The sequence below is a fragment of the Cryptomeria japonica genome, chromosome 7, assembly GCF_030272615.1.
Source record: "Cryptomeria japonica chromosome 7, Sugi_1.0, whole genome shotgun sequence".
NCBI classification, from domain to species: Eukaryota; Viridiplantae; Streptophyta; class Pinopsida; order Cupressales; family Cupressaceae; genus Cryptomeria; species Cryptomeria japonica.
In genome coordinates, this window is record NC_081411.1 from 288,511,418 (window position 1) to 288,583,506 (window position 72,089).

At 33.2% G+C, this 72,089-nt stretch overlaps 1 non-coding gene across 1 annotated transcript; it reads right to left on the reverse strand.

Annotated features, from left to right (window-relative positions):
• Positions 1-40,722: 40,722 nt before the first annotated feature.
• LOC131067279 (uncharacterized) lies at positions 40,723-46,314 on the reverse strand. Its single transcript, XR_009358505.1, has 5 exons — positions 46,015-46,314; positions 44,292-44,402; positions 43,968-44,178; positions 43,698-43,837; positions 40,723-41,287 (listed from the first exon to the last, which is right to left on the reverse strand). It is a non-coding gene; the product is annotated as an uncharacterized LOC131067279 (transcript).
• Between the last annotated feature and the right edge of the window lie 25,775 nt (positions 46,315-72,089).

Consider the following 72,089-nt stretch of genomic DNA (forward strand, 5'->3'; position numbering starts at 1 on the left):
ATGAATGGATAGGATGTGAGTGTGTGCAAAGTGAAAGGATGAAATGGAATCTTGAAGGAGGGAGGAGAAATGTCTCTACACATGGCACCGGTGACCCAGTTTTCACCATGGTACTTGCCCAGGGAGCCACCAAAGTGGTTTTCACTATTGGACGAAATGTTTTTATTTATTTATTTTTTTTTCAATTTTTTTTTTTTGTGTCACAAGGCGCTTGTTTGCCAAGTTTTCACCAAGTAACGATTTTTTTATTTTATGATTTTTTTGTATTTTTTAATTTTTTGATTTTTTTTTTTTTAATTTTTATGATTTTTTTGTATTTTTTAATTATTTTTTTTTTAATTTTTAAATGAGGATACTCTAAAGAGATATGTGTAAAACCTGCGAAGGTGCATGCGATTGATAGGATCCTCCAAAGGTTCACCCTTTGTGGTTGAAAGTTGATATGTATCGGATCCATAGACTGTCATGATGATGTAAGGACCAAGCCAATTTGGTTTGAATTTGCCCTTCTTCTCTTTGTCTTGCTGATTTTTAGGATGTTCTCTGAGAATTAAGTCACCCACCTCAAATGTGTGAGGCTTGACTTTATGATTGTAACTATATTGTTCTTTGACTGAATGATGTGTATCTTGAGTGAATGTCTTCCTTGATGAAGGAACTAAGGCAAAATTACTACAGTGTGAACTACATAGGCCCATATGCATGTCACCTAAAGAAGTTTGGGCATCCCTGATAACAAAGTCCTTTGAGGAAGCTCCATTAAAGGTCCATGATGTATCGCTAGAAGGGAAAGGATGTGTAGAACAAGTGGATGAGTGATGAAGGCTTATGATTGTGAAAAGAAGTGAAAGTAGGATAGATTGATAGAGACTTAGGATCAACAAGTATGCTTTTTGATTTAAAATTTTAGAACTTTTGCCCCCAGTTATTTTTATATTAGGGGAGATCAACTCTTGCTCTTTTTGCTTCATAGAATTTTTATCCTTGACTTTGATTGTTTTAGAGTCCAATAGCTTTTGATTTTGATCTGGACTAAAGGACTTTTCTTTATTTTTGACTTTTAGATTTTTCTTTTCAAAGCTTGATTTTTGATCCCCAATGAGTAAGGGCTTTTGTAATTCTTGTTGATCCAAGTTTGGGAGAGGAGTGGAAATAGAATGAGTAGATGATATGGTAATGCTATGTGAGTTATCAAGAGAGTTGACGATATGCTCAATAGATTCTTCGCTGGAACCACTCTTAGGACTATTGATATCAAGAGTCGCTTGCACCAGTGGAGGAGATTTGCATTCAGACTTAGTAACCACAACACTAGGTGGTTCACACCCAATTATTCGGCCTTGAAAATTGTTTGTAGGTTGTTCCTGTCGACTCAATCTCTTAGGGGATAGTGGGAGTTGATCAACACGAAAGATATACTCACTGCATCCCAAGTCTTTAATCTTGAAATTTTCTTTGATCTTTGCTTGTTTTGATTTAGAAGCTTTCAATGGTTTTGGATCCACATATACTAATGAAGGAATAACTTCTTTATTAACTGGAATTGTTATTTTTGATCTAGGTCATTGATTGTTGCAATATATGAATGGATTTGGGTTAGCTTTGATGGTCACTTCAACTCCATTGTGAGGAAACTTAATGCATTGGTGATATGTAGATGGGACTGTGCTCATCTCATGAATCCATGGACATCCTAGCAATATGTTGTATGTGAGATCCAAATCAAGGACTTGACAAACCACATCCTTTGTAACTGGTCCAACTCTGAGAGGCAAGGTGACTGTGCCTTTGGATGAATACTCTTCGTCATCATATGCCTTGATGGTAATTTTGTTTGTAGAATTCATATCTTTATCAGAATATCCCAATTGTTTTATTGTGTTCAAAGTACAAATGTTCAGACCTGCTCCTCCATCTATTAGGACTTGTTTTATTTGATGTTTGTGTAGGAAGGCTTCAATGTGTAAAGGTGCATTATATGGTTGGCTCACGGAGGCGTCATCGGCTTCTGTGAATGTAAGGGAGTGTGGAACGGAAAGGTATCCCACCATGGCTTGAAACTGGTCCATGTTTAGATCAGTGGGGACGGCAATGTCTCTCAAGATTTTATCAACAATGGCTTTATGTGTGGGGGATATGTGTAGGAACTCAAGGATGGAGATGAGCTTGAGTGTCTTCCCTAACTATTCTACAAGGTCATGCTCAGGCTTGGTCGATGAGGAAGTGGTATTTTTAGCTCGAGCACCTTGCAAAGTGAATTTACCTCGACGAGTAGTGACATTACATTTAGAGGTAGGTTCGGAAGAAGATCCAATGCCTTTTAGGACAATCTTGGGTCTTTGGGTAGAATTTTTAGGTGTTTTATCCTTGATGATAATGGTAGAGACATAATTGTCCATCAAAATGTGATTGACAATTGAATCATAGTTATAAGATGCTCTGGTATAGTTGGTCTAATCATCTGTGGCTTTAGCTTTTCCCTTGTCATGTTTTGGGAATGGTCCCTTAAACATCTCATGTTCTTGATTGGATGAGTGTCCTTCAATATCAATAACAGCTCTATCAATGAGATCTCGTATGATGTTCTTCAGTCGATGGCAATTTCCCATCTTATGACCTTTTCTCTTATGAAATTCACAATACTCATCATCATTCCACCAATTTGGTTTGACCTTTGGTTCATATGGAGGAAAATCTGGAATTGTGATTACCTTATTTGCCACTAGTTTCTTGAAAACTGACTCAAGTGGTTCTCCCAATGGAGTGTACTTCCTTTGTGATCTAGAAGTTGTTTGATCATTCACTTGATTGTTTGTAGATCTTGATCCAGAAAAAATGATTTTTGGTTGTATTGTATTGGCATCCACAACACCATCATTGACTGTGTTCTTGTTTTTTTCCAAAATCTTGGCTTATCTTTTCCTTTAAAGTCATCTTTGTTTTCCTTTAATATCTTAATGACTCCTTGTTCAATTAGGACCTTCTCTATTGCTAAGCCTTTTTCAATGACGTCCTTGAAGGTGGACAAACAAGCTTCCCTTAGATCATAGCCAATGTCCTTGTTAACATTTTGGGTGAACATTTCTACCATTTATTTTTGTGGAATTTCACAAGAGCATCTACTGGCTAGATTCCTCCATCTTTGTAAAAATGATGAAAAAGATTCTCCATCCTTTTATTTGGTGTTGCACAAAGTAGTGACTGATATGTCTGTCTCTATGTTGTATGAGAAATGTTGGATAAATGCCTTTGCTAGATCACCCCAAGACTTAATTCTAGGTGGGAGTTGGGAGAACCATTCCATAGCTTGATCACCTAAGCTTTGTGGGAATAATCTCATCAAATATGTCTCTTCTGCTGCTACCTCAATGCAAGTTGTGAAAAACTATCTTATGTGTGCCTTAGGATCCCCTTTGCCTCTATACTTATCAAACTTAGGTGTCACAAAGTGTATAGGAAAAGGAGGCATTGGAATTCTCTTGTCAAACGGATAAGGACATATGTCTCTCATTGTGTATGTTGGCTTCAGTGTATTTATGTCCTCCATTTTCTTTTGTAAGTCCCTGATTTGTTGCTCCAAATTGTTATTAGGTGGAGACCGACTTCTTGGACCATACCCCGTGCCTGAACCAATGTGTGGAGGAGGAGCATGTTGCATATATGGATGATATTGATCATACACATGTTCATATGGAGGAGGTGTATAATGATGCTGTGTATGTGTATAAGGACCACTTGGTATAGATTCATGGTGAGGAATGGAATATCTACTTTGTCCATGTATACCATACTCTATAGGCATGTCATGAGTTTGTTCTAGTGTCTTTCCCCCAAATTTGATGTGGGGTTTCCTTGTGTCCAAATTTTGAGCATGCCTTTGAATATCCAATTACTTTGGTGGTTGATCCTTAGCACTGGTATGTGATTGAGCATATTTTTCTGCATAAGACTTCCATAATGGTCTGTGAAGGTGAGTATCATATGCTTGACCATGTGTGTATGGGACCTCAGGTTTTTGAAACAAAGATGATGGTTATTCAGGCACAAGATGTGGCCCTCTAATGCCTCCACTATTAGGCCTCCTTTGATCCATGTTGGAGTGAGGTTGTTGCAAAGATCGATTTTCCATTATTTGAGACATGTCAAAATCATGAGGGATCTTGGCTCCACTTTGTGCCATCACTTGTAAGAAATATTGTCTATCTCTCCTCATTATTTCCTCAACCAATCGATTGAAACGGGGATCCATAATGGTGTCTCCCACCTATTCTGAATGTTCTGAAATGTTGTCCATATTGTCATTGTGTGTATCATTGTTGTTTATAGTGTCCATGTGCTCAACATTCGAAATGTTTCTATAAGCATCCATGTCAAGTAATGTGGTATGATCATAATTGAAAAAGATATCATTGTCATACTCATAGGAACTCATGTTTGCGGACTCTTGAGCCTCTTTAGCTTCTCTCCTAGATTTTTGGGAATGGGTTTCAACCATGAACTAGGTATTGACCAAGGTGTGTAGAGACTAGATGAAAATGGAAAGAGTATGGAAGACCAAGAGTTTGGATGGAATGTAAATGAATCTGAAGTGTACTTGGAATGTCCAAAGTGTAAGACTAAGTATGTATGTAGTAGAGTAGGTGTGGCTTCCAAAGAGATGATAGTTTCTCTTGATGAGGTAAGTTGACCTTGACTCTAAGTAAGACCAAATGAGACCCAAAGGTGATAGACCTTGATGAGGGACCACTTAGCAAAATGTTGTTATATGTAGTGTGTTGACAAAGTATGATGAGGACAAGCAAGTGAAATTTTGAGTCAAGTTTACACAAATGTGAATGTAATGCAAGATGTAAAGCAATGATGGATTTTGTGAGACCCAAGGACAAGTTGAATTCTAAATGAAAAAAACCAGAGAGATAACCTAAGAAGCTCAATAAGTCTGAAACTGATTGTTTTTGTTTGCTGAATTTTTGAAAGTTTTCAATCTTGAACACAGACGTGCCTGTATACTTCATAGACGCCCTTAAATGACATAGAAACGATTCTAAGATGCTGTAAATACAAAGTTGCTCAAAAAACACAGACGCGTTTCTGCCCTTCACAGACACGTTTTGACAACACAGACGCTATTATGTCAAACACAGACGCGTTTCTGCAAACTGAGTGCAATTTTTCCAATTTATAAAGTTGCTTGTTGTGACCAAATCTGAATGTTTGACTGTTTTTTTTTTCGTGACAAGAGGACACAGTGTTGACGAGGACTTAATGTTTGCAAGTGTTTAGACTCAAAATGACTCCAAAGAAAAGTGTGTTGTTTGATGTAAAATTGTTTTGCATACACTTGAAGACACAAAAGACACAATGTTTTGATGTTTGGTCTTGAATGTTTGAATGTTTAAAATAAGTCAAGCACAATTCTTATGGCTGGCAATGACAATAGTTATTGATCCCACATGGATTTTCCCCTGAGGCTACGCTATTCAAAGAGGATACTTAGATGCTTGATCCCATTGGCTCCACCCTCGGCACTCACTTCTCGGGGCAGCCAAGCATCAGTCCCCATGAAAACTCCTTGTGGAGAACTTTGTATCTCTACTAAGAATCGTATGTGTGTGGGTTGCTACTAGATGTCCGACCTCATGCCCCAACAACTAGAAGGATTTTGGCTTCTAAAACAAAGAGGTGCTAGTAAGGGCATCCACTTGTGTGGCCATACATGTGGCACTTTTAGCTCTATAAATATAGAAGGCTCACAGTCGGTAGGGGTTATGCCCTACAAATGATCAAATAAATTTGATCAAACAGGTTTATGGGGAGACATAGTGTCGGTATGAACTAATCAACACACGTTATTCATAGTTTTCACCATGAATATAGTTATTTATAGTGGTTTGGAAGAAGATGGATTTTCTTTTGCTACCACTTGGCTCATTCTCTCCTCACTAGTAGTCCTAATGACCACACGAGGAGACAGGCCCTCTAAAGATGAAACAAAAAGAGCCTATTGATCAAGACACAAAAGACAATGGTTCAATTTTAGTGCACCAATGGAAATATTTTCTAGTCTATGAAAACAAAGCACATAATAATATCAAAAACCCTTGCCAAGGTCCTGCAATAAAGATCTGTTAGTAGTTTGGATTGTTTCAAATTATCACCCCTTCCTGCAAGCACACAAGCTAGGTAAATTTGAAATCCAAAAGACTTTGTGAAAATAGGGGTCTTCCACAAAACAATTTTTTCTTTCAAGACAAGCTGCACCAATTTTGTTAGCTAAATCTGAAAATGTTAGCTCAAAATAAACCAGATCTAAAATCCGAATGATGAAAAATTGAATCAATGAAACCCAAAATGAAACACCTGCACACAAACGTGGTCATCAAAAACACAAACGTGGCTTCGAAATGCAAATGCGCTTAAATGAGACATAGACGCTACTCCAGAACATAGACGTGGCTTCTGGATGTAGATGTGCCTGAAAACCCCATAGATGTGACTAGGGAACACAAACGTGATTCCCAGAATCTGCAAAAAAATAAAATACTGTCAAGGAGGAAAACGCAATTTCAAATGTCACAGACATGACAGAAAACCAAAAACGCAATCCGTAAGTACCCAGACACAAAAATCTCAAAATGCTGTCGGAAATGTCAAATCTGCAACTTCAAAAACACAAAATCTGCAACAAGGATGTTAAATGCAAAAAGGGACAAGAGTCCCACCGGGCATGCCAAAATGTATACGGTGAAAATGGATAACAAAAATATCAAAAGGCTAAATGAATTCAACCACAAAACCCTAGCCTAACAACAACAAAGATCTACCATAACATATGAAGATTACCTAAGATAATATAAATCAAATAAAATCACAAAGATTATACCATCACATGTCCAATAAGGTTTGAATCTCCATTCTTCCTATCTCCATTGATCTTTCTTGATATATTTTCTCTCAAATTTGATGTGTACACAAGAGCTCAACAAAGAATGGAAATGTGGTTGCAAGTAGGCTTGATCGCATATGAAAGTTCAAAAAGCGTAATGTAGTCGAGTTGTAAGAAGGGCTTGATAATGAAAGAGGCATCTCCTTATATAGAAGACACTATATGAAGTGGAGGGATAAGATTGAGAGGTGTAAAAGATAAATGGTCGGCTATGATTAGAGGGTAGGTAGTGTAGGAATTAAGAGATGAATGGCATGTGTCATAAGTAGAAAAGGTTAATGAATTAATTAAATAAATAAATGTATTTATTTAAATGAGAAATAACGCTAGAAGAGGATAAATGAATTAATTAAATAAATAAGGATTTATTTAATTAATAGAAGAATTAGGCTAAAATAATTAAATAAATAAAATATTTATTTAATTAGACATGACAATTCTAGGTGTCTACACCAACAATCTCCTCCTTTGGAATTGATGGCAATAGAATTATTAATACCATTGATTGTTGTGATTGTGAGTAGAAATCCTGGTTTACATTTTACCATGTACTCTTCTTGTCACCATCTTATCTTCAGTTTGTCTTTAGCTACAAGATGTGTGTAGATCTTCTCTCTTTTAATCATATAATTATTCTCCCACATTAACACATAGTTCTTCTCCCCCTTTGACAACAATGCCAAAGTAAAATTAAAACATATAATATAAAACTTCACTATTCAGCATCAACACCCTGCAACTTGATGCTCCCCCTGTGGAAAAACTGCACTCCACATCAATCCTACTATAAAATTTTACAAGTAGCTCCGAGAATGATGTAATCTACATCATGCTCAATTTACCTCATGAATAGGTACAACCCCTAGCTGACTTCTAAGACAATCAAAAGTAGTCTTAGGCAGAGGTTTAGTAAAGATATTTGCAAGCTACTCCTTGGTAGAAACATGCTCTAAGATCACATCTTTACTTTGCACTTTTTTCCTCAAGAAATGATACTTCAACTTAATATGTTTGGTTTGTGTGTGCAAAACAGGGTGCTTGGAAGTATTTATGGCACTGGTATTATCACATAAGATCCTTACAGGTTCTGTAAACTTCATCTTGAAACCCTCTAAAATGTGCCTCATCCAGATATCTTGGGTACAATTTATATAAGTTGAAACATACCCAGCTTCAATAGTAGACTATGATATACAACTCTGCCTCTTGCTCCACCATTAAACAAGTCTTTCTCCAAGAAACAATGCTCTATCGGATGTGCTTTTCCTATCATGAACATTACCTACCCAATATGCATCTATGTATACCTTCAAGTCAAAGTTTCCTTCATATGGATACCATAATCCATAGTCAATAGTACCTTTCAAATATCAGAATATCCTCTTGGTTACTATAAAATGTGTTTCCTTTGGATTCTTCTAAAATATAGCAACTAGACCAACTGCATGAGCTATATCCGGTCTACTATGAACAACATAGTGCAATTTTCCAATCATTGACCTGTACTCCTTTTCATCAACAGATGTGGCCTCATCTTCCCTAGAAAACTTACAACCTATAACCATTGGTGTCCCAACTGCTTTACAGTCACTCATACCAAATGTCTTTAATATCTCTTTCACATACTTAGACTGTGTGATGAAAATACCACTCTTCATTTACTGTATTTGCAATCCTATGAAATTTTTATCTCTACTACTAGAGACATTTTAAACTCACTTTTAATTTCATTTACGAATTCATTGCTCATGTCCTAGTTACCTCCAAATATGATATCATCTACAAACACTTCACGAGCCATTATCTTATCTCCTTTAGATCATTAGTTCTCTGAAAACCTATCCTCATCAGATCAGAATGAAGCCTTTCATACCATGCTCTCGGTGCTTGCTATAATTCATATAGTGCTTTGTGCAACTTACATACCATGTCTTTTTCATTAGGCAGAGCATAACCATCTAGTTTCTCAATGTATACTTCCTCTTCTAGTATTCCATTTAAAAATGTTGACTTCACATCCATTTGATATACTTTGAATCCCTTATGTGCTGAAAATGTAAGTAAAGTTCTTACACCTTCCAGTCTATCCATTGGTGCAAAAGTCTCGCTATAATCTTATCCTTCTTCTTGTGCATAACCTTTGCAAACCAGTCTATCTTTGTTGTGAACTACTATACCATCTTCATTCACCTTGTTCCTGAATACCCACTTAGTACCTATCACATTTTTACTTACCGGTCAGTGTACTAGGGTCCATGTATTGTTCTTCTCAAATTTTTCAAGCTCCTCCTCCCTAGCTTTGACCTAATGATCATCTCCAAATGCTTCCTTAGTAGTTATAGTCCCAATAGTGGAGATCATGCAAGAATTCTCTCTAATTCTTCTTTTGGTTAGCACTCCAACATCCTTATCTCCAATAATCTTTTCAAGATTGTGATTGAGTCTCACACACCTCAGAATAACATGATCATTATGTTCAGGTTTATATTCTTCATTATCATCATCTTCTTTTGAATCTACATGTTCTAGTTGAACTGGTACAACAATATTCTCTTTACCGGTTTTGGGTTTCACAAGTTTTGGTTCCAAAAACAAAATGCAAGGCTCTTCACCCTTTTTCTCCATACTAGTTTCCCCTAAGACTTTAGGATACTCATCCACTCAAACATCGACACTCTCAATGATTCTCTATGTCTAGTTGTTATAACATTTGTAGGGCTTACTCTTGGTGGAATAACCAAGAAATATACCTTCATCACTTTTAGCCTCAAACTTTCTAACATATTCACCTCTCTTAATAAAACATTTTCTGCCAAATATCTTGAAATAACTAACTTTAAGTGATATCCCATACTAGTATTAATAAGGAGTCTTATCCTTATCTAGTTTTACCAAAATCTGGTTCACAATGTAGAGAGCTATGCTGACAGCTTCTCTTGAGAAAGTTTTCTCTACACCTCCTTATATAAACATCATTCTAGAAGTTTCAACAATTGATTGGTTGTTCCTCTCTGCAATACCATTCTGTTGTGGTGTCCTCGGTGTAGAAAGTTGTCATTTGATACCATTTTCTTCACAATATCTAGTGAATTCCTTATAAGTAAATTCACCGCCTTGATCAGTCCTCCAACATTTTATCTTCTTACCACTCATCTTTTTAGCTATGGTTCTGAATGCCTTGAACTTACTAAATGCTTCTATTTTATCTTTCAAGAATGTGACCCACATCATTCTTGAGCAATCATCGGTGAAGATCATAAAGTATCTATCACCTTGAGTATTTTTAGTCCTTATTTGTCCACAAAGGTCTGTATGAACCAAATCTAACAGATATTTCTCTAAAAAAGATTTTCTCTTGAAAGTTGAGGATGTCATCTTTCCCAACTAACATTCCTTACATAGAGAATTAACTTGTTTGTCCAACTGAGGCAAGCCTCTCACTGTCTTGGACTTACTCACTTTAACAATGTTATCAAAATTTATATGATAAAATCTCCTATGCCGAAGCCAACTATCATATACTTTAGCAATTAAATTAGTTGCTGACTTTAGGATTCAGGTCTAATAGGTTACCTTTAGTCTACTTGATGGTTGCAATCAGTTCACCTTTGCTCCCATAGATTTCACACATACCATTCTTAAACTCCAATGGACATCCTCTATCATTGACTTGAGAAACACTCAAAATATTGTGTTGTAGACCTTCAACCCTATAAACATCATTTGTATTGCTCTTTCCATTAAGAGAAATATTTCCCTTATCTTTAACCATGTAGGGTGAGTCATTACCAAATCTTACAACTCCACCATCAAATTCCTTCAAATAAAGAAATTTGCTCCCGTCATCGGTTATGTGATGTGAACAACCAGTATCAATGATCCAATCATCAAAATTATCCATGTGAGAAACTAAAGCCTTTTGATCAGATGTTTCCTCTTTAATGGCTATAAACATAATGTCTTCATTAGCATCACCATCAGATTCCACATCAGTGATACCACCATTAACTGCAATAAGATAATCTCTTTTTCCTTTTCCCTTGTACTTATTTAACTTCTCTCTCTTGTGCTCATTATCACCTTTAGGAGAGTTAGTTGCAATATCTCCAATCTTGTTGCATGCAAAATATTTAGAAGGTAATTTACCTCTTTATTTACCGCTTCCTCTGGGCAACCGCTTGGCCAACAATGCTTCAATCTCAACCAAACGATCTTCATCATCAACTTCTCTGCTGGATCTATATTCATACCTGTGACTGACATCTGTAATTTTCCTCATGGATGGGTTATAAATTGAAGCTCTAAATGTAGACTCAAATTTCTGAACACTACCATCATAACCATTTAATTCAAAAGCAATAAGCTTACCAATGATGGAGTCAAGGGTTACCTTAGTTTTATCAATAGATTTTAGCACCTGAATGGCTGCAACTTGGATAGCATAGACCGGTAGTAGGATTCTCAACACCTTACTAACTACTGTGACATCTTCCACTTTACCACCAGAACTCTTGATCTCACCAACTATCTCTTTTATCCTCTCACCATATTGTTGGATATTCTCACCTTCAACCATCCGCATGTCATCAAAATTTCCTCTTCAACTCTCTTCCTTGGCAATCTTCACATGTTCATCACCGCTATAAATCTCTTCGATTTTATTCCATACCTCATATGTAGTCTCCAAACCATGGACATCAACATATTATGCATGAGACGAAGAATTGATAATAGCCTCCAGTCCTTGATTGTTTTCTTGTTGCTCTTTCTTCTAATCATCAGTCATAATCCCACTAGGTGCAACATATTGAGTACCAACATGTTCCCAGTATTGATTTCCTAGACTCTTGATATAAATTTTCATTCTATCACTCCATATTCTATAGTTATCTCTATTAAACTTTGAACCTTCCTTCTTCATCATGTTCTACAAGATCTTTACCTCAAGTTGTTAGGCTTAGACCTTAGAAGACCTGAGATGCTCTAATACCAATTTATGGTATGATGAAAGAATAAGGATCTAGTCAACTACTGAGAGGGGGGGTGAATTAGTAGATAGAAATATTGATATTAACTTTCACCAATATCATAATCAACCTCTCAAAGTAAACTTATAACTGACAAGTTAAATCACTGAACTATAAATGCAATATCATTGTCAAGTTAAACCGATTGTCTGTTACAACGGATTAACAATAAACAACTTTAAACTCATAAACATTTAAATGCTTTTACTGACATAAGTAAAACTTGATTTCATAGTGTTGCCGATTATCATGACTTATCAAAGTGGATTAAGTAGTTAAGCAAATCAACTATAGAAAACATTCACCACTTGACATAATATTTTGACATTGAAACCCAAATGGGAAAAACCACTATGAGATGACACACACAAGATAACTATCTAAACTCTTTTGAAGTTTTCCCTATTAGGAGCCAAGCCTATTAAATCTTTATAAAGAGTCCTCTTAAGAACAAATATTGTTAGGGACTACCTAGTTAAGGGATTGACTATAATACCTTGTTAGAAGCAATAAACTGTGAGGAGTAACCTCGGTAGAGGATTTAAAATCCAAGCTAATGGACCACCTAGTTAGAGGAATTAAATAACACCAAGCTTGTTAGAGCTTACCCAGTTAGGGGATTTCAGAAACTACTGTAATTGCTAGAAAACAACAGAAGTTTACTGATTTGTTTGAATAGCACTACACTTGCTTGTTCAAATCCTTTTCATGCTCCTATCTTCCTTTACTCAAACCGAAAATACATCATCCAGTTCGGCAACCACACACTCAATTGAAACTTTTGCAACTTTGAAAAAAAACAACTCATCGACCTTATAAACAAATCAATAGGACGGTAACACAATAAAAATCTAATTCTCTCATAGATATTACAAACATGTCGGTTCAAGTATGACCATTGGATTACATAACAATCTCTGCATATCATTCAAGAAAGCCTCAACCTCTCCTTGGTCACCGCTTCATCGAACTTAGTAACACATCCTGCACTTTGCATTATATTTAGTATACTTGCTCATTCCCTAGATAAAAACTGTTATCTCAACACGCCAAAAACACTTTGAAACTTTCTTCATACAATAAGCATACGTATCATAATCATTATCGCTCATCATTAGATCATAAACCAATACAACCAATTCACCAAACTTAATTGGTTAGGGTTTATCAAATCAACAGGTAGGGTTTACCGGTTCAACTCTCCAATACTTAGAAATATCGGTTCACTCTACAAACTTACCAACTGGTTACAGTTCCCTTCACTAGCTCTTCCTACCAGTTACAAAACAACATCACAACAATATCATTACCAATTAATTGACATCAATGACAACATAACATTTCATTAATGCAATCTTCATGCAAACACCAACATTATTCTATTGGAATTAATTCGACATCAAAGGTGGTTTTTTTTTTGTTTACTCTGAGGACCTTATGGTTCTCTGGTCCTATCTTTTCATATAGGGTCCTAGTGCTTTTATGAATCTCAATTTATTATATCTATTTATTACCCTGCTTATGATTGAGACCATGAAGATGGATTTGGTTAGTTTTTGGCTCTCCTTCCCTCTTTTCTACTTCCCTCCCTATTCTATTGAGGTGAATGGATTGTTTATTGTGGGAAAGAGTGGTTAGTTTGGTATAGTTAGATAGAGTTTCCTAGGGGCATTTGATGCCCTATTTTCTTAAGTTGGTTACTTTTCGGATTTCATCACCATGTTGATGGTTCTCAATCACTTTCAACTTATGGAGGTAGATACTTTGGTAGAGATTGTTCATTTTTTTTATGACTAGTTTGGACCTCGATGTCTCTTTAAGGTTTTGGGAGCCTTTCCAAAACCCAATATTCTAGCAAAATGGAATTGCTCTGATTATTTTCCTATAGATATTGTGGGGTTGAATGGTGTTTGGGATGTCTAGCTGGTGGCCTACTTCTATTCAAACCCTATTGAGGTGGGTCCTTTTCTTATGAACATGGAAATGAGCTTTTTGACTTTCAGCTAGATTATCTTTGCTAGTTTCAACTTGATATTTTTGGGAGCCATAACAAAACCCAAAATGAAGGTTTGGAAAGCTTGTCAAAATCCCTAGGTTCTAGATTGTTCCATTATGTTTTTAACAATATTTTAGATGTTTTTGTTTTGGGTCCATTGCTCAAAGTAATAGTTCAAGCTATGATTACCTCAAGAAACCAATGGTACTTGTTGTAGGTTAAGGGAGCCTTGTTAAAACCCTTGGTTCATTTTGGTGGTATTTGATTCTTAAGGTGTATGGCTTCAGCGATCTTCTTTTCTTAGTTGGTTCTTCCATAGTTATATTTTGTTGCTTTAGTTGAGTTTGTGTTGTGGTTGTCTATGTTTTAATCTTTTGGCAACCGTCTTCTTTGGGTTCTGGATCTTAGTAAAATCTAAGGGTTTCATGTCCCCTCAAACACCTATTTCATCCTTAATAAAAAACATGTACAAGAATACACAAAGAATTAATATTAAGGTCCAAAGAAAGGTAAACATGAATATCCACTATCTAACTCTTCTTCATACATTAAAGTTAGAATACAAGTAATGAGACATAATTATGAGATTCAATTTTTTCAAATCATATGACAGTACTAATAAAAAATAAAAAAGTGGATTGAAACTTGGTAATAATAAAGTGATTGAATTTTGTTGAAAAGAAAATTTGGATATCAACACTGGAAAAGGAATAGTAGAAATTATTGATATATATCTCTCATCACAACTAAGACCTAATTTTATGAGTGTTAGTTAGGTAATTGAGAAAGGACATAAATTTATATTTTAGGATAACATGCTTACTATATATGATAAGATACAAGAAGGAAATGTGATTTCCATTTCGATGATGACAAAGAACCAAACAATTCCATTGAGAATAAAATCAAGTAAATCAAAATCTTATATTGTAACTATTTTAAGATGCAAGTTGATTATGGAACCAAAGATATAAACACCTCATTTTATAAGGATATGTATTTTATATAAGAGAAATATATTATATGGGTGTAATATTAGAAATTACATATGTAATTCCTATATGTACGTGGTTTACACTTATTATATAATTTTTTTCCTCTCTCACTAAGCAAGAATTCTCTTGATTCACTTTACATAATATCCTATGGAAATATCTACATCTTTATCAAACACTAAATCTCTCATCAATTCTTTCGAAATGTTAACATCTCTTGAAGTAAAACTCACTAACCTTACAGTAGAATTAAATAAAATACAATAAGAGGTTAGTGAATCTGTGAACTAAACAAGTGAAATCTGTAGACACCTAAAATTATCTAGTCTAATTAAATAAATATTTTATTTATTTATTTACTCTAGCCTAATTCTTCTAGTAATTAAACAAATACACCTAAAATTGTCCAGTCTAATTAAATAAATATTTTAGTTGTTTAATTACTTTAGCCTAATTCTTCTATTAATTAAATAAATCATTATTTATTTAATTAATTCATTTATCCTCTTCTAGCCTTATTTCTCATTTCAATAAATTTATTTATTTATTTAAATTACCCTTTTCCTAAATTAAATAAATATTTTATTTATTTAATTGATCCCACTTCCTCTATTAATTAAATGAATCTTTATTTATTTAATTAATTCAGTAACCTTTTCTACCCATGACACATGTCATTCATCTCTTAATTCATACACTACCTACCCTCTTATTATTTTCTTATTTTCTTTACCTACCCTCTAATCATAGCCGACCTCTTTTACACCTCTCAATCTTAGCCCTCCATTTCATATAGTGTCTTCTATATAAGGAGATACCTCCTTCATTATCAAACCCTGACTGACTATTTGATCAATTGACTACACTATGCCTTTGCACTTTCATATGCAATCAAGCCTACTTGCAACCACATTTCCGTTCTTTTTTGAGCTCTTGTGAACATAAAATTTGAGAGCAAATATATCAAGCAAGATCAATAGAGATAGGAAGAATGGAGATTCAAACCCTATTAGACATGTGATGGTATAATCTTTGTGATTTCATTTGATTTGCATTGTCTTAGGTAATCTTCATATGTTATGATGGATCTTTGTTGTTGTTAGGCTAGGGTTTTGTGGTTGAATTCATTTAGTCTTTCAATATTGTTGTTATCCATTTTCACCATATACATGTAATACTATCTCCTATAAATGTATAGATATTCAAAGGGTATATATGTATAGACATGCATAGAGCCAAATTGTTACTCACTCTATTGTTAGCTCTATTCCATTACATTAAAGAGCCTAATCAGACTTGGAGGTCAAATTTTTCCTACTTCTATCAGTGTGGTTTCCCCCATATTTTTTGACAAGGGTTTGGGGGCAGTGACCCCAAGGTGGGGTCAGGGGGCAACACCCCGCGAGGCTAAAAAGAATTATTACTTTATAAAGGAATTAGGTGTTATTTTTCTATTGGCTGACATGTTGTAACCCTAAGTTTGTAACTGACATAAGTCTTGATAAAAGGCTAAGGGTTAGGGGTTTTTTGTAGAGAATTTTATAGCATTTTTGTAGAAAAATTGAGTTGCAAGGGATTGTTGGTTGTAATTAGTTTTGATTTACTAGATAATAATATTGGACTTTATGTTTGGTGGATGTAGCCCAAGACTTATTGTTATTATTTATGTGTTTTTTCATTCATGTATTCATATTTATCTACATATAATTGATATTTTTTGTATGCAATTCCCAAAACTTACCCATTGGCATGAAAGCAAGAATAAAAGGATGAATTATAAGATATGAAATGACCCTACAAAAATATATTATATTGGAAAGAACAATGTGAGTTTTAATATGCTCTAAATTTACAATTTAACTAGAGATCATGGGGACTTAACTTAGTGAACCTAGTTTATATCACATGCATTCATGGAAAACAAAAGAATTCCCCTATTTTAAAAAATTATTGTCCCAAACTCCTTTTTTATGACCCCCTCCCAATATATAGCCTAAATTTTAAACCCCCCTATTTCTACTAGATATTGCATTTTTTCAGAGCCCGAATTAAAAACCCCACTTTTTTTTACTAGATTGGCAATATATTGAGCTCATTTTTTGGGATATTAAACCCCCCAATTTGAATGAACATGATATAATATTGCCTAGCTAGTGAAGCCCCCATCCTAGAGATACATGACATCAAGTAAGTATATCTAAGCATTGCAAATAATTTAGATTTAAAATAAAGATGAAATAAATAAAACAACTTTAAATTAATTTATGTACCTGAATTAAACAACATTTAAAAACTCATGTTAAAGAACTATCTTTAAATTTTTTTAAATCCCTTTGAGGCGCAATCAACTAGGCCTATTGCATTTCAATTATTGCAAAAATATAGATCTATGACATACTCCCTAGGTGCCCTTGATAGTGACCCAATCTAGGAGAATTTTGGTGAGGTACATATTCTCGTGAACTACCTCTCTTTTGACATGCATCAAGGCCCACGTATTTTTTTGGTTGGTAAATAGCTAGTAAGGGCCAACTCCCATTATATTGATAATAGAGAAGACTTATAGAGAGTGTTTTCTATATGTCTTAAATTAAATAAATAAACCCCATACCCCTTACATATAAGCTTGGTTCCTACTAGTACTGTTGACAGAAAATGGGTAGTAACCAATAAAAAATTCCCCAATCCTATACATCAATTACCCCTAATACAATAAAAAAATGTGTCTACAATATAGAAACAAACATAGACACCTTTATTTATATGCAACCCCTATGCTATGCCAACTATACTATCCCTAAAGAATACCAAACAATTAGAAAATTACTCATCTCATCTTCATCGGCCTCCACTTCTTCATTTTAATCTAGAAGTGTTTGTTAGGTAGCTATTTCATGTGGAACCACAAGGAAATCTAGTCCAAAGGCATGGTGGGATAGGCTTATTTCCATCTCCATGAAACCCCTCATGTCATTTCCTAGCCACTCCTCCCCAATTATAGTTATACCCAAATTATTGTACCACAAGGAAATATAGTCTAAAGGCATGGTGGGATAGGCTTATTTCCATCTCCATGAAACCCCTCATGTCATATCCTAGCCACTCCTCCCCAATTGTAGTTATACCCAAATTATTGGACTCACGATATGCTTCTGCCTCCTCCACCAAAACCTCCTCCCTTATGTGATGTTCTTAACCAATTATCTTCCTTGCACTTAATTACTCCTAATAGTCTCTAGAGAAAGAGGATGCTGCAACCCATGGATTCCCAATGCTCCTCTATCTCGTTTGGCTACAAATTCCTTATGATTGGGAATCTCCTAATTTTATTGTTCCCTCCACTTTCCATGTAATAATTTTGAGGGAGGGGAATCATTGAGTCTTGTCCAACATTATCAAAAGTAGCATCAATTTCACCCAAGAAGATATGTTTGAACAAGATTTGACAAAGCTTCTTTGTCTTCCACTTCTTGACTCTGTCATATTTTAGTGAAGCCAAGAATATCACTGTTATATCCCTATTCACTCTATATCTATGGAATACCTTGAAAAATTCTTTTCCCAATAGTACCTTCACCACATGTAAAACTAGTGGGTGCCAAAATGCCATTATCATGATCAACCTCTTATTAGTAATTTTTTTGGGAAGTGTCATTTATCTATTGGTTGATTCAAGAAACAATGGTGTATCCATGGCTCTTATTGTAACTTCACTTTGTAATTTTGAAGAATAAAAAAAAGTTCTTTTAGAAGCCAAAATTGCCTTAAAGAAACACTTGATATCTACTTTAATCATGAGATTATCATGTCTTTTATAGCCTAAAATTCATCAAATATTACTAGTTTAACTCCACATAATTTATATCGATTGTGCTTGTGTCATCAATTATAACTATTGGTAGAAAGTAACGCTATCACCCATCTCAATACAATCATTAAATAGAAATCGTCCTTCCTTCTACGGGGCATACACAAAAAACCTCCTAGAAGTGGGCATGTGCCATATGGCTCTCTTGGCAAAGATGTTAAATTAATCAATGTTAGTTACCTCACATCCAATTAATATGTGTGATCTGTCATGACCAACTAGTTAGCCATCCTATGCAAACTTATCATCTCACATTATCCTCTGAACCTCTTTTGGCCAACTCATTTGCCAACCCATTTCCTTCCCTATACACATGACTAAGTTTGAATTCTTTTAGACTACCGATGAACTTCTTTTTTGGAGCAAGCCATCTACTCAATTTCTACTTAGGTGCATACTTTTTCCTAAAGGAATTCATAGTAATAAGAGAATCCTCATCTACGTGAATGTTTTTTGGTCCAATTTCCTTACCTAGGTCTAGTCCTCTTTAAGCATCTCTAAATTTTGTTATGTTGTTATTTGTGTCACTTATGACTTTAGAAGCTTCTGCAATGACTACTTCTAATTTATTTTTAACCACATACCTAATTCTACTAATTAAAAAATTGAAGATCTCTTATATTCACATCGAAGGTGACTCAGCTATTATTATCAATGCTTGCATAAAGATAAATATTGATAATTGGTAGATAAGATATTTGCTTGAACAAGCATGGACACTTTTTGATACATTTGTAAACTTTACTATTTCACATGTGTATAGAGAAGGAAATTGGGTTGCAGATCATTTGGCAAATATGGGAAGTTCCAAGGTGGAACTTAGTATGATGGGTCTGAATTGTGATCTCGATTCTTTTCCAATTCTTAGAAAAAAAAAATTGTAGGACATGGGTACAGGATAATATTGTACATGGTTATGTAGTTGTTTTTATAATGATAAAAAGTTGGTATGTGAAGTATTATAATTGCAGGGTTTCGTGGTTGTGTTGTATCTAAATTATGTGAATGGATGTCGATTTGGGCATCTATGAAGCCAGGTGGACTATGGACTACTATGTAAATGTGTACAACTTTCATGATGTCTTGGTTTGGACTTCATCTTGTTCAACATACTTTAGGAAGCATTCGATACTTGGGAATGATTTGTGGCATTCGATATTTTGGACATTACAAGATATATTGTACCTTTTTGGCATATTAGGGATTTAAGTTTCACAACCTTTCTATGTAATATCGAGCAAGGATTAGAGTTTTTCTTTCTAGTTCTTTTCTCTTGGATCTCTTTGAATAAGCTTTTGTAAAGAAATATATAAATAAAATATATTAAGTGGAACTGCCACCTTTTTTTAAAAAAGAAAGAAAAAGAATTGAGGTCTGGTTGAATTTGTTGTCTTCCATTAGTGGTGGAATGACCAATACATTTAAATATTTATTTTTGGCAGTCAAGATTTCCAGATCTACAATCAGGTCCTGCATATTCTTTAGTAGGTTCTCCCTTGGTATCAATTGTTCCTTGGAGAACCTCTTGCATTTCTTCCATAATCCTACATTACTGAAGATGATATCACTTTTCATAAGCTACCAAATACATATTTTTTGTGCCATTTAGGCCATATGTCTGACCAATCTTACACTTTTTATGGTTGTCGGCTCTACAAATTAAGTTTGTTAATGAAGTGTTTCTAGCATGCTTCTGCATAAACAGAGTTAAGAAGTAGGTGATCCACACTTTCATCATTTCTTTTATAGAAAGGGCATCTACTCAGACTAGGTATGTGTTCCCCATAAGAGGTTTGTTAGCCATTTTTTATCATCCATGACAATCTCCCTTACTTTATACCCAATTTTAACCTTATATTTCCTATCTAGTAAATTACACCATTTGATTACATAATCTTTCTCTGAGATGGAGAGAGCTCTATTTTTCAGAGTCTCTATTAGACTATCTCTTTGATCTCATGGGGCATTTAGACCACTGAATGACTTCCATTCCAATTTGGGGATGTGCTTAACCATGGAAATGGTCTCATAATTGTAGACCTTACTCCCCCATGCATTGATTTTGTCCCTTTCGATGTTTGTCAAATCCTGTAAATTACTAAGCTCTGGGTGCCCCTCACACAATTCCTCACAGAAGTAATCCCTTTGACCATTTTTATTTCTTATGTGATATGCTTAGTGACAATGTCTCTACTTTCTATGGTAAAATTCTAAATAGCAAAGCCTCACGGGAGGTTCCTTGTGGTAAGAATTATGACTGGGTCATCAGTTTCCAAATATTTCCACCTTAGTATTTGGACCCACTTTTTATTTCCCTCATACATATTCCATACTAATTTCACTCTTATGGAATTATTCGTAATGTTGAGTTTCTTTACCCCCACACCTCTAGCATCTTGGGGTTTGCAAGTCTTATCCCATAAAATTAGTGGAAATTTTTATGTATCATTAGTACTATTCCAAAAAAATCTTTGCATGACCTGATTAAGACTATCTTCCATTACACCAAGGATTTTCATACAGTATATAGAATAAATTGGAAATGCATACAATACCACCTTTATCATTAGAGTTCTACTAGTCGGGGTTAGCCATTTCCCCTTCCATAACTCCACATCTTCTTCTTGCAACTATTGATGAGGATTTTTCAACTTTTTTATTTGATCCAACATATAATGATATCCCCAAAAATCTTCTTATAAAATTAGCTACTCTTAGCCCTATTATCCTAGCAATCTCCCTTCACATACCAAGTTGAGTATTGAAAAAAAGACTTCAAATTTTCTGTAATTAATAGTTTGTCCTTATTCCTTATTATAGTCATCCAACAACTTCCTCATCATTATTTATTCAGTTCTAGTAGCACCCCAAAATAAAATAGTGTCATCTAAAATTTCATAGTGAGCGATTGGATCAATGTCAGGTGTGATGCTTATAGCCTTCCACTACCTCTCTGATCTCAACTTCCTAGATCTTCTTCCTAGATCTTCTTCCATGATGATGAAAGAAAGGTGAAAGAGTGTCGCCTTGCCTAATACCCATGGAAGTTTCAAAGAAGCCCTGAGACACTCCATTCACTATTATTTATAGCTTTGGGGACCTTATATAACTACTTATCCACTCAATCCATTTGCCTCCAAATCCAAACTTGCCTAGGAATTTGAGAAATTTTTTTTTATCCATAAGATCATATTCTTTCAAAATATACAACATGATGATCATGCTGGGGGACCTTAGTTTTCAAGGAGAGTGTATCACCTCATGGGCCACAATGGTACCTTCCAATATTGATGAACTTTGAGAAACCCCACTTTAATCTTTAAAGATCGTCATATTAATAACTTTCTTTAGCATGTTTTCTATTACCTTGGTTATTATTTTTTATACTATGTTACATAATGTTATTGGCCGAAAATCTCTCATGCTTTGTGCTTGTTTTTTCTTGGGCACAAGTGCTATAAAAGTATGGTTGAGGTACCATAGCATGCTAGATATCCTCCTAGAATCATCTACCACTGTGAGGATGTTTTCCCTCAAGATATCCCAAAATAATTTATAAAATTTAGTAGAGAATTTATCCTCCCATAGGTTTGTCAGGGCTAAACTGAAAGGTGGCAATTTTGTCTTCTTCTAGAGTGACAGGTTTGTATAGTTCCAATTTGTCTGCCTCACTGATCAAAGATGGGATTCTAGTCAGGAATCCATCCCTCTCCTCTTTCTGATCCTATGAATCTATATTCACTATAGACTAAAAAATACCTTACTGCTTCCTTATTAGCTTCCTCCATGGTTTGGGTTATCATTCCATCTTTCTTCTCTATCTTCACAATCTTCTTCTCGCTTTGGTTAGCAATGGCACACAATTATTGTAATATTAGTGTGAGTAAAGGGTTCATCCTTTCCTCCTCCAATGTTTTACCATAAAACTCATTATCCATTATTGGATCCTTGGGTTCCTACTCCTTTATCCTAAGAAGTTTCTCTAATGGTGATTCCCCTACATTAGTGTTGTTGTTATTTAGCTTATGATTGTATTCATTGGCTCTACTGATTTCGACAACTCCATTATAATCAAATGACCCATGTTCTTTACATTTGCATTTAGGACATAGCACTAGGTTATCCTCCCTATCCACCTTCTATCTCTAGATTTCATGTTCTGTGTTCAGCTATATTTCTAATGAAAATAGTTACAGGGGAATCACACCTATACACATTCTAGAATAGGCTCCCCATACCCTATCCTCCAATATCTTGTCTACAAATATAAAAGTTCTCAAGCCCTTGCCAATTTATCCAAGAATCTCTTTCCCCCAGTAATCAGTCAAAATGTTATATAATTGAATCCATATGTCCCTCCCCAACCTTATTCTCCCATGGATTCAAATGTTGATACCAATCAATTATATGGTCACTGAATTACCGAAATAGTGTAGGCCACTGTTAAGGGCATTTGATTTTTTTGACAAGTTGGGAAATTTAACCAAAAAGGAATAATTAGGCCGATCGCACACACACATGTGAGATCCTCATTTATTGTGACACTGTCTTTAAATTCTACCACTTTCCTTATGAAGTGTTCTAATTTGATGAACATTCTCAACTCTTTATTTCTCCCTAGAGCATTCCTAATTTTATTTTCATCAATTGAAATAGAGTGTTTTAGCCTACGGGGAATGGATGACTTACCAAATTGATTTGCATATTTGATTCCTTTCCATTCAATAATTTTCTTGTTTATAGCCATGCCTCTCATCTAAAAACTAATTTTCCTCCACTTCGCCAATTATCGGATGAATCCTTCGTTGGGATTTTTGTTTGCTTGGACCACCCATTCCTACCTAGGAACTTAGATAGCTAAGAGTTTCTCCCCTTTTTCCAGATACTATTCCTTCCAAAGTTTTGGTTCTTATTTCTGGAGGATGTTCACCTCTATGGCTGAACCCAAGGTAGAACTTGTTGTTTTCCCTAAAATCAATTTGAGGTTGGGATGCCACCCTATTTCCTCTATGTATCACCTTTTCTCTGATCATGACATCCCCCATGTGTTGACCAAGAATATCCATGCCTCACTTGATATTTCTAGATCTTCTTCTTATCAAGTACTTTCCTATTTTGGAAATGGTTAAGGCATTTGTCCACCCACCTACCATTTTCATTGACCCATTGTGGAATATGCCTCCTTTCTTCAATCCTGTCATGGTAATAATTTTACTCCACCTCCACCTTGCTCCATGCTTTTCCTCCTAGGTCTCTTGCTTCCCTGATTTCCTCCCTCACCGTGCTTGCCATCTAAAATAAATTATTTACTATTTTATTTATGCCTCAAGAACCAAATTATTTCTTCCTCTACACATGATTATTTCCATTTAACCTTGAACTCAAAATTAGAAGTTCTACTAAAAATGATTATGTCTTCTTCAAACCCTAGACATAAAATATTAGTTATTAGAGAATATTCTTATGTTAAAGAGAGGAAATTTATATAAGTTAGTGTTAGGTAAAGGAGTAAAATGAATTACAATGTAGAATAAGTCTAGTTAAGTGTATTCTTGGTAAATAACAAAGAAAATATAAATGTGAGTATTACTTCTCCCAAACTTCCCTTTTCTTGAGTGTGTGATTTGGTGAAATATCAACCACAATAGTTGAATTCAAAACTCAATAAGATAAATGCTTGATTTTAAGCCCTTTCATAATCTATGGGATAGTTTAAGTAAATTAATAAAGGAATAAATCATGTAGGTGCATATGGAAACCACATTTTTTGATATATTATGGTATGTCCCATTCTTACATGTTAGGAATTAAATGAGAGCATTAGGTAAATGATTTTACTAATTTTGATCTACTACTAGGTTCTTTCTATAGTTAATTCATTCAATTAGTATTATATCTTATCATTTAGCCAATGAGTAAAGGGATATCTGCAACATGTCATTTACTTATGAACAATAAACTAGAGTTATTTAATATATCTTTCTAACCATTTAATATATATTTCTCCAAGGTAATTAGTGAAAATAATATTGCTATCAAGTTAGGTATATTTATTTATAATCACATGATACATACATTACAGTTATATAGATAATGTGGACACAATTAGTTTTAAATATATGTCAAGGTAGTTAGATTTTGAGATAATTTAAATTAGAGGGAGTGGAAAAAATTAATCATCATGACCTAGAGTATTATTTTTATATTAATATTTTCTTTAACAAAAAAACAATGAATATTTGATAAAATAATAACTTAATAATATTATTGTCAATGTAACATCTCAAAAAGAGGAGAAATGACTAAGCAAGAATAATATTCAAACCAAAAACTATGTAGAATGAGTATTTTAAGGTTATCTTGAATTTGGCACAACTTTGCAAATATATGAGCATCTTGTAGGGTCATATTGGGAACTATGAAAAGAAAATAGAAAGTGGTGTTACACAGCCTCTGTATTTTGTCACCATTTTCCTTCTTCTCGAGAATATCTAATGTCCTTTCTGAATCCTCTACCCATTCCTTTCCCTTTCCCTATGGGCAAGCCATTTAAGCCCTGAAAACCTAGAAAACATTGCACTCTACAAATAAGTTGGCTTAAATCATTATGAGATGCTATATCAAATTTTGCCAAAGGATCGGGGGAAACTTCCAATGGGCTTGCATTAGAGGGATAAAATGGCCCACACCCCACCTTTTCAATGGTTTGAAGAAAACCTAGCTAGTCCATATCTCCCTTCAAACTAAATTGGAACCACCAAGGAGAGGGCTCTAGATGGAGCCGACAAAATAAGAAGAAATAATTTGGAAGGAAATGTCACTTTCATAAATGGAAAGGATATAGACACAAACAATATAAGCCCAAAAGTAAAAGCTACAAGATTATGTATCATATGTGGATCCCCAAAGGGTAAGATAGAATAGAGAGGCTCCACGACCTAGGGAAAAAAACTAGTCATGGAAAAGGACTGAAGATTACTTTTGAAGACGAAGATCTTGCATCCCAAGTTCAAGATTTATGCAATAGAACCCTTATTGGTAAGTTGTGGAGCTATATCCCATATACTTTTGGGTTCTTCATTTTTATATAATATCATTGGAAAGGGGTATACAATGTCTTCTTCCTAAAGTAGAAACAAGATTTCTTTGTATTCCTTTTCAGTACCAAGGAAAATAGAGATCAAATCCTCTAACAGAAGACCTAGTTTATGGATGAGGTTTCTCTTTTCATACAACCATGGATACCCAGCTTTCACCCTTCCCTATTTATCATTAAATTCATACTAGCATGGGTCAACCTGCATTCACTCTCATTGGAATATATGCAAATAGAGGTACTGGAAACCCTAGGAAACATGATAGAGACCTTTATAAAGCTTGATAATATTTTTTTCACAGACCACACATCGCTATTCTATATGTGCATCATCCTTGATGCTAAAAAGATATTTCCTAAAATGATAATGATTCACTCCAAACTAGCAAGGTGGCACCAATTTTTTTTAATTCAAAACCTACTATCTATAGGCTCAAATTGCCACCATATTAGCCATAATAGGTAAGACTATTTTAAAATAGATATAGAGACTAATATTGATTCTAAAAGTTGTTACTACTTATTAAGTTGCCATTAGTTTTATGTCCAAAGTCATTCTATATACTCTAGTCGGTTACTACTACCGAAATATTCAGTCGGTAAGCACAGAGCAATCAGTTATAGAAGAAAGTAGTCACAGAGCCTAGTATACACCGAGCTATCTACCGAGTAACACTCTATGTCTACCGAGCAGCAAAAATGATATACCGAGTTAACACACACCGAGTGAAACATGTTACCAGATTCATTGAACCTAGACACATGGGAAAATGTGTTACAAGATTGAGGAACAAAGAACCATTATCACATTGGAAATTGCACTTAAAGATTTTGTATGATTCTGAGGTCATCTATCCAATGAACCAGATCACTGACATAAGATATCTATTTATACAGCATGAGTTGAGGATCATAGTATGAGATGAATGTGTATGAAGCAAGACATGTGTAATAGATAAGGAAGCATTGAGTATTGCGACTGTCAGAGACACAGAGGTCACCGAGAAGGATTTCAGAGAATAGTCAAGGAGCAAAGTAAACAGAAGGGTTTACCAAGTTACTTTATGGGTTACCGAGGTATACTATAAGCAAGGTAATCTCATTTTGAGCACATAGAATCTGCTATAACATTTTAGATGTAAAGTTGCAGATATTTGTAAAGTTTTTATTGTAATATTTTGAAGTTGTAAGAGAAACCTTTAACAGGGTAAAAGACTCTAACAAAGTCTATAAATTGTAAAGCCTTTAACCAGGCGCAACATTGAGTTTAAGTGTTGTAAAATCCTTTAGCAAGGTAGATCTAACGATCTCAATACTCCTAACAGGGTAAGCTATGAGAAATAGTTGAACATGTAGCTCTAACCGAGAACTCTTTATTATTGCAGTAGTGAAGTTGTGGGTGCCATCCCTACCACAGTTTTTCTCTCTAACCAAGAGTTTCTACGTAACCAAAATATATGTGTTATGGAGTGAATCATGTATGATTGTTACTTATTTGTTTTAGCTTTATGTTATGTTATAGCAGTTTTCGGTTTATGCATAATAGTAAAGATATTGTTGAAGAAAGGATTTGAAGTACTAATTCACCCCTCCCCTCTTAGTACATTTGCTTTCCATATTGGGCCTAACAATTGGTATCAGAGCTTCAATCTTGGAAAAGGGTTTAACAACCTAAAGAGAAAGATCTTATCAATGGAAGGCTATAAACAATCTCGGAGAATTGTGTATCTGCGAGAAGAGTTCGATCATGCTAATCAAGTGATTGCAGACATGCAAAGACAAATGCAAAAATCATTGAAAGTTAGAAGAAGATTATCTGATGATTTGTAGGACTCTAAAGAGTTAGTGAAACAAATTGAGACATCATCTGAGAACAGTATATCTGAAGAGACTAAAGAAATGATTGAAGAACTAAAAGAAAAGAACAAAGCACTGACTGAACAGCTAAAAGTAATGAAAAGAGGACATGAACATTTCAGCATAAAGATGACTAAAAATCTTGATGCATTGAGGATAGCTAAGGATAAAGTAAGAGATCTAGAAAGAGAAAAACAATAGCTTAAAGCATTAGTATCTGAAAAGAATGATGAAATCACAAGGTTGACTGGGATTCAACAAAATCTGTCTGATCAATTGGGTTATGCACATCATGAAGCAAATCTGAAAAATGATGAGAATCAAGCATTGAAACTTGAAGTATCAAGATTGATCGATGAACTTGAAACAGAGAAGAAATCCAAAGAAACACTGAAAAAGAGTTATGAAGCATCAAAAATGTTGGATGAGCAACTTAATACAAAGAGACCCAACAAAGTTGTAGGACTCAGTTACAAAGGAAAAGACTCTACTAAGAAGGGAATCCATACTACCCAAAGAGGAGAATCATCAAAGCAAGCTAGAAACAAGAAGAACATCAAAAGAAAGAAGCCTACTTGCAACTACTATGGAAAACAAGGACATACTGCTAATATGTGCCAAATCAGAAAAGGTAAGCAAACGAATGTCACTAGGTCTAATGGTTATTGTCACAATTGCAATAAATATGGTCACACATCTAACCAATGTAGGAAAAAGTTTGCTAGCAATTATCAGAAGGCAAAATTCAAAGGGTATTGTAAAAACTGCAATAGATATGACATAGTACCGACAAGTGTTGGTTTAAGAAAAAGAACTATATATGGTTTACACACTGAGCAAATACTAGAGGCTACCGAACTCACACAGATCCCAACCAACAATATTTTGTAGTACCATGGGATTACAATACAAGGATATGGTGTGAATGTTGTGGAAGATATGGACATATAAGTGTCAACTGCGTTATAAGGTTTGGAATGAACAACCGAAGATCATGGAGAAATCCTAGTATGGCATGTTTTCATTGTCACAAAGTTGGACACTTGGCTAGAGATTGCAGAGATCAACCTAGAGGAGACACTGAGGAAATAAAAGGCAAATTATAGATGATTTGGAAAAAGAAGGAAATTGTGTCAAATGAAGAAAGCACCTTACCTACCGAGTTAGGTGCACCTATTCCAAATTAATCAGTAAAGGTATGAAGGGACTGCATTCTCTCAAAGGTTAAATCTTAACAGTTCCTATTTTATCATGTACTTAATTCAAAATCTACACTACTAAAGATGCATTAGAAAATTTGAAATTTTATCAAGTCTATTCGAAGCCTGTCTAGTCAGTAAATACAAGAAGTCTAGCTACTCGATAAAAGCATAAAAAGGAAGTGGCACTGAGTGCATTAAATGTTTTCTGACCTAACTGCATGGAGCCCGATAAGGTATATTGTGTACTTAAAGCACTTTGCGTGGTCATTTTACACTTACCAAGTTTTCAAGAAAGCAGAGCAAAGCGATTCAAAGGCGATCAAACCACCTCCCGAGCGAATTTCAAGGTATTTACACATCGATCTCAAGCATTTCCTAGAGCTAGCTACTGGGAAATATCAGTTGTGATTATCTACTTTATATCTATTTGACATTTGAAAGTCTTCAAACCCTAAGAATCTTTTGTTAAGAGACTATTTGAAATTTGCAATGGCACCTAATATCCAGAAGCCCGTTGTTGTTGAGAAAATTGAAAAGCCCTCACTGAAATGCTCTTTAACTCCCAAAGTTGCATCTGAATCGGATGATAAAACTGCATTTTTACTCATTCTGGATAGGGTTTTATTAGTTGAGAATGTGAGATTCTTCACTAAGTGTCGTGTTGAGGAACTAGGTCATGTTGAAATCAAAGACACATATGATGAATTGTGTACCGATGGGAAATTGGATAGCAAGTATGAACACATCAAAATCAAGGGATTGATCGAAGCCCTAACCTATCCTCGTGTCTTCAAACCCCAATGGGTCAAGTTTTTTATGAGCAGAGTTCATGATGATTTCATGTGGTTAGCAGAGCAACCATTCAAAATCACCAAGGAAATCATTCATTTGATCGCTGGTTACCCTATTTTTTATCATGCCCGAGCTTAGAAAATGATATCACAGAAGGAATTGATCACTCTAACCGGAGTTGAATCTAATTGCAGAGGACTGAAACTGAACAATGTCACAAATGTAGAGCTAAAGTTTGCAATTAGATTAATAGGCTATTGTTTCTTTCAATTAGCAAGGGAAAACAGTGTACACTGTGCAGTAGTCTATTTAACCTATAAAATTGTGAAGAAAGGCATGAAAATTGATTTATGAGAGGTATTGATGAAAAACCTGTTTGAGAATCTCAATAGCATAAGGAAGCCAAAGAAGAACAACTCGGCTAATACACTAAAGTTTGGATCACTTTTGGTATGCATGTTTTTCTATTTTTAGAAATTCTTTCCATCGGTCGGTAATGTAGTTTGGGAGCTACACCGACCAATCACCTATCAAATCAATGACTTCATCAAAAGGCTAGGTGATAACTTTAATGGTATTATTGATGATTATTTCAGCAAGTTTCAAGAAAAGATGCATAACAGGTATAAAATTCGACCCCAGTTAGTGTAGAAATACAAGGATGACATATGCTTTGAAGTAGACACCGACTACTGCTATGTTAATGCTGTGGAACTGAGAACTCAATCTTTGCCACCTATGGGTTATGAGATTGATTTTGACATCACACAACAACAGATAGATGCTTTTCTCACTTTACCAAGGCATGCTACCGAGCTAAGATATAGTACATATGAAGAAGTGAAAGAAAAAGTTAAGATGAGCATTGTAGTGCCCAAGGCTACAAGGAAGGCAACAAAACTGATCAAGGTATTAACGGAGAAATTTGGAGAAGGTTCTTCCTCCACACCTATCAAGGGCACTCTAGCCATCACCGAGGAGGAATCTGAAGCCCGTGGGGTAGCTATTACATTGAGCACAGAATTGCCTAAAGGGAAAGCTTTGAAAAGGAAGAAACAGGATACATCAAAGGTATCACTGACTCCACCAGCAAAGCGACCTAACACAAGAGCATCTGCAGCATCATCGAGTAAGAAACCAAAGAATGTTGCCACACCCAAGGTAACAAAAACTTACAAGAAATCTACTCGGAGACTGATTTTGGCTAAAGAGTCTAGTGACACTGAATCTGAAGACAAAAGTAAATTTCAGATTGTCAAAAGTAAAAACGAAAATGTACATAGTGTTGAAATTTTTTGTGCTAATCTGAAGCAATATGGTGGATTTGGATCATTTAGATATGTTAAGTATGAATCTAGAAATGATGCAGAAAAGAGACAAATTGAAGAAGCCGTAATCTACACTCTTTTGAAATTTTGATTGGTCCCATTGGAAGTAACTAATTCCCTTCCAAAATAATTGTATTCACATATTGATAACACGTGGACATATGCCATGGACTCGGAAAAGACGATGAGAGAAAGAAGTCTAGTACATCTCTTTTCAGACATGTCGGTAGATGAGATCAAAGAACATTTGAAAAACTACCACAAAAACTTCCTAGTCAAGCAAAGAGCCTTAAAGTTGATGAATGGCCTTTATCTGGATGTAGAAAATGAAACCAAAGAAAAGTGGCAGGAAATATTTCGAATCAAGAATGCTAGTGAGCAAGCTAAAGTTGAAATAATTGATTTCATCGAGAAAGATCTTGATATCACCAAGCAAGACCCTGCTGACACTATACAAGTTGATGAGGATATCATGGACCCTAAGGCACCAGAACAAGAAATGATAGAAGGGAATGCTTATGCCAAACTAGTATCCAATGAGTCATTTTTGGAACAAGTTCAACCCTATCCTCCGGTCAACCAGCCTATTTCAACTGAGGCCCCTCAGGATACTAAACAAGGAACAGAGGGTCACAAGTCTATAGCAGGAGAAGCTACTTCTCAAGCCAGCAAGGAACATACCTCTCAAGATCCATCGAGCACTGAAAATGTTACAACCGAGACACCAAGGACACTACAGAGGCTAAAGAAACCAACCAAAGTGTTGCCTCTACCAAGCAACCTACCGAGAGTCAACAAACCTCTCAAGCCCTTGTATTAGTTCAACTAGTGAAAGGTAAAGAAAAGAAAATGAAAAAGCATAGTTTCAAATTAGATTTGTCAAAACCAATAGTGTTGCCAAATGTTGATATATCCAAATTAAAAGGGCAAGCATTCATTGAATTCGGTGAACTATGCAAAGCCAAAGTAGAACAGGAAAAACAAAGTACTTCAGAAGGTGAAAGCACTGTTAACAGATATGCTACCTGAAGCAATAGTGACAAAAGATGCCGCCATCCATATTCAACTGGATGAACTCCTAACTAAAATAGAGACATCTGGAGTAGATGCATCCGAATATTTGAGCAAGTTAAAGGACAAAGAGCTCACTGCTAAAATGATTGAAGAGGTGCAAAAATCTATTGCTATTGGCAAACTAAAACTTGTCAAATTTATTGCTGAGTTGACCCCTCAACTCAAGCACATTCTTTATTTATTTCAGAAACTTTGTACATTCTCTTTATTCATTAAAGATATCAAAAATAAAATAGAAGTGATTGAGAAAGAGATCATCGATCTCTCAAATAAGTTGACCACTGAGCCAAATTCTATTCAGCATTTTTATACAAAGTTACAGAAGCTCATGGCTCAACAATTGGAACTCAGGAATGAAGAGCACAAGATAAGGATGGACATAATGACTCTTCAAACATTATTCATTCCTCATCTTTCATCCGTCCAAGAACAGATCAACAAAGCTACCTCCCTATTCACTCAGCAAGAGGGAAGCACCTTAGATGGACTAATTTCACTGTTAGCTGACATTACAGCTCAGAATTCACTCATGGACAGTGTCAAGGATGCCCTCTCTGCCACTCTCACCGATGCAAAGACAAAGTATAAATCCATTTTTGACCAATTGCCACCACCAAATGGTAACTAAATTTTGATGTTTGTCAAAAAGGGGGAGTATAGCTTCAAAGTATCAAAGGGGGAGTGTAGTATACAGAATAGAGTATACCGAGCAGTAAACCAAGTAGTCAATATAGAACATTGATCACCAAGCATGCAAAATCAGATTTTTGTACAGTATATTGATAAGGGAAGTATATCTGAATATACCATTTTATTTACTAATGTATATACTGTTTGTTTAGTCAAATTTTGTAAGTATATAGATTTTTGAGTTATGACTTTGAAAGTAGTTTTGTCAAACATCTCAACTAATGTCAAAAGGGGAGATTGATACTACTTATTAAGTTGCCATTAGTTTTATGTCCAAAGTCATTCTGTATACTCTAGTCAGTTACTACTACCAACATATTCGGTCGGTAAGCACAGAGTAGTCGGTTATAGAAGAAAGTTGTCACAGAGCCTAGTATACATTGAGTTGTCTACCGAGTAACACTCTATGTCTACCGAGCAGCAAAAATGATATACCGAGTTAACACACACCGAGTGAAACATGTTACCAAATTCATTGAACCTAGACACATGGGAAAACGTGTTACAAGATTGAGGAACAAAGAACCATTATCACATTGGAAATTGCACTTAAAGATTTTGTATGATTCTGAGGTCATCTATCCAATGAAACATTTTGCATGGTTATTCATTTGACAAATCATGTTTGTAAGATTGAAGCAATGAACCAGATCACCGATATAAGATATCTATTTATACAACATGAGTTGAGGATCAGAGTATGAGATGAATGTGTATGAAGCAAGACATGTGTAATAGACAAGGAAGCAATGAGTATTGCGACTATTGGAGACACAGAGGTCACCAAGAAGGATTTTAGAGAAAAATCAAGGAATAAAGTAAACAGAAGGGTTTACTGAGTTACTTTATGGGTTTCCAAGGTATGCTATAAGCAAGGTAATCTCATTTTGAGCACATAGAATCTGCTATAACATTTTAGATATAAAGTTGCAAATATTTGTAAAGATTTTATTGTAATATTTTGAAGTTGTAAGAGAAACCTTTAACAGGGTAAAAGACTCTATCAAAGTCTATAAATTGTAAAGCCTTTAACCAGGTGCAGCATTTAGTTTAAGTGATGTAAAATCCTTTAGCAAGGTAGATCTAACGATCTCAATACTCCTAATAGGGTAAGCTATCAGAAATAGCTGAACATGTAGCTCTAACCGAGCACTCTTTATTGTTGCAGTAGTGAAGTTGTGGGTGCCATCCACACCGTAGTTTTTCTCTCTAACCAAGAGTTTCTGCATAACCAAAATATATGTGCTATGGAGTGAATCATGTATGATTGTTACTTATTTTTTTTAGCTTTATGTTATGTTACAACAGTTTTTGGTTTATGCATAACAGTAAAGATATTGTTGAAGAAAGGATTTGAAGTATTGATTCACCCCTCCTCTCTCAGCCATTAGCTTTCCATATTGGGCCTAACAAAATTTTCCTACAAGAGTGATCAAAAGGGAACTTAATAATACTGTTTACTCATAAACAAGAAAGGGATTAGAACTATTCCTAGATATTATAGAGAAAAAGAGAAAACTCACACCTCAATCCCATATAGATCCATTAATAACCTCAGAGGTAGTAATTTTCATAGAAAGAATGAAGGATTTTCAAAATGATAGTATCCTAGATGCAACCTTCCTTCAAGAAAAACAACATAAGAAACATATATAAATGAAATAGTCTCTAACGGTTTACGAGAAATCAACGAGGTATCGTCCTTAGACAACATTCAAAAATATATGCTAGCTAGTTTAGCAATAAAAAATAGAATAACCTAAATTTATTTTAGCCCCAGCAAGACAAAAATTCATTGACCCAAGTGGGAGAAAAAAAGACTAGAGAGCATCTATATTCTCCTCTTAAAGGAGAAAAAGACATATTTTTTCTCAATTAGTTACAAGATGTGGATCAACAACCCCTAGTTGAAGAGGCACAATATGAAGATCCCCAACCTAATCAATCTCCTCTTGATGAAGACCAAAAAGGACTAATTAGGGAAACTGGAGATAAGTTAGACCCAATATAATGGCCCGACTTGATGGAGACATCTCTTATACAAATTGCATTGAAATAGACATTGCACTCACCAATGGAGAATAATATTAAAGACCTAAATTTTCCCTTATTCTAGAAAGAAGGTATATTGGGTGGGCTTCCAAAGGAAATTACCAAAAGTCCCTACATTCAAAGTATTTTCGAGATAGAAGAGGAAATGGAGAGGGAATAAAATGATTGGAATTAGCCATTGTGACCAAATTTGATAGTCATTCTTTTATTTGGGACCAAATCATAGAGACCGGGAAGAACATATTTCTATTCTTGCAACTAATATTTTTTTATCATGGAATGTTAGGGGCACTAACTCTCCTAACAAGAGACTCCTCATCAAGCCTCAAACTGATGTTTGTGCAATGGAAATTATCCTTATCATAGAAAAAAAATTATCAATAGAAGAATAAATCAATTTTCCCTACATGGAAAAAATGGGACTTTGTTTTCTCCCAAATAATGGGAACTTCAAGGCAATTAGAATTCTTATATAATCCCCAAAAAATTAGAAGAGCATGTAAAGGATCATTTAGAAACATTGTATTTTGGCAAAGATGATACACTTAACGGTGATATTTTGGTTTCTTAACATCTATGGACCCACTGCCACTTAGGATAAAAACCATCTATGGGAGGAGTTATCCCAAATCTTATCTTAATTTGAGGAAGAAAATGTGATCCTTGATGGATACTTCGATGCAATTAAATCATTAAAAAAATGGAAATGAGGCATTATACCTCCTCAAAGGGTGATGCTATAATTTGCTAATTTCATAAATAATAATCCATTACTAGACATACTAGCTACCAATGGGGAGTATACATGGACAAGCCACAAAACCTATGACATAGAGAGGGATAAGTTCAATGCAAACAAATCTAAATCAAAATTGAAGAAAAAAGAATACAACTGAGCATAGAGTGAGATTCCTAATGCATATTGAATAATTCCTTTCAGATATAGTTGTTGTCATGTAACACATTAATATTGGAAAATTTGAAACATATTTAAATATTATTTTAATGTTGTTTTATTATGTGTTGGTAAAATGGTGTGTCAACCTTGCATTTACATGAGGTTACTACTTACAGTAAGTTGTTGTTTGAGCACAAAAGGGTGCCAAATTCTCCCCAAAGCTTCAAATTAGCTAGATAAGCATGCCGATAAATTTCCATCGTAGGATCATAGCTAGTTTTGAATATATTAAAGTTTCTATTTTGGAGAGTGCAATGAAAGGTTTAAATTTAATTTTGAGGAATTTAGACCCTTTGAAATGCCCTAAAAATTGGGCATAACTAGAATAATAGGTTTTGAGGTTATAGAGAACTTTGTGAGCTTTCTGATGCTTCAAATGATTTCTCAATTGGACACCTAGCTCACAGGTTATGGCCTCCAAAAGTTTGGACTCCTGAAATAGAAAATATAAATTGCATCAAACACATAAATGAGCTATAAAAGGGAGGAACATGTGTTGATGTGTGTTTTAACACATGATAGGGTATCTATAATGGAGATAAGGTTATCTGTACTTTATTTTGTGGTTTTAGCCTATGGTTTTGTAGTATCGTTTAACGATTTCATCTATTATATCTGTTATATATGAGGTGCGTGAAATAGTGGTTGTGTGTAAGATTCTTATGGCTATTGAGTTACCTTTGAATATCTGATTAGTGGTACTCTTGTGAAGATCTTGCTTTGTAAGTATATTGTAATATTTTTTTGATTGTTGAATAATAGATTGAGCTGCTTTTGGACTATGGGGTTTTTCTCCTGCAAATATTTTCCCAACATAGATCATTGTGTTGTGGTATGCATGATATTATGTTTATTTTTGTTAAGATTTTGTAATTGTAGTACACATGATATTATGTAGAAGTTTTATTGTTAGAAAAATTAAGTCTCCTTATGTTACATTGCATCCAAAATAGACTAAAAAGGATGATGTGATTCAATTCCCTTCTACACTAGAAAGAGTTGAATCAAGACCCCTAGATAGGCAAGAAGTTGAGGAGAGCTCATCTAGCTCTGAATATTTAGAGGAGGAAGAAACTCCAACTCAACTTTTTTGAAGGTCTACAAGACATAGACAACCACCTGAAAGGTATTAACCTAATGATTGGAGATGTATTTCTTTAAATACTAATATGGATGAATCTAGATCTATAGAAGAGACAATAGGTATGAATGAAGTATAATTCTAGAAGATTGCAATCAAAGAAGAAATGGCATCTTTGAAAAAGAATAATACATGTGATCTAGTACTATTGTCTGAAGCACAAAAGCTTACCAGTTGTAAATGGTTGTTCAAGGAAAAGATTTGTTCAGATGGTGGCATTAAAAAGTATAAGGCAAGGTTGGTTACAAAAGGCTACTCTCAGGTTAAGGGTGTTGATTATGGTGACATATTTTCTCTTGTTGTAAAAGTGACATGTATGAGATTTTCTCTTTCTATTGCTACTGCTTATGATTTAGAGGTTGAGCAAATAGGTTGAGCAAATAGATGTGAAAACTTCTTTCCTTCATGGTGATTTGGAGGAGGATATTTATATGACACAACCAAACCACTATATGGTAAACAATAAAAGTAATTTGGTCTGTAAATTAAAGATGTCTCTATATAGCCTCAAATAGAGTCTTGGGATGTGGCACCGTAGATTTGATACATATGTGTTGAGTTAGGGATTTGAGCTTCTAAATCAAATCATTGTGTTTATTATAAATTTGATAGCGATCATTTCCTATACATTGCATTATATGTTGATGATATGTTATTCATTGGTAAAGTGAAAGATATGATTTCAAAACTAAAGTCTCATCTTCCTTCTAAATTTGAAATGAAATCTCTTGGTAGAGTGAGGAACATTCTTTGGATGGAAATTAGAAATGATAAAGTGAATAGAAAGTTATGGCTAGGCTGGAGTAAGTATGTGAATTGAGTTGTTCGAAGGTTCAATATGCTCTACTTGTTAGAAATTGCATGCACAAAATATCAATTATATGCAAATAAAGACTAAATAGCGGAATGAACAACACATAAGTAATAACAAATAGGAGACAATTTTAAGGTGGTTCACCCAAAATTGGGTTGTCTCCACAAAACAGAGAGTCCAATATTATTATCTAGTAAATAAAATCAATTACAACCAGCAATTCCTTGCAACTCAATACCGCCGCAAAATGGTACAAAATTATCTAGAAAAAACCCTAACCCTTAGCCTTTTTATCAAGATTTATGTCAGTTGTAAAACTAGGGTTACAACATGTCAGCCAATAGAAAAATAACACCAGATACCTTTATAAAATAATAAGTCTTTCTGGCCTCACAGGGCGCTGCCCCTTGACCCCGCAAGGGGCACTACCCCTTTTTTATCTTGTGGGTGTTGCCCCCAAACCCTCATAAACAAATATGGGGAGAAACCCTTCTAATAGAAGTAGGTAAAATTTAACCTCTATGTCTAATTAGGCTCCTTATAACAACACTACTTTATTTTGTGGTGTTAGCCCATAGTTTTGTAATACCATTTGACAGTTTCTTGTATTGTACCTCCTATATATGAGGTGTGTGAGATAGAAGTTGTGTGTAATATTCTTATGGCTATTGAGTTACCTTTGAATCTCTAATTAGTGGTACTCATGTCAAGATATTCATTTGCAAGTATATTGTAATCTGTTGTTGATTGCTAAATAATATATTGAGTTGCTTCTGGAGTGTGGGTTTTTCCTCCTGAAAGGGTTTTCCCCATGTAAATCAATGTGGTGTGGTATGCATGATATTATGTCTATTTCTCTTAAGTCTTAATAACTATAGTAACAATCTATAAAAGTTTTTGCATTACTCTCCTCTCAAGGTTAGTGTAGGAAGTTGTTCGGATACTTAACTTCCTTACATTATTCGTAACCTTCAGAAAACCTTGAGGTTGTGAAGGATCATATTTATAATATAGTTGAATATTCGCTATAGCTTATATATGTGTGTAATAAATAAATAAATAGTCATAAGGAGAAAATTAATGATGTTAACACAATTAATAATATACCAATTTTATGAAAATGATAGGGCAATTTTACCTATACATAGGTAATAATATGTTTTTAGTAGTCTAACCAAAACTAGAGAGATAGTAGTAGATTCATTCAAGGGGTTAAAGGAGGGCATCCAAGGGTGAAGGGATAAAGGATGTTGGCCCTATTTCTAATCACTTATGGCCAAATAATATCACATTCCTTCACGAATTCAAAATAAATAATGAAAAAAATGGGTACAAGTTATAACTCCACCTTACCTTTAATTATACGGTTCTACTTCTCAAGAATAGTGGTGTTGGTATGGTGTCTAGGGCTAAAAGAAAACGAACTAGCATATCAATCATTTCCTCTCAAAGTAGGATATGCATTCTAACACCTATTGACCCAATACCACCTTCAAAGAAGAGGATGCAGAGGAGGGCACTTTCTAAATGCACAAGAAGGCCCCCAAAGGGGTTTTCACATAAAATCAACAAAGAGGCTTTAAATATTGAGTTTAGCATTGTCTCAATAGAAATCTAGAAGAATTATGATAATATTTAGCATGGCTTAGGGGCAAAACAAAGCTTAATATATTGACTACTACGTTGGAGGTAGGGAAGTTGTTAATGCTAGTGATGATGGGTAGTAATAACAAATTTGAAATTGTCAATGAGCTTGGAGAGCGAGAGCCAATTGGGAGCAAGAACTCTATTATAAGATTTAAACCAAACCATTATTACAAAACTCAAAATTATTAATTACATAGAAATTATGCAAAACGTATGATTGCAAAACGTATGATTGTGTTGATATATTATTGTAATGGTGGTTATATAAATTGTATTATCCATTACATAAATAATTGATATGAAATATATTGTATAAAAGTACAAATGGGAATTTGAGATGAATAAACGTATGATTGTGTTGATATATTATTGTAATGGTGGTTATATAAATTGTATTATCCATTACATAAATAATTGATATGAAATATATTGTATAAAAGTACAAATGGGAATTTGAGATGAATAATGATTGGAATATCATGTATTCGAGGCATTGCCCAAGAATAAAGTGAAGAACCTTCATCAACTACTCTATCACGCTTAATTTCTTCTTTTGTTTTTCGCAGTGTGTAATGCTCCTTGGTTTTTTCTTCTTTTTCGTATTTTGATAACCATGAACTATCTAGAAATTTAGAATCTATATTGGATTTAATTTCTTTTTATTAATCAAATTTCAATATTTTTTTATCAAAACAAATATAAACATATATATCATTAAAAAAATTGTTCCAAAATAAAATATTCATTAACATAAAAGAAATAGTATTTTCAAAAATACTTTTTAATAGGTTATATAATATTTTGAAATATGTCCTTTTCAAGACAAACTCCACACCTTCTATTGATTATGAAATACTCTCCAAATTATAATTGAGTCATGATAAAAATCAAATACCAACAATAAAAATAAAGAAAATATTTGATACATATTACTCATCATAAAGAAGTTGTATTCTTAAAAGAGAGGGTACACAATCAAATATAGATCCAATAAGATCATGAAAACAGATTGATAATTACGATGATAAGTCATTTGCAAACCCAAATACATATCTCATAATATCGTGAAAGTGGATCTCATAATATTGTAAGCCCAATCTGTAAACCTCAATAAACATCTAATGCTATCATAAAAACAAATAAAAAATATATGTAAAATATGTCGAGATATCTTATAATAGAAAAGAATCATCTCTAAGAAAAATGTTCTTCTAAAATAATAAACATCAAGAATACAAATCCATTACAGTCCTGCGTGCAAAAATGTGAATCTAGTTGGACACAAGAGGCGAGGGTTCTATTTTATTTGGAGTAATAAAATAATACCTCCACAGAAACTGAAACATGACATATTTACCCTCTTTTGTATGTCAAATTATTTCAAAAATGAATTTTTTTTTTACGAACATTTTTGCGAACATTTTTGATATCATTGTAAACGACTCTCAACATAAAAACCAAACTTAATTTAAATTTAATATCTTCAAAACTATTTCGAAATGCCCTATTTCGGCCTCTACAATCTGTTGCGAGCATAGCTGCTTCTGATTAAAAAAGGCACCGTACTTCCGTCTACAATCTGTTGCGAGCATAGCTGCTTCTGATTAAAAAAGGCACCGTACTTCCGTCTAGATCTGGGTCTGGGTCTCTTCCTCCTGCCTTGGGTTCTGGGCATCTTCTTTGGAGCAATGCTGGAAAAGTCTTTCTAGCCTTGTATTCCGTACGCTTCAATTAACCCTCGCGGTTGCTTCGCGCCAGATTTGTTAAGGAAATTGTTTTAACAGAGAACTTCCCTTTATCTGACCTGTGGAACAAAATTATAAATATGTGGCAGTAGTGAATTTCAATCCAAACTCTTAGTGTTTCTCTAGTTATTCTATAAACTAGCGGTTGGACCTGGAAAAGGTCCAACTTGTACTGCCCATAGCAATTAGATTTCTTCGGAGATAAAAAATTATATAGTATGAATATTCATAAAAATGGCTAATAATTAAAATCTGATGATTTAATTTGTATCTATGTCATCATGCAACTGACTAAAATTAATTAAGCTGGTAAGAATCTTATCTAATGCCCAGAATCAGCCGTTAAATTGACTAAAATTAAGCTGGTAGGAATCTTATTGAAATATATAAAGATTCAAGAACAATTTATAAAGAACATAATTTGATAATTATACAAGGACATAGATCACAAGACAATACAAATTTTTATGCTAAGCATGTTGTAATATTCAGAAAGACAAATTCTGTCATTTATATCTACAAACTTCGTTTCTAGAAAAGTGTAATGGGATCATTACAGGCAAAAATTTACTTCACAACTAACCATTGTTAAAAGCATAAATGTATTTCTTCCAAAACTCTCCAGTTATTGCCACTTCAGAGCGCAAAACTTGAATTCTACCGCCAACTGGCACCTGCAATCTACAGAGACTTTCAAGAATTCATACCCCAAGACCTTGATTTACTTTTAGTAACGTATCTTTCACATTAATTTTTTTTAATAAATCACATAAATATATGTACTATGTACTTATACATATTGCATACATGGCATCGAATGTCCATACCATCCTCTAGAACTCCTATGTTAGTACAGGCTGTGATGATACTGCCAAAGGTGAATTGATTGGATTAGATAACTGTTCCTTGCATTTGGACTGGCCTAGATCACTATGCATGGCTTGGCCATTGAAATACACAATCTAATCAACCCAATCTATGTAGAGCTAATAAGCACCATTCCAAACAATAGTGATTTGAGCAATGTTATTGTTGTTGTTTTCCTAAACCATCTTGAAATCCACATGTTTTATCGAGGCATACGTTGAACTCCAAAAGGATGTAGATTTTATAAGCAATTGTTTCCTATGTTGAATTTTGGTTTGTAATAGCCTATTGTGGCAGCTATTGGTCTTTTTGGGGGACTTTCTGAGGTGTGAGGTGTGCTATACAGTGCATTCAGTGTTGAATCTTTTTTTTATCATAAATAAAGGAAACAATGGTTTATCCTCTGGCTGGTGTAAGTTGAACACATTTTCTTCCACCTTTAGTTTTTGCATGTTATCTTCTTGTTGTTTATAGTCCTGAGTATGATTGCAAGAACAAAGTGTTATGTTGGAGTTGATATGTGTGGTAGAGTTTCTTGAGGTTCTTTCTTTTCAGAAAACTGAATTTTCAAATTGTAGATTTCTTTCCCTTTGTCCTTTGATATGCTCAATAATTTGTAAAGTTTTATGTTCAAATATATTTTTTCTGCTCATTTTTATTAAATTTCAAATATTAATGAGTTCAAGACCTATGTTTTGTCCAACATAGGTTAGTCCATAAGATAATTACTATATAAATTGGAACTTCCTTGGGTCCAATATCCGACGGGATAAAGAATGGACCAACTATAATCAACATACATATTTCTTAACAACTTCCACTCAATGTAATCATACAAGAAAGAATAGCTGGCGGAGGAGATGCCATATCTACAGCAACTAGCAGACTCTATTTGGTTGTAGTTTTCTTGAAGAGGGTTATCCAAGAAGACTCAGAATGTCATAGCATCCAGATAGATGATATTATGTATAACTGTGAAAATCGAAAATCTTTCAGAAGCCAAGCTTTTTATAGCATATATATTCCACAAGGTAAATGTGTTGTCAACAATAGAAAACAATTTTTTTTATAACAGAAAAATCCATTTAAATTCACCCATTATAGAAAAAAAAAGAGTTTGCAAATAATTGAATGACACACACCGTACACTTGTAAATCTCAGAAAGATTGTTTCGCTACGCTATAATAAAATTTAGGGAAAATTAACACTATTTTGCTTATCCAGCACAGTCTAATCTAAAAACAATAGCAATCAAAATAATAAATTGTGGAAAGCCAATTTCATTAAAATAAATCACAATATTTCACCCATTGCACCCATTGCAGAAAAGAAAAAGTTTGCAAATAATTGAGCATGATAATAAAAGCATATGAAAAAATAAATGGATAGCTGAAATGCTGGAAACCAAAAATAGGGGCATGACGACACACACCGTACACTTATAAATCTCAGAAAGATTGTTTTGCTACGCTATAATAATAAAATTTAGGGGAAATTAACACTATTTTCTTATCCAGCACAGTCTAATCTAAAAACAATAGAAATCAAAAATCATAAACTGTGGAAATCTAATTTCATTAAAAGTTGGGTGTAGTTTTTACCACTGATGAGAGAAGAACAGCTGACAGCATCAAGTTCAGGGCTCTTCTCGCCACCAATTCCAGATGGGTCGCCACCAATTTCCTCAAGTAATACTAATACATTGTTTGTGGGGTGTAACCAGGAGCGAGGGACATGGTACCTGATAAATAAATCAAAATTGCCTCAGAAACTATGAAATAGCTATAAAACAAATGTTTTTAACTGGTTTTTGGTACCAAATGAATGGCAAGGTGCCAAGGCATGTTCTTAATTCATGTAAATCCTATTACCATTCTTGAGATGATTTTCCACAACCGTGACGCAGTTGGTTGGAGAATAGGTTCCTCTGTAATCACATGTATCGGAGCACCCATCTGTAGGAGCCTTGAATGAAGGAAAATAGCGCCCAATATGATGGCCATTTACCCATGCTTGGCCTTTACTCATGGTGTTCAGGTCCAAAGCCACTGCATTGTTTCCTTTTGGTGCATTGAACTCAGTCTACAGGATCCAATGAACTATATATTCAGTACAATACATGACAGCTTTTGGCAAAGGAAAAACAGACTTAGAATCATCGATATTGCCAACTGAAACATAATCAAATTTCTTACCCTGTACCATATCAGGGCAGTATTATTGGGAGGGTATGTTCTTGAATTCCATTGAAGAGCGTTTGCCCCTATTTTTGAATATAGACGTTGGTGTTCACCGCTTAAACCAATCTGTATGGAGGAAACAAAATATAGAAGTGAAAACAAATATTTAAGATGTTTTCAGTCCATAGTATAACCATGACAAATCTTTTATCACTATTCACAACAAGAATAGATCATGTAGTACATAGTATCCTGTGAATGCAAGGTAGAAAAAATGGAGGTGACCACTCCAGAACTAGGTTGCATGAAAACTACTTGGTAATTCCACTTCTGGAAGGTCAAATCTTTTCTGCCATTTTTTAAGACCTAGCAACATTACAGGATCATTGATTCATGCTTCCCATGTATCAAAAAATGGTCCATAATTATGTTTAATCAAAGTTGACGTTAAAGAGCATTAGTGCCTTAAACATATCACATGCATCAAGATCCCAGAGTTTTTGGAGTAGATATTATAATCAAGAAGAATATTAACATATATTTCTACTTTTTTCAGGGCATTATATGTTTTAGGCTTTAGCTAACCTGCCATCCAAATGTCACACTAAGTAGATCTATTTCATTTGTACACCTTGAAGCACATAAACCATAAGATTTTACAACAAAGTTAAATTCTAGAAAACATAAGCAACATTAGACAAGCAAAATCAATATTTCCTAACCAAAGGTTCTCCATGAAGTTAAGTTGTAGCCAATTGATATTTCCAATCAGATCATACTAATTGGTTAATGTCAAATCTGTTACATTCTATAAGCCTATTAGTGAATATGACAGATAAGGGCTGACATATACCTGTTTGTATACCATAGAATATCACTTTTATCTTTAGCTTCTCTAGCAAGCCGTTGCTAGAGAAATTTTCACCACTCCTAATTCCAATAGGTTCTTTGTGTCATGACCAGTTTATGGATGGTTTTGTATCGCTACTTGAGGTTTCAGTTTCAGCAGGAAGAAGTGATTCTAGGCCAACCTTTTCCATTGCCATTGAAGAAGTCTGTGTACTTATCTATAGTTCATAAACAGAGACATATTTATACAGTTTTATATAATCGTGCAAGTTTGATCGCATTGTGAACTATACCTAACTCCAATGATAAGTGAAAGCAAGACTAACCTTTGCAGTGCTGAAGACAACATGCTTACAATCAGGCAAAATACTGACAGACAAAGCAGGTAAGTAATATGACTTTCCATTGAATCGGCTCCCCTTCAATAAAGAAAGAATGACCGGTTTACTCGATGGATGCTTCCGTTGAACCACTTCGACTTTCTCTTCCGACCGAACTTTCTTTAGGGGCTACATTGGAACAAGGGGACAAGGAATCTTAGTTTGCTACTGAGAGTTTGGGGGGAATTGGTTCGTTCTTTTTGAGGTTCATAATCTTTAAGATAATCCTAGTAAACTTCTGTAAAAAAATTGCACAAAGCTCATTTAAATTCTACTTATATTTAACACCATTGAGTGCACGAATTCAAGAGGATTCAACAATATAAATTCACCATTGAAGGAGCTACTGGGTGGTGGTGGAGGATCTATGCCCGTAAATACAGGGTTAAAAAACCTAAAACATCATCATGCAAATTCTAAAATCTATATGATTAAAATTTGACCTGTAAAACCCTAAAAGTCATAGCTTTAGCTGATAGAAGAAAAGAAATTGCAGTAAAAGTCCAAACCTAAAACATGGCAGCTACCAGGCTCATTCCTTGCCCCTCGCTTTGTTGCATCCCTTTGGATATTAACCAACGGAAAGCAATAATTTTAACTGTGGTGAGACATGATTAAGCAGTCGTTGCCAGCAATACAACTCGGGATGAAGACCCATCCGGCATGCAGGAAGCCACACCAATCTACACCACAGACGGACTGTAAACCCCAAACACGCGTTGCATGAGCTGTCCCATAAAGCCTGTCAGGAAGAAAACGCCGGCAACGGGAAATCCACGTTTTCACGGCATGAGACAATTCCGGTGGGGGTCAAACCCCAAAAGGAATTGCCTATCGACAAATTATATGTTTTAAGGTTATAAATCAAGTTTTTTACATACATATTTTTTATAATTAAAATGTAGCAATTACTCCTAATCGAGTGTACGCATGATTGATAAAACAAAAATAAAATAAAATATAATACTCACTCAACCCCCTCTTTTCTGATTCAGATTTAGGGAAAGATCAGCCACTACAATTGAAGTAAAAACGCAGCAAAATTGATGCTTTAACTTAAGTCCTTGCGAGGTCAATGAGTAAGGAGGCTGCTGCTACTCCTATAAAACAACATGCCTAGGACATCATGACATATATTTGATCATATATATGACATGTAGCATATAAAAAAACATCTTTGAGTTTTCCATTAAATGAGAAAACGATAGTCATTGTAATTTGCTACAACAATTTAAATCACTCTCCCACCCAACACACTTTTAAATATATTTATTTTGATGTTTATTTTTTATATTTTTTTATATACCACATTTGTAAAAAATCATTATTTTTATATTATGTTATATTTATAAATAATTATATTTATAAGCAAATACCTTTATATTTATTAGTTTGATGTTGTCTTTTACTTTATTTTATTTTATAATTATATTTAAGAATGATAATACTTGTTTTTAATATATATATTTTTATTTTTATTTTTTATTTTATTTTACATAACATTTATAAATGATTATATTATACGATTATATATATATATATATATATATATATATATATATATATATATATATATATATATATATATATATATATATATATATATATATATATATATATATATAATTTTGAATAAGATATTATATAAAATAAGATAGAGAGGATATTCAATTACAATACATTATATTATTTATTTAAGTTATTTTATAGTATATTATTATATATAAGGAGGTCTATGACTATCCTACATATTTTTGGAATTCTCTTAGGCCTATTTGTTTTCCTCCGTGGAGTACTAGAAGCTAAACCTATAATCTTCTTCTTCCAATTTTTCATTTTTGTTGTCTCATTCAGTGTTTAAATTTTAAGGATGGGTGGGCATTTGGTTCAAATTAAGCCTAAAGATGATGAAAATTTTAAGAGGATAGAGAGCTCTAGGATATTTTGGTCGAGGGAAATCTCACCTCGTAGATAGAGTCTATGTAGAAATTTGGTCAATCACTTTCTCTGGAATTTAGAAAGTCTGAGAAATATGTATTCATTGTTAGAGGCATTTACTTATAGGTATCCATGGAGACTATCATAATTGCTACAATTATCCTAAACAATAGTGTGCAAAATGGCTTAAAAGATTAAAGGAAACTACAAGGAAGCAATGGGGACCTTCCTCAGAGTGGGGGAGAATGTTAACAAGCTCCAAAATGGCTACAATTGTAAACACCTTTTAGGTGTCTTGGCATGAGTGGCCAAAGTCCTCATGAAGTATGATACCTTGAAAGGCCATTATAAAAGATATCATGCATTCTTGTTTCAAAAGTCACATTAATATATATTTTCATTTTTGGATTTTTACTTCCATCAAGGAGTCCATATCCAAAGTTCCTGCATCTAGAAAACTTCCCACCACTAGGTTTTGAATCTCCACCTCTTTCTAGCATAACCTGTCTCCCACCCCTACTTTTATTTTGAAGCCTAAAGTCACTCACTTGTCCATCATGGTGCAAAATGTAAGCCTAAATTTTCCAACATGAGTGCAACCTCTTCATTAATAACCATGGTCCCTTCTACTATCCATACTTAGAATATCTCTCTCTAGGCCCCTAATTCCCCTAATACCTAGCACATTCTAGTTGACATCTTCCTTGAGAATTTAAAAAATAAAAAAGTGAGATTCTTTAAGCATCTAGATGTCTCTTTTGTCCCATACATGGATCTTGACTTTGATTCTTTGTCAAGTTTCAAAACTATCCCTACCTACAAATACAATTCCTGTGTTCCCCCTCCTCCTTTGTGTACCCTTCCTCATTCATTTTTATGGTTATTTTCTTAGAGAAGGAAAAGGTGCATATATTAAGGCACACCCAATCCTATTGCATCCTATGCATCAAATTAAAATAAAAAATAAAGGAGACATGTAAGGTATTCAACCTCCATGTGGAAATCTCTAAGTGGAAGATGACCCAACTCCATGAGGCCAGTAAAAAAATCAAAATTTAGAGATTGTGGTGTTCAAAAATTCACAATATTGGCAAAAAAAAATTCTCCCTGAATAGGCATGGAAAGAGACTAAGAAAATGGCTGAAAGTTTTAAAAACTAGAGAAATATTAAGAAAGATATTGAGTTACATTTAAAAGGAATTGGGGGAAAGTAATAATGTCAAGAGGGATGTGTACATCTCAAATTTAAGGAAGAATTAGGAAGTGTTGATGTTTAATATCTAGGAGATTCAAACTTCTTAGAACAAGCTAGTGGGAAGCGGGAGAAGTTGAGAAGGGAAGTTGTGCTCTCGACCCATGGCCTGTTATACAAAGAGAATGAAAGTTAAAAACATATATTATATTCCAATTTCTCCCCATCAAGTCAAAGCTACTATTGGTTCTTGAGCTCTAGTCAATAGTCTGTCCTTTGAAAATTGTCTTGAGTTACTCTAGAAAGAATGATGTGCTATTCAGAGCCTAATGTGTCTTAAGAATTATTAGTTATTTGATAGAAATTTACTTATTTTTGTATGTTTTTGTTGGTTAGTTACTAGGGCTCTTCATATATCGGCATTTTTCTTAATCTCACATCTTTAATAACTCATTACTCTTGCCTTAATCACAAACTTGTAATGCGTTTGGGCCCTTCTTGTTCTTACTTAATCAAAATAATACTATTATTTATTTACATTTTTTCAGTAAGTGTTGTCTAAGGGTGCATCTCCCTTTTGATCACATTAAAAAAGATTAAAAAATATGGTGCATGATTAATCTAATTACCTCAATATACTTATAAATCTCCTCTTTAGTTAGGGATGGGAAAATAGATTACCATTCCTCTAAACAAATCTACAGAACAAACTTAAAGACCCATCCTCAATATCCTTCCTATACAGCAACAATTATTTCTATGAAGGTTATTTACTACTCATGATAGTCCTTTCTCAAATAAAGTTCACCACCACTTCATTCCTAGACAAAACTAGCTAGTGGCTATATATAATCCTCCAAGTTAGACACCCCATGATCTATACCACATTCATAATGAATCTTTGATAAACTTGACCATCATCGATATGTTCAAAGAAGATCTTCCCCCTACCTAGGGAATATCCACCATGGTCTCCCTCTCCTCTATGTTGTTGGGGAAAGTTGAAGAAGATGAGTACCAGTTCGAGGTAATTTTTCTCATGAGGAAAAATGCCACTACAAATGTCCTGACCCATTTCTTAGAAAATGGGTACCCATTATGCTTCAGAATAAGCAAAAAATTTACAAAATGGGTTCTCATTTTTTAAAATATATATTTATAAATGATATGGCCAAGTTATTTTAAAAATGGGGCCCCATTTTGTAAAAGTATTTAAAAAAATATTCTTACAAACTTATTTTTGCAATTTATAGAATGGGCACCTATTACATTTAAGACTTGGAATGCCCAAACCCAAGCCTTGGACTTGCAAGTACAAGGTTGGACTATGTGAGGAACAAAATATTGACTCATGAAATACTTTTGATTCCTTTTTTTACACAATTATTAGATAAAATTAAAAGCAATTAGAGATTAATTTGTGTAGGTTCCAGATATTTTTTTTAAAGATTTGATTAATTTTTCTATTTTTCAATTAATTCATACTAGATCTAGTCCATAAACTTGAAATATAAAGTATTATTATTTATTTAATAACTCTATTTTATGTTTATGACATCAATCTACATAGAATTATTTTCTAAATGAAAAAAAATTAGAAAATGATAAGTTTCGGTCAAATTATGATGGTTATGATGGTTGTAGACGAGGGGTTTTCAAAAGAGCAATTAGGGCCAATATAACATTAATAAAAAAATATTACAAAAAAATCATCATCTATCCTTAGTGTCCCAAAGATCTTTTCCCAAAAGGGTTAAAAATGCATGGTATGTTCTTGAGTCAGCCATTTTTAGAAATCCCTTTTGAAATACAATTTCTAAATTACATATTTGGAAACTAGACTCTAAGTGCTACATTTCATTGTATTAACTTTTTCCAATATTTAATCTCTAAGTGCTTCAAATTTTTAGGTCAAATGTGACAAAATCTGAAAATAGAGTTAAACTGTTCCACTTTTTGACCCAAAAGTGAACTCAAGTTCTCGCACACACCCGTTGAACAAAAATTGAATTTGGTCCTCCATTAACTTAACCTGGTAACAATATTTGATCCTTAACACACATGAGATGGTGTTTATCAAGCATCGAAGAATCTAAATAAAGGGATCAACACCCCATTTAACAATAGCTTGACTAAAGAAAAAGACCAAAAAGAGTATTAATTTATTTATATATTATATAATATTATATTATCTATTTAAATAATTTAGCATTATAAAAATATCTTAATAATTATTTATATATTATAATATATAAATAAATATACTATTTATTTATTTGTATTATTTTAAGATAGAATAAAATACCATCATTAGAAAAAATAATTTTAAAATATTTATAAACCTTGGTGATTCTAATTGTGCCTAGGTCTACTTAATTTCAACACTTTCTAGTTGGATAGGAGAGGGATTGATTTGATTATATTTAATAACCAAATAATTAGAAAAACATAAAGAGAAAAAATTAAAAGCCATGATATATCAAGACGCAAAGGTAGATTTAATTTTTAAGCTAATGTATTATTACTACTACAATAAATATAGTTATATAGAGAGAATGAGGTTTTAAAAAAATTAAGTGAAAGAAAAGTTGACTATGTACAAGAATAAAAAAGAATGAATATTAAGGTACAAATAAACGTAAACATGAAGATCCACTATCTAACTCTCCTACATGCACTAAAGTTGGAATATGAGTAATGAGACATAATTTTGAGGTCCAACTAGTTCTAATCATATGACAATAGTGATGAAAAATAATAAAATGGATTGAAACTTGGTAATAATAAAGCGATTTAATTTTGTTGAAAAGAAAATCTAGATATCAAACCTAGGAAAGGACCAATAGAAATTATTTATTTATAATTCTCATCACAATTAAGGCAAAATTTGTTGAGTGTTGGTTAGGTAGTTGAGAAAGGACTTAAATTTATATTTAATGATAACATGTTTGCTATATATGATAAGATATAAGGAGGAAATATGATTTCCATTCTAATGATGACAAATAACTAGACAATCCTATTGAGAATGAAATCAACAAAATCAAATTTTTATAATGCATCTATTTTAAGATGCAAGTCGATTATGGCACCAAAGATATGGACACCTTATTTTCTAGGGCCATGTTTTTTATATCAAAGACATATATTATATGGGTGTAATAGTAGAAATTATATTTGTAATTCATATAAATGTGGTTTACACTTATTGTAGAAATTTTTTTCCTCTCTGATTATATAATAATTCTCTTGAGTTGTTTTACATAATATCCTATGGATATATCTACACCTTTTTCAAACACTAAATCTCTTATCAACTATTTTCAAATGTGAACATCTCTTGAAGTAAATTTCACTAACCTTAAAGAATAAAATAAAACAATAAAAGGTTATTGAATTTGTGTTTACACTTTCAATATATTTTATATAAGATGTAATATCATCTTGTAGAAATGCTTAGATAATCAAAGGGATACTATATGTATAGACATTCACAAAGCCAAATTGTCACTCTCTATGGTTACCTCTATTCCATCATATTTGACCACCTCACCCATTGAAACAAAAGTAAGCATAAAAGGATAAATCATACGATATGAAATGGCCCTACAAAATATATCATATTAGAAAGAGTAATGTTGTTTTTAATATGCTCTAAATTTATAATTTAACTAATGATATGCAAGATGGAGTAAGTATATCTCACCATTGAAAACAAGTTACCTTTCAAAGAAAGATGAAATAAATCACAAACTTTAAATTAATTTATATATTTGAATTATAGAACATGAAAAGAATCATGTTAAATATATATCTATATAATTTATAAAACCCCTTTTGGTTGTGGTCCACTAGGCCTATGCCAAAAATATAGATCCATGCCCTACCTCTATTTCCAATCCCTCTAGAGTGTAACTCTGATAGGAGGCAATAGGCGAGAAAGGTCAACTAGGGACCCAAGGATTCTTACCCATTGAAGTAAAGGGTACCAAGGTGTGCCCATCCTTAGCCTCTACCTTCTCAAGACCTAAAGAAATGATAGACCTCATCCATCGAATTCAGAATAGTAGGGGCCCTTCAAACTTTTTCTTGGTAGTGGTCACAATAATAATATACCTCTTGATTAATCAACTTGCTAGAATAGGGGGAGGTGATAATTCATGTGAGTGATGATACATATAAGGGCTATAATTGATATAGAAGAAGTGGGAGCCCCCCTCTATCTCCCCCCATCCACCCAACTATTATTGTCTCGGAGTTGGGGAAAATAATTTCTCATTTTTTGTCGTATGGTATACGTTGAAAAATTGTGGGAATGGAGAGAAATATGATAGTTTGAGATCTCCTTACTATTTTAAGGGAGTGCAGTATTTAAGCCACCTTCTTTGAGTTAGTGTGCTAGGGAAATTATGTGGTTCAATCATAAGTTAGGAGTATTGAGTTGTTATAACAAGGTTAAATTTTATTTGTGATATTCAATAAAACCTATTTTATTATTCTAAACTTCCATGATCAATGGTGTATTTGATGAAATTAGTTCACCCATTTGAGCTTCCTTCCACTCTCTACTCTCAAAAAATATACCAAAGTTATGCAACATATTTTAGTGTGCATGGAGGAAAGGGGGATTTCCATATCTATATGATGGCATTTTTTGATGTATCAAAAAAATAATTTTGTTGTTATTGCCTTCAACTATGAAATGTTAAGAAAGGGGATCCTCGGCCAATAAATAAAAAATAAAGATCCAAATTTAGTTTTACAACATTGGAATATGAATAGCCCTAGCTGTAGACCTAAAGAGAGAGTGAATCAATAAGGTTTTATTCCTTTGTTTCAAAATAAATAATATTGTGAAGTTTATATATGTGATTTAGGTTAATGATGAAAAAATAGCTAAATTTTATGCTTAACAGTAGGCAAAGAAGAAATAAAGGAAATGGTAAGATAAATATTGTATATAGGTACATATAACACATAGATGATAAATTTGGAGAAAATTATGCTAGACAACAATGTTGGGCTCCTCGGGTTGAAGGTGTCTAAAACTATAAGAAATCATTAGAAATGGAGTCTAGAGGACTCGAGCTACTATCTCTGAGAACTTAAGATCAAAATTGTAGGACAAGGGCATTGGTAAATTTAGTCCAATATTTTCATGTATTCAAAGTTTTTCTTAGTCTATGTCCATCTACTATACACTCTTGTAACTTTCTCACAATCAAATATATTCCTCCATGCACATAAAATGGAAAAAAATGGTTATTTTGTATAGGGGATTTCTATATTCAAATATTGTGATGGTTTTTCTACCTCCACAACAACTAATTGGGATATATGAGTTTGTGGACTTGCAAGGATTATGGCTAAAGAAGTAATCAAATACTCAATCAACAAGATATTACCTCAAGTATAAAATATTTTAATGGAATGTTACATAAGGCTTGATGTGATCAAGTGAATTGCCTATAATGTAATAATGAATCCTTTCATCATGAAGAAACACAATGCAATTGATCATGATTGATTTTGTGGACATTAGGGATTGAATACTTTGCACCTTGAATGTAGATATTGGCTTGAATTGATTTAAATTAATTATTACATTTACTTGAAAGACTTAGCTAATATATATTTTTGAAATGGAAAAGGAATTTGTATTTAAATGAAACTTACACATTTTTGAAATAAAATTTTCAAGGAAGGCTAGAAAACCAAAGTAGATTCTTACTATTTGTAAAGTAGACTGTCATTATTCAAAAGTTGAACATGCTTTCCTAGTCCTAGAAAAATAGGACACAAAAAGAATCTTGAATAGGGGAATGAACCAAGTCTATGGAAATGATCCAAAATTATTCACAATTAAGTATAAATTAGGCACATTTGCTAAAATGAGTACAAACCTAGAATGAAATTTTGAAGGTCACTATTTTATGACACTACATAATTTAGGCCATACTTTTGTGGGAGTATGAACTTACTTTCATAGTCATGATAAATTATAAATAATACAAAAAATATTTCATTATAAAATTGAAGAGACGAGATGAATCAAAGCTTAGCAAGGTGGTCCCCAAGACTTAGTGTCTTATCAATCTAAAATATGAATATAAAAGGTCAATTATAAATGAGAAAAATATGATAAACATTTGAAACACACATGGAGAACAAACACCAATGGGTATGGAATCTATGAATTAGTAAGATCTATAGATTCTCAATAGGAGTCATATCCAAACAAGGAATAAAATCTAGGACTAGTAAAATCCTCATATACTTACTATGAATCTTAAAATAAACAAAGAAAGTATATCATCTAAGACTAACAATATCCTCAAATACTTACTAGGGACTATGTCACAAGGGGGTTCATAAGTCATGTTAAAATATCAAGGACTAGAAGCAAATTTGACTCATACTAGCGCATATGGTTTATGGTATAGAAATAGGTCATTATCAAGCACTAGTTATGATAAAACAAGGGTTGAGGATTCTATTTTGGGATGAAGATATAATATAGTGATGATGTCGATGGTCCAAGTCCATGTGTTCTAATTATTATTTTTATGATGATGTATGGGTGGATTATTATCTTAAGTAACTTTTGCATATGCTTATTTTATTTGTTGTATCCTTTAGGGTATAAGATGACTACATAAGATATGTTTTGGGTATAGATCTTTAGACTATTGTTTCCCCTTTTCTGTTGCTAACATTTGCAGCTCATGAATAAGAAAATTAATACACTAATACTAACACATTAATGGTGGATAAATACTTCATATATATATGGAGGTGGTAGATCTACACATGTTGTGAGTATCACAGTTCCCCTACAAAGTCTCAGTTGAAAAAATTAATGTACATGCTAACAGTATCCTATGTAGCATAAATGATACAAATATGGAGAGGTTTTGGATATATAGTAAAGGAATGGATTCAAGGAAAAAGAATGAATCAAAAGAAAAGATTAAGAAGAACAAGAACAAAGAGACAATATAGCTAACATAGAAGCTATATATGAATAGATGTTAAAAGATGAGGGTAAAGAATAGGTCAAAGGGCCACTCTACTAAAACATAATCCAATTGGGACAGTTCAAGGTAGGCTAGACAATCAGGCTAGAGATATATCAAAATAGAAGAAAATAGACAACATAACATGGAGCATAGCACCAAGAATAATGCAGAGGACAAGGACAAAGACAAAATATAAGACTAGGGAGGAGATAAAGGAAAGGGAAAAGAAAAAGATAATCAATGGGATACAAAGAAGACGTAGGATAAGGGCCAGGAGGATATTCTTATTGAGAGAAATTTTCTTCAAGGTTGTACACATTAAAGAAAATAAAATCATGAAAACTAATTAACTCCAAAATAAAAAAAATTAAGGTGATACCACATAGAAAGAAGAGCATGTAACAGATCCAAAGATATAGGCTCAATATAAATATGAGATCAATAATGTATATCTTGATGTGATTAATTTTATTTGAAATAATTCTCCAAATATAGTGAAACTACAAGTAAAAATATGGAAGAACACATAAGAAAGATCCAAGGGCTTTTAGGTAAAAATGGAAGAGACACATATGCGTCATCCCCTATAGACAAAAAAAGAGCACATTTATAACAAAAAAACATTTATGATATGAAATATTTATAAAAAATAAAATAATGGAGATAATAAATAGAAATATATCACAATAGGGTTGGTCCCTTTGTAAACTTGTGCTAGTAGAGAATCAAGGGTTATCCAAAAATAACATAGAAAACAAAATACACTCTAGGAAAGACATCATGGGGGAACACAATACATGCAAGAACTTATATATGTGCCATTCTTACTCATCATAATGATATGGTGATAAATATTCTACAGGAGCTATAAAATATACTATAGAAGGATTTATATGTAGTTTAAAATATGAAACATTTGCTAAGGAAGAATCACTATCTGTGGCACTAGGAGCTAGAGTCAATTCTTTAGAAATATTTAAGGATGACTCATAACCATTCTCTATTTGTTTTAACCATAACATGTCAATCATTTTTATAATTTATCAATATAAATGGTGCAATAATTATATTAGAATCACCTTAAGAATTAGTAGCCATAATTGAAGAAGAAGGAATGGAAGTATATGTTGGAAAATTGACAAATTAAGCATTTGGTTGGGTTGTGTAAGATAAGGACCAGTCTTAGGAATCGCTGAAATTAGTGAATTTCAACAAACAAGGTCCATATCAATGGTCAACTACATAAGGGAAGACTCATTTCTTGTATCAATATCATGAGTCATATAATAATAACATCTATAGTTATATTACAATTTTATGGGTTATATTTTAGAGCTTGTATAGATTAAGGTGGGATATAACTCAAAATTGATTCAATTCCCTCCTTTCTTTAGAAAGAAAATGAGGCATGAAAGGATCCTCTAAAGATAGAAATATATTAGGAGGCCTTGATAGGTCTAAGTATATTTATCATCCTTTATAGGGAGGCATTGGTGTAATTGTAACATATACACTAGACACTCTAGGAAGAGAAAGGATTCAAGTAGTCTTATATGTCATTTAATAAAATGACCTATGGTTGTGGGGTAGGAAGAATGACTTTAATACTCATGGATGACATAAAATCCTTAGGGATAATATTTGGAGAGGGACCTAGGGAACTACCTAAGAATAACTCAACTATTCTCTTCGATTTCAATTTTTTATAAGAAATGAATAAAGATCCTTCATAAGGCTGAATAAGTTAGGATGGTTGTAGCCAAAAGTAGTCAACTCTAAAGTTTCCATGTCTAGGAAAGGGATAGGACTTACTATTAAATATAGTATGCACTTTTCCTTAGAATAGAAATTTTAAACACCTAAATATTATGAAAGTTATTTAATTCATGGACGTGAGCTAAGGATGAAATAAATTCAATTAAATTTATTTGATACAATATTTATGATTAAGGGCACATCTAAGATTGTTTGTCCAAATTTTACTTCAAGGGTAATGCAACTAATAGTGGGACAATTGAAACCATCATGCACCTTAATCAAGAATTCATATTTATCATAAGTATCTTGATACAATTAATATGTTAAAATGAAATTTTATATACCTAGTTTTACCATGCATACTAGAACAATGAGCACCGCCTGTGTGGGTTTGTCATTAATTCCAGTGGTGATGTGTACTGCTTCATTAGGTGCATGCAATAAGTTACCACTTTAGGTACATTTGATACTTTGTTTAAGCTTAGGTTTATATATATTGTTCGTAAAGGAAGGTTCTCTCACATTAAATATAATATTTTGCTTGGTTTGTTTGGGTATGAATGTTTATGTAATTAAAATCTAGCTCTACAATATTTTTTGAATGGGACAATCAAGGATTTATTAAAACTTATGTTTTTATTATGAGGTTCCATGATTTTATTTTCTTTATCATTTTTATCATGCACCTATATAAAATTAGAGTTAATAAGGTCTTTTATTTTATTTATTAGTTATATACAGATCGCTTGGGATTATACCCATGAGTATGATGATATTGATAAAAGGCCTTTGGAATGACCAAAGGATGTATAGATTTATAATTATCTATGGGATGGATGAGACAAAGTCTAATTAAGTATTTATCTATAAATTGAAGCATAGTGGAATGTAAGTAGTCCTAAAGGTAGAAAAAACATTCAATCTTTAGTCTAGATCCTTTATTTATAATTTGTCTAATTTTTTTCTTCAATTCCAACTAGGATGGAACCATATAATTTTTTCAACTAGATTCATAGAGGAGAAATCCTCTTAATGACAACCTAGAAGTTGATAATCATGAATGTTTATGCAGAAATGTGTAAATAAAGGAATTTTCATTAAAAACATATTATCTCTAATTTGTGGTTGTTAATTACCAATAAAAAATATTTTCATATCAATATTTAAAAAATAATAAGAAATATATGAATATAAATTTTGATATCTACCTTCAGAATCAATCACTTTTCCATTCATGCCTAGTTTACAATGTACTAAAGTAGTTAATGTTACTCGATATCTTATATTATTTTTAAATTGTTATAATAATTGATTAGCAAGTTGTTAGAAATAGTTAATTAAATTGCTAGATAGTGAACAAAATCATTCTAAATCTATATTTGTGAATTACTACCTAGGAAATAATTTTCCAAGAAGAGCATCCTCAAGAGTGAAATCATTACATAAAGTGGTAAAAATATCCACTTAACTAGTAGGGTCTCATAATCAATTATGTTTATCAAATTATAGTATCTCAATGTATTGTGAGATATAATTCTTAAATGGTATATGAAAGTGGGTTACTTGTGCAAGATGATGGAAGTGTTGGTTGAGATTGGATTTTGGCTTTTTTTGGATAACTATTCTTGTAATGAAGAAAAATGTTGTAATAGTTGGTTAATGATAAAAGTGGTAGTTGAATTGGTTTGTGAGAAATTGGTATGTGAAAGTTAGTTAAAATAAATGATAGGTAGTGGAGCATCATGGTTGGTTGGTGGAATATTTTGACAGGTGAAAGCTAGAGAGGATTGGTTATAACATAGTGAAAATTTTAAGAAACAAAGCAGAGCATTGAGGATGGTGGACTATAACTATATTAATAATTAGGATTAGGCCCAAGACTTACATGAGTGGCATTACCATTGTATCCAATAATAGTCATGTGGTAGAAGTAAATATAAGAATAGAGGACACCATCATGGGTATCAATACATGCATATGAATTTGGTTTTAATTAGATACCATCATAGTGTTTTCATTCCCTTTGTGAGGTATTATACATCCACACCATGTGATTCATCATGTATCAATCTCCTTAAAATATAAATAAGAGAGATAACCTCTCCAATCAAGTGTTCTATACTCACAAATTATTGAAAGCCTTCTAATTCCTATTCTAGAACCTTTAATTGTTTATTAGGCACATGAGTTGTAACATCATCCTCATTGTTAGAACCATGAGGGGAATCACTTTTTCTTATATTAGAAAAGATTCATTTTGGATTGAGTGATAATTTTTATCCTATTTTCTTGATAGAACAAGTGAACATGCAACTCAAGCTCATCACCAACAATAGAAAAAGCATTAAAAACCATGATTCAGTAACTTCTTCTTAAAGGAATATGAGATTTAGAGTAGTGTGTTATCAAACTTAGAAACAATTATAAGATTCAAAAATAGACACATGCTCCTAGAAAGCAATGGAAATAAGAAACCTAGAAGAGAAGAAGATTTATCCTATTAACTATGTTGTTTTATCACAAATGGCTTTTTAGAAATGCAATATGAATAAATAATTGTACAATAAATGAACCAATGAAGTTCAAGTACATACGAAATAAAATTAATAATTGATTGCAATGATTCATAAGTATATGTGAAAATTAGAAATGTTAGGCTCACTAACTTGAAGTGGTAGGAAACGGGATCCTATGCTAATGAATGAAAACTAAAGAACCCAATTTTATTTCAAAATATTGGAATATGGATAGGACTAAATATAGTACTAGAATTAGAGATAAGCATAAGTTCGTCTTCTTTTGTTGCAAAAGGAAAGATATTGTGAAGTGTATATATCTCATCTATGTTAATGGTAAAAGAAAGATTGATTTTGATGGTAAATAGTACATACAAAATAGAGAACTAAAATAGTAAGATAAATCTATAATATAGAGAAATAGGAACTAGATTTGAAATTTGGAGTAGAATGTGTCACATAGGGGTGTTGGTTGCGCTACTTCTATGGTGTTCAAAATTATGATGAATGATAAAAAATATAATAAGGAGGCTCTTTGATACATTCTCACAAAAAAATAGCTCATAGAAAGAAAAAGATGTTAGAATTCATGAAATGTGAATCCCATAAGCCCAAATATCTTTTGCAAGAATACCTATCACAAATAAAGAGATAATTGAATAACAAAGAATAATTAAAGACAATTACCAATAATTGAATGTATTGCTTTGAAATTTCTTGTATTGCTTATTTCTTAAGTTACAATGAAGGATATGACATCCTTATAAAGAAATCTAACTCTAAAGATAGAAACCCTAAATGGTGGAGCCTAGAAGATTGAATGAGAGTTGAAACACAATGAATGAATCAATCATGTATGCACAAAAAGCATAATAGACTAATTAGTGCATGAAACTCTCGAAACTCTAAACATAGTTTGGTTTTCCTAGTTTGCATTATGCATGGCGATAAATATTAATTAATTATTTATAATTAATTAATTAACTAAATAATAAACTATTTAGTGAATTAATGCAATTAAGTGAATAATTAATATATAAATTATTTACTCCAACACCCCCCTGAATGCACAACTAGGAGAGAGGCAAAAAAGATGTAAGAAAAAAGCATTCAAAGATAAATGCAAGATGGGTCTCGACCTAAAGCGTGATGAGGTACCCATGAACAAACATGCAAGTTTCTCAAAAAACAAAGAAAAGGAGAAAACCCACTGGGAACAAAACTCCTCTCCTAAAGACAAACAAAAGACAAGCATGAAGAAACACTGTGTTGGTATTATGGATATGTTGCATTGGTTTTGTCATTGATTTCAACATTATCCTTCTAGTTATGTTCACTGGCAAGTTCAGTGACTTATGCGTAGTCGCCAGTATTTGGTTCACCGACAGGTTATATTATTCACCGACATTGAGAATGAATTGTTATCATCTGGAGAAAACTTGGTTATGTTGAAGACATGGTTTGGACGCTTGGCTTTGGTAAATTGGTTATGGTCTAATCGGGTTGACATATTTGCTATTACCAGAAAATTGGTCTAGGTTATGGATTATGCACAGACATGTGTTATCTATTCCAGATCAGCATGACACGTTATGTAGATGATTTAATTATTTTTTGTTGTAGTTGAGCTAACATAATGCATTGCATCTTGACTTACTTGTTGTAGTTGATTTTATTGTAATATTCTTAATTATCCGACCTACACATTTGGTCTTAGGTTTAGGTATATATGTAAGATATCATTTGTGAGATATAAGGAGATGGTATGTAAGGTTATGGTATTGTAACATGGTATGTGTGAATATTGAAGATCATATGAGCAGACCATATAGAAGGTTCAAGGAAGGTTTGAAGGAGATAATCAGAGCTTAACCAGTATTGAATCCAGCATTGAAGATGCTACTTTGAGAAGTACATTATCATTCGATTTAATCATCCAATTGTAGTCAGTGTGACTCCTAACTAGTGATTGGGCAGTGAGCTCTAGGCGGTTAGCCTTTCTGCATGTGCAAACCCCATTTGTACACACATACTATCTGCAATAGTATCATCTAATTGTGCATAAGGTTTCCCACTATGGTTTTTTCCTTTACAGGGTTTCCACGTACAAATCTCTATGTTATATGTTGTATATTTTGTATCTCTTTCTATTACATGCATTAAGTTTCACCGGTATTGATATTAACTGTTAATCTATTAACCGACATTAAGTTTGGTTTACCGGTATTATGTATCAAGTTTGATTAAGTTATATTTGGGTTGAAATAAATAGACAACTGATTCACCCCCCCCCCCCCCTCTCTCAGTTTCCTCTAGTTCCTAACACACTGAAGCATGAAAAATCGGCACACTATTGTAGAATGACTGCAATGATGCTAAAAATGTTACCTCCAGAAATAGGAATGCAAGAGTGTCAATATGTTAAGTATTCCATCTCACTGATAATGCATGGGTAAATGGCTACTGCATCTCATAGTACATAGGAAAAAGTATGTAAGTTCTCCGTCTCATAGACAATGCATGGGTAGATGGCCCTGCATCTCCTAGTACACAGGAACAAGTACTGAATACATAGAGCACTCCAATGCGAAACCAACAAAGTATTAGCAAAAATAGTAGGAATATCCTCTTAATTCTAAGAAGGGAGAGGTATGATAGGTACATTGAGCCTGAATTCTATTCTCCATGATGCTAAAAATAATAGAGATCTAAGACAAAAAGATGGAGTTCGGATCACAGGAGGGCAGAATAGGGCGAGGAAGTCACTGATTACTTTAAAAGGAAGAGATAGTGGGCTAGAAATATATATGAAAAAATGGACCTAATATCTAGATAGATCTCTGAATCACCTTTTCGACGATATCTCATTTGCAAAAAATGGAGTCCGGATGCACAAGATATGCCCCTGGGAGTACAAACTACAACTTATGACTTCAACTAGAAAAAAAATCTTGTGAAATAAAAAATCAGAAATATACATCACCATATCTTGATCGGTCTCGGATGGATCTTTCCAATAATTTATGTTTTGCATGATTTTGACTTTGTATACTCAAGTTATGTGCAAAATACCAATCGCTGCTTTTGTGAACTTCGAAGGGCTAAAAATAGAGAAAATCAACTAAATTTAGAAGAGCTCCAAGTTTAGTGGGTCCATACCACCGATGTAGATGATGACATCATAAAGATACCTATTGATGCATGTCTGGGATGTACTATTTTGTGCTGATTTGGCTTTTTTTTTGGTTTTTTTTTATATTAAAAAAAACCTTATTTCAAAAAAAATTTACACTCCAGAATATTTTTAAAAAATACTTATGCATGATTTTTCATTTTTTAACAGATTTTTTTGAAAAAATGTCTAATGCAGGTGCTGACGTGTGGTATGATCATACATATTTTTCATGCTTCAAAAAACGTGCTAATAAAAAATCATGCCCTAGATGCCCCTTTCATTGAAAATAGGAAAATTATATATCAAAATTCATGGAATCAGCCTTCTGAATCCAGCAGTGAGGTCCTTTTGGGATCAAAACACTTTGAATTTTCACATGCTCTCTGGAATAGAGAAAACCCTCAAACTTTGAACCCTTGCAAAATGGACTCTATATATCAGATTTCAATGAAACAAAAGGCGATCTTGAATTTCTTGAGCCTTCTAGAATTGATGATGAGCTCCAAATTAACCCAAGGTGAACAATTTGTTGTGCAAATGCAAATAATCTCCAAAAAAGTGAATAGGAATCTTTAGATCTGGAGCTTTGATACCATGTTAGAATTCATGAAATGCAAATACCACAAGCCCAAATATCTTCCGCAAGAATACCTATCACACATAAATACAGAATTGAACAAAAAAGAATAATTGAAGACAATTAACAATAATTGAATGTATTGCTTGTATTGCTTATTGCTTAAGTTACAATTAAGGATATGGCATCCATATAAATAAATCTAACTCTAAAGATAGAAACCTTAAATTTTGGAGTCTACAAGATAGACTATAAGTTAAAACACAATGCATGAATCAGTCATGTATGCACAAACATCATAATAGACTAAATAATGCATGAAACTCTCAAAAATCTAAATATAGTTTTCTTTTTCCTAGTTTGCAATATACACGAAGATAAATATTAATTAATTATTCATAGTTAATTAATTGACTAAATAATTATTTAGTGAGTTCATGCAATTAAGTGAATAGAAATCAAACCATTATTTTTTATTAAGATAAATTTGTGTTTGGCATGACACAAACCCTATTACAAAGTAAGAAGGTTACCAAAGGGGTAAGAAAACTAATAATAAATTTGGAATAACTAAATACAAAACTAAGCAAATAGCAAAGTTTTGAGAAGAAAAAGAGCAATCAACTAAAGACAAAACAATAGATATGGTACTTACTAAAAAATAAATGTTGGGATCCAACAATATTCCCAATGAGAAAATAAATGTATAAGGAGCATAAAAAGATTGCCTTTTCTTTTTGAAACAAATAATTATCCAAAATGAACCATATTTTCCAATAGAGAATTTGGAGCATTTAAGGAGGCACCTTCTGATATAGTAGATGAACTAGCCAGGCAACCAACTCAGAAAAGAAGGCAGAACCATGTAGTCTAAGAAGAGATAGTTAGGAACCATAAAGGGAATATGAACTAAATCCATAGCAAAAAGAATAGTAGGAACAAGAGTATCACGCATGGCCAAAGTAGTATCGCATTCTTCCATAAATTCTAAATAAAAAACAAAAAACCGATGGGCATAGGGGTAGATTTCCACCTTAGCTTTAACCACGACCTTTCAATTCTCCAAAATCTGTGTGTAAATATTATGGCGAGGGCCATAAGTAATTGAACCAACATATCAATAATTTCCCCTCAATGTACAAAATATAGTGAAGCACCTCATGACCCAATACCACCTCCATGATAGACGATGGATAGGAGGTACTTTCTAGCCACACCAGAAGGTACCCACAAAGGTTTGCAAAAAAAAAAAAAAATGCAAATGAGTTTTTGAGTGGTGAATTCACCATTGTCTCAGGAAGAATCGAGTTTCCGAAGGAATTCAGATGAGATTAAGCATGGTGTGGGGGAAAGACAAAGCTCAAGATATTGACCTTTAGGCTGCACATAGGCGACTCGTTAATGCCAGTGAAATTGCTAGAGAGGTTGGAGAGTGGGAGCCCATTGGAAGCAAGAATTATATTATATGATTAAAACAAAACCATTGTTAGAAAACCAAAAATTAATATTATATAGAAAGTATAGTCAAAAGATGACTGTGTTGATATAACATTGATGTATATATATTTTTTTCAATCATTATATAAATGATTGATATGAAATACTAAGTGGGCATTTGGGATGCATAATTATTGAAATATAATATATTGGAGGCATTGTCTATGGATGAAGTGGAGGATCTTCACTAGCTACTTCATGATCATACTTAATTTTCTCTTTTGTTTTGTTGTTGTAATCATAACTTTACTTTGGGGATGCTATTTCTTAAATCATCTTTCTCTATTTGTTCTTTTTTCTATATTTTGATAGCTATAAACTATCTAGAAATCTAAAATCTATATTAGATTTAAATTTTTTTATTAATCTAATTTCAATCCTTTTTACCAAAAAATATAAACATAAATATCATTAAGAAATTATATTTTTAGAAAAATTTCAGTTAAAATTAAAAGAAGTAATCTATTGAGAAATATTTTTACTAGTTTATATAATATTTTGAAATGTCATTTTTAAGACAAACTTCATACCTTGCACCCATAAAATACCTCTCCAAATAATAATTGAATCATAATAAGAAAAAAAATATAATTCCAAACAATAAAAATAAAATAAATATTCAATACATATTACTCATGGTAAAGAATTTGTATTCTTAAAAAAGAGATAAGAGAACACATTTGAAGAACAATTAGATCCATCACCATATTGAGACCCATATTGAGAGTCAGGTGAGTCAAATATAGATAACATAATATCATACGCCATCTATAGACCCAAATATAGATCCATGATATCATATTGTGTTGGTAATATTAACCACACTTAATTTGATTTTAATATATTCATAACTATTTTGAAATGCCCTATTTGGGCCTCTATAATCTGTTGTGAGCGTGGCTGCTTCTAATAAAAATGATGTCCTGCTTCCCTCTAGATCTGGGTTTGGGTCTCTTCCTCCTGCCCTAGGTTTAGGGCATCTTCTTTGAAGGAACGCTGCAAAAGGCCTTCTACCTATGTATCCCGTATGCCATCTTTAACCCTAACTGCTGCTTCGTCATTTACTTGGTGCTCAATTTGTTAAGGAAGACGTTTTAACAGAGAACTCCCCTATATCTGACCTGTCAAACAATGAAGCATAAAAGATCTTAACTATTTCTTTACAAAATTATAAATATAATACACAGTAGCGAATTTCAATCCAAACTCTCAGTGTCTTCCTAGTTATTTAAAATCCATGCTATGAAAAATAAAAAATAAAGTTGTAAGCAAGGCTTACTTTTGGCTTCCTCCATATGACAACCATGTTTCTCAGAAATGATTTTTTCGACAAGCTTTCGTATGACCCCCTAGAGATTGAATGCTAGGGCACACCGTTCCGCACAATGAGCACGACCAATTTTTATCTCCTTGGATGCCATCCTTCTTTACAGGGCTTTCTTTCTTCAATGTGGAGGCTTTGCATTTGTTCTTTTGGATGCCGTTACCACATCTCACATGTGGGCCTAGTGCTTTCCCTGTAGAAAAATCTCTCCCACATTTTACACAAGTGAGATTTTTAGGGTAGAGAGCTGTGGCTGCATCAGATTCCTCCATGCCCATTTCACTTTTAGCAAGTGAATCAAAATTTATTTCTGATACATCTTTTTCTGTGGAGATTTCAAAGTTGTCCACACCATCACCACAGTGGCTTTTTCTCCATTTCCGTATTTGAGATGAGGATTCTTCTAAAGTTGAAATCGGACTACATATGCCTTTTTTATTTCTTCGATCATAGGTACTTATACAACTTAACTCTTCTTCTATTCCTGGTGCAGCGAAAAACAGATTACCAAGTGAACTTCTGACTGGCTTGTATTGCTTTCTTTTGCTCTTGGAAGGACATTCTTTCTCTTCATCTTGGTCAGGAAACAAATTACCAGGTGAACTCCTGACTGGGTTGTATTGCTTTCTCTTGTTCTTGTACGGAAATGCTTTCACTTCATCTCTGTCAATTCCATCATAATGCAGCGGAGCCCCCATTTTTCTTCTGAATCTTAAGAGCTTATACTCTTCAGGATGCAGCTAATATAAATATATAATGCTTTACTTCTTGAGGAGCGCTTTTCTGATTAAATACACTTAATATAAATATATAATATATATGTGTGTTTAGAGATATGCAGGAAAAGCTTTTGGGTCACTTAATTATTATTTATTTTAAGAAACGGCTTTTCAATTCTTATAATGCACCAATATATAAGTTGCCCTCATGCAGCATAATTTATACATAAATTATGCTTTTCAGTAAAGAGGTGTAATTGATAATTGAAACGGAGATAATATAATCATATGCTCCCATACAAAAATGAATTTATGGACAAACCTCCATCAAAAAATACACTCCAGAAAATATTGTGTATATTTGAGGGGTTGGATAGTTGCTGTAATTTTAGGCTTTTCAGTAAAGAGGTGTAATTGATAATTGAAAATATTGATATGTGTGTGTTTAGAGATATTTAGAAAAAGCTTTTGGGTCACTAATTTATTATTTATTTTAAGAAAGGGCTTTTCAATTCTTATAATGCACCAATATATAAGTTGCCCTCATGCAGCATAATTTGTACATTGGTATATTTGAGGGGTTGGATAGTTGCCGTAATTTTAGGCTTTTCAGTAAATAGGTGTAATTGATAATTGAAATGAAGATAAAATATAATCATATGCTCCCATACAAAAATGAATTTATGGACAAACCTCCATCAAAAAATACACTCAAGAAAATATTGTGTATATTTGAGGGATAGTTGCCGTAATTTTAGGCTTTTCAGTAAAGAGGTGTAATTGATAATTGAAACAAAGATAAAATATAATCATATGCTCCCATGCAAAAATGAATTTATGGACAAACCTCCATCAAAAACTACACTCAAGAAAATATTGTGTATATTTGAGGGGTTGGATAGTTGCCTAATTTTAGGCTTTTCAGTAAAGAGGTGTAATTGATATTTAAAAATATTGTGTTTTTTGTTTTCCGATGTGTATATAAATAGAATGTTGACTATCTTACATTAGATAAAGAAATGCCTCAAAACTAATCATGATATGTCTTAATAAATATTATTAAATAATGATACTATTTTTAATGAAAGAACTAATAAATAACACTAATAATCAATTGCTTACTCAATTACAAGAAGACCATCATTTACCAAACTTCACATTTTTGGGAAAATGTTCTTATTGTCCATCTCAACACTCAACTATCCATAGCTAGTTTATGTATTCAACTATCCACTTACCAACAATGACTCACCAATTTTGTGGATTCAACTATCAACAAATCAACAACAACCCACAAAATTTGTGGATTCAACTATCTACAAACAAACAAACCATACCATGTCCTCCCTTTCTCCTAAAAGTAATAACAATGAAAAGATACTTGTCATACAGTGTATCATCATCCCTAAGTGAGAAGTTAGATTAGGATGGTAAATATCCTCATGCCTCTATATCTTCAAACCTTTATTAAATCTTGTTACATTTATCCATTACATGTCATATTAATTTGTCATACAACATAAGCATGTGAAATTTAAATCTTGATTAAACATGACATTATGCAACTATAATGTCCCCTACTAGGAATTAACCTAATCTTCCATAAAATTCTTTAATTACGGTTTGAATAATGCTTGGAAGTACTCATCATTATTACTGAGCATGAGCATTAGTTGGGAGACCATACAAGACGCCTCAAGTTGTTCCACCTAGCCTAGTAGCACAAAATGTCAACCTCCATTTTATCTTCCTAGCCCCACTTTGGTTTTTGCTACCAATGTGGCTTCCTAGCTACTTGAAATCCTTCATACGTACCATGTCTCCCCTCCAATATAAGATAGCCCAATTTATAGGAATTCCGTAAGGTACTTGTTATATGTATTATACATTTATAGGTAGAGATATGGAAAACATATTAATATCTACATAAAACTTGCAAGAAGATTATATCTAACTTTTCATAATACATAATTATTAGCCCATATGCATATAAACATGTTTCATACTCCACACGTGGGTTGCTGACTTAGTATGTTGCTATTTGAAATGGTTGTCTCAATCTACTCGATTGAAAGGATCTGAATATCATGCTATGTGTCTTTATAACATTACGTATTATGTCCTCCTTCTAATAATGAAGACTTTGCAACACTTGAGATTTAGGAGTTGTATTTTAGAATTAGATTTTCTTATGTTGTTTCTTTCTATCCCTTTCTTTTCTATATTTTTAATCAAAAGAAGAGCCAATCTCTAAAACCTTGAAGGTCACCCTACATAGCACAATACAATCCCCATATGTAGGGCTTCCCATAAGGTTATTTCTCCTAAGTGAAAAATTTAGAGACCAACAAGGTTAATAGATCATTATCAAAAGTTTTTACATAATTTAAAAGTTCCATAAGGGCAAGGTTACCTCTTGGTCCTTGCCCTATTTTTTATTGCATTTTCACTATCTTCTACCTTATGAGGGAGACTTCATTTGCCCCTAGAATAGGAGGTCTTTCTATCTATTATAATTAAGACCTCAACATTCAATTTGCTAATGATATTACCTTGTTCCTTGAGTTAGAGGAAGAGAATATGAATAGCTTTGTGCAAAAATTGAATATCTTCTACTCTACATCAAGTGCAAAACTCTCATATATTAAATCCATCCTAGTAAGTTGGATGGATTCCCCTCAAGATTATTTTTCCAAGTATGAATTTCAATAGGGTAGACCCACCAAATAAGTAAGGTATCTGGGCATCCCCTTTCCTATCAACCCCTACTTGACGAATATGTGGATATGGATCAAAGTTAAGATAGATAAGAAGTTGGGAACTTGGAATATAGAATTTTAACCCTACTAGGAAGGATATAGTTATGCAAAATAATTTTATCCTCGTACACTTTATACTACTCTTCTTTATGGCAAACAAAGCATGCGATATTAACCACTAGTTTGCAGCCAAGGGATACATTAATGCTAGTGGCTATGGGTAGGAATCACAAATTTGAAATTGGTAGGGAGATTGGAGAATGAGATCATAGGAGCAAGAATTATATTAATATATTATTTGTACCAAACTATTTGTAGAAAACAAAAAAAATATAATTGCATAGAAATCATAATGAAAATATGGTTTTAATGGTATAACGTCATAATGATACATCAATAATTTTTTTCATCCATTATGTAAAGAATTGATATGAAACATTTTGAATAAAAGTTCAAATAGGTAGTTGAGATTAATTATGATTTGAATATTATATATTGGAGGCATTGCTTATGGATAAAGTTAAGGATCTTTATTGCTTGCTTCATAATGATCATGCTTTATTTTCTCTTTTGTTTTTAAGTTGGGATCATAACTTGACTTTGGGGAGGTGGTTCCTATTCTACGAATCTTCCTTGGCTTTTTCTTTTTTTCTATTTTGATAGCTATGAACTATCTAGAAATCTAAAATCTATATTAGATTTCACTTCTTTTTATTAATCCAAATTCAGTCATATTTGCCCAGAAAATATAAATATAAATAACATTAATATAATTGTTCAAAAAATATTCTTAATTAAAATTAAAAAAAATAATCTTTTCGAAAGTATTATTTACTAATTTATATAATATTTTGAAATATGTATCCTTTGTAGGACAAACTCCATATCTTGCACATCCCTCTCCTAATAATAATTGAATCATGGTAATAAAAAATCAAATATCAAACAATAAAAATTATTAAAATGTTTGATACATGTTTTTCATAATAAAGTTGTATTCTTAAAAAAGAAAGGTTACAAATTCAAATTGTGTAGGGATACATTGAACCACAATTAGCCTGCATAGTTAGAATAGAAGTCAAATACAATTCCAGTGAGTATACAAATGGCATAGTATTCCAAGCCATTTGTAAATCAAAATGAAAAAACCATTGGTAGATCCAAGTGAAAACAGATCCCATAATATCGTAAGCCATTTTTAAGCCCTAAAACAGATCCGGTTTCTTGAAAATCGATTACAAAATATCCTGAGCCATAAAACTAAACTGTTTTTTAATGGAGGTTTTTGTAACTATTTCGAAATACCCTATTTTAACCTCTAGAATCTATTGTTGCAAGGGTAGCTGCTTCTGATAGAAATGACGCCGCACTTCCGTCCAGATCTGGGTCTGGGTGTCTTCCTCCTGCCTTGATTTTGAATGAATGCTGCAAAAGTTCTTTGAAGGAACGCTGCAAAAGGCTTTCTAGCGATGTATCCCGTGCGCCTCTTCTAACCCTAGCGGCTGCTTCCTCAGTTATCTCGCCCGCTTTGTCAAGGAAAACGTTTTAACAGATAACTCCGCTTTATCTGACATGTGATAAAAAAAACTCAACTATTTCTTAACAAAATTATAATTATATGGCTATACACATTTACGAATTTCAACCAAAACTCTTAGTGCTTTTCTACTTATTCTAAATCCCTGCTATGGAAAATGAATACTAAAGTTGGAAGAGAGGCTTACTTTTGGATTCCTCCATATGAGAACCATGTTTCTCCGACATGATTTTTTCGACAGGCTTTCGTATGACCCCCTAGAGATTGTATGCTAGGGCACACCTTGCCGCACGATGAGCACGACAACATTTTATCTCCTTGGATGTCATCCTTCTTTACGGGGCTTTCATTCTTCAATGTGGAGGCTTTGCACTTGTTCTTCTGGATGCCCTTCCCACACCACCTTGCATGTGGGCCTAGTGCTCTTGCCGAAGAAAAACATCTCCCGCATTGTACACAAGTGAGATTTTCAGGGTACAGAGTTGTGTCTGAATCAGATTTCTCCATACCCATTTCACTTTTTGTAGGTGAATAAAAATCGCTTTCTGAAGAATCTTTTTCTGTTGATATCTC